We start from the raw sequence: 60,948 nt of genomic DNA on the forward strand, positions 1-60,948 counted from the left end.
CGGATGCGATTCCTCATGTAATAGCTATAACATAGGGTGACACAGAACTAGCTCCAGTTCATCAATGTAATGTAGGCATGTATTCCAAATATAGTCATACGTGCTTATGGAAAAGAACTTGCATGACATGTGCTTATGGAAAAGAACTTGCATGACATCTTTTGTCCTACCCTCCCTGGCAGCGGGGTTCTAGTGGAAACTAAGGGATATTAAGGCCTCCTTTTAATAGAGAACCGGAACAAAGCATTAGCACATAGTGAATACATGAACTCCTCAAACTACGGTCATCACCGAGAAGTATCCCGATTATTGTCACTTCGGGGTTGTCGGATCATAACACATAATAGGTGACTATAGACTTGCAAGATAGGATCAAGAATACACATATATTCATGAAAACATAATAGGTTCAGATCTGAAATCATGGCACTCGGGCCCTAGTGACAAGCATTAAGCATAGCAAAGTCATAGCAACATCAATCTCAGAACATAGTGGATACTAGGGATCAAACCCTAACAAAACTAACTTGATTACATGGTAAATCTCATCCAACCCATCACCATCCAGCAAGCCTACAATAGAATTACTCACGCACGGCGGTGAGCATCATGAAATTGGTGATGGAGGATGGTTGATGATGACAACAGCGACGAATCCCCCTCTCCGGAGCCCCGAACGGACTCCAAATCAGCCCTCCCGAGAGAGATTAGGGCTTGGCGGCAGCTCTGTATCGTAAAACGCGATGAAACTTTCTCTCTGATTTTTCTCTCTGTGAAACGGAATATATGGAGTTGGAGTTGAGGTCGATGGAGCCTCAGGGAGCCCACGAGACAGGGGGCGCACCCAGGGGGAGGGTGCGCCCCCTACCCTCGTCGACAGGGTGTGGGCCCCCCTGGTCTTGATTCTTTCGCCAATATTTTTTATATTTTCCAAAACTTGTCTCCGTGGATTTTCAGGTCATTCGTGAACTTTTGTTTTCTACACATAAAACAACATCATGGCAGTTCTGCTGAAAATAGCGTCAGTCCGGGTTAGTTTCATTCAAATCATGCAAGTTAGAGTCCAAAATAAGGGCAAAAGTGTTTGGAAAAGTAGATACGTTGGAGACGTATCATGTCTTTGTTAAAATGAATCAGCCGCATTGTTTTAGGAATGGTACTTTTCTGCTTTGTCGTTCTTTATACATGTTGAAACAAGGCATTGTTAAGATAATGTCTCAGTTAATATGAATGAATCACACTGATGGAGAATTGCTACTCTCCTGCTTTGTTTCCCATTAAGATAAGGTAGATCAGTAGATGTTTTTCTTCTGGGAGTACAAGTCATCAACCATTATTTATCAGTAATTGTTTCCCTTATACCTATTGTTGCTTACAGGGATATCAAAATTAAAGCTCGGTTTTATTCTGACTTTGATTTTAGTTGAACTGCACAAAAGGAGCCAATGTGTCTAAGGCAAACTGCTGCATTAGTGGGTCCAGTTGGTCTTACCACTTTGCAAAAAGAAGCAGTCACTGTTTGCGCTACATTACAGAAGGAATGATCGAGAAGCTTTACAGAGTATTAGTAGACGCTGGTGACATGACTAGTCTGCAGAGAGCATAGGCAACTCTATAACATGTGGAGTGCACTGGGCAAAAAGTGCCCAAACAAGTACAAGAAGCCATGACAGGACTCCAAGTCTGTCAGTGTCATTCTAAGCAACAATGATGGGGCATCTGGGTATGGTAATCTGTTTACCGTACTTTCAATTTGTTAGTCCACCGATTGGTGGGTTGACACTGGGGCCAATATTCATGTGTGTGCTGATGTGTCTTTGTTTTCTTGCAACATATAAATATGAAATCCACAGGGATGCTCAACTTGATTTTAGTGGAACTGCACAAAATGTTCATATGGTTCGTGTCCTCCATAATACTTCATAATGAACAATACATCGAATGGTTGTCTAATCACTCGTCGTCACCTTGAGCCACCGGACTATCAGATGACACAAACTGATGACAAACCCTGCCCGTTCCACAATCATAGGCATTACATATTTTGAATGGGAAAAGCTTGTCAAAGTTTAATCATTGATGTTAGCAAGAAGGCATTAGTTTAATATATTGGAATTGGAAAACCTTGTCAAATTTTGCTCATTGATGTTAGCCAGAAGACATGCATTTGATATTTTTGAGTGGGACGCCCTTTGCTGTGAGTAACGTCGATCGTTTTTTCCTATTCATGTCTTCAGTTCAAAAGTAAATATTTACTCTGCTGAGATGCATAGTCACATGAATGTTGACTTATGTAAGGTATTTTAAGAGTTTGTTCTAAATGTTGTTTATGTAATGCCAGGCCTTGTGAGTTTGATTGCAAAGTTGAGCTTGGAATGTTCTGGCATGCGGCATCACGAGATGTTCACCATGCCACCTGAGAATAATGCTTCATATTGTTTTGCATGTTTAGCTAATGCCTGTGATTTGCATATTAAGAAGATCATCCTCTTCTGTTGTTTCTGTGCTTAAGAAGTTCATTGTCTTATGTTTCATTCATAGCCTATACGACAACTCGGGTAGGTTAGAGGTGAAACCATATGATCTTCCAACCAACTCATCATCTTAGGACGTGATTGGATCATTGTTTTCCAACCAAAACCGCTTGTTAAACCGACGCTTGTAAATAAAAGCAGATGGTCTCGGGCGAAGCGATTAGTTGGTCGATTTTGACTAGTAAAATATACACTGGTCTCTCAAATTACACATGTAACTCGCCGGTTTTCGTTACAAACCTCGGGCCCTCGGTTTCATTATGCATGTATTTTACGCGTTGTTTTTGATGACGAGTAAATTACACTTGTATCTTAATACAGGTGTGAAATAAACCAGAGCTCCCAAGCGCGGCCTTACCGTTTCATGCCGTCTCGGTCTCTAGAAGGTGCTCATACGTGTCCAATGATCCTGGCTTCCTGAATGAGCAGCGGGCGCTGTATCAGACCATCCATAGGGCCTGCGAGGCCCTCTCCGTCGTCCTTCCAGTTGTTGCACTCGCCGTGGCGCCGAGCATTGTCAACATGGTCAACGAACATGAGGATTCAGGAGATGACTTTATTTTGACTGGATGACAGTAGGGACCCACTAGGGCCATAGCCGTACGTACGCAAGTGCCTCCTTATTATGTATAACTATTTTTTTTGCTTCCTCCTGGTTTCCTGACATCACGGTCCCACACCATTGTCAACCTATGTAGTCCATAAACGAGAGAATTGCACAAGGAGCGGCCAACAGCTGGGACCAAGCAGCTCGAGCAGTTTTTGTGTTTTTGAGGTGTGAGCACTGCAGAGTTTTTCTTGAGCGATGTTTTCGTTGTTGTTCAGAGGAGAGCAGGGTATTAACTGGGCGGGCTATGGCCCGTCTAGCCCAGGCCAGATATCCAGCCCATATATTAATTTTTTTCAAGCTGAAAATGGATAGCCCAGCTATACTTTTTTTTGAGGAATACCCAGGCAAGGTCAACTTGTTATTCTCCGCCCCGCTGGGCTGCAAATTTTTCCTAGGAGGGATGCATTAGGCTTAACAAAAAATATGGGCTTTAAGAAATAATAAATGAGATGTAATTATAAAAACTGGGGTGTAACTATAAAAAATGCACCAAACACGTAATTAGTTTATAAAATATTATTTTGGATTTTGAAATTTTTAATTTCAGTAATTTTTGCGCGCGCAATGTTTCATTGGATTTTTACGTAAGACAATTTTATATTGAAATTGTATTTAATCTGATTAGAAATTTCAGGATAAAAATTTCGGATCCCATCAAAATGTGGGAAATTTTATTGAATTCTGTTTTAAAAGTTTGGTTGAAATTATTAATCGTTGTCCTAGCTAGAAAATGGGATGTACTTTTAACAAACTGTAAATGTTGTAGTAAATTCAATTAGAATTCAAAAATGGGTTGTACATTCTTACAAATCTCAAATGGGCTATAAGTTCTCTGTCACACACTTGTGGGCCTACTAAGTTGACGCGTCCCCTCAAAAAAAAAATAAGTTGACGCGTATGCAAGTCTTTATCAACTTATAGTCAACACACGTTTCTAGCAACAATGGCCGTTGGATGTCCATCCAACCGATGTCGTGCTTCTTCTTCAATCTCGGATATTCTAGCTTCACCCACCAAAAAAATGATTCCTCCCCTGACATCTGGGGCACACCATTTCAGAGGCTGGCCTGTGGGCCTACTAAGTTGACGCGTACCGAGGGCTTTGTCAACTTAGTGAATATAAACGATTCTAGCTGCAGTGACCGTATGATGTCCATCCAACGGCCGTCGTGCTTCTTCAACCTCTGGTCTTCTTGCTCCAGCCTCCCAAAGCAGCGCCGGTCGTGCCGCCAGCTCCTACCTCCTGTGGTCGGCTGTGCTGCCGCGGAGGACTCACAACCCCCTACTACTCCCACCGCTGGCCAGGCCCTGCGACGATGGCATCCTCACACCGCAACCGAACCAGTGAACCCTCGTACTCCTCTCCGCATGGGTATCCACTGCCACGTCTTCCCCGGCTCCGCATCGTCCCCTTCCTAGGCCTCACCGTCGTCCATCATTGTGGTGCTCTCGGCGCGGCGTGGTCAACCTGGTCAAGGAACGACTTCCATCAAAAGAGTACTGTATGTGGAGAGGCTGACAGCTGGGTCCACGGCTGCAGCAAAGAAGTGCCTCTTTATTACGCGGAAAATAATGATTACTCCACCTGACATCGGGGACCCACCGGACATGCCACCGTATTTCGTGAAAAAAAACGTTTCCCCCCTGAGTGCTGGGACCCACCAGCTACATCTTCGCACGCAAGGAAGTGCGTCCATATTACGGGAAAAAATGATTCGGCCCCTGACTGCTGGGACACACCAGCTACATCTTCGCACGCAAGGAAGTGCGTCCATATTACGGGCAAAAAAACGATTCACCCCTTGACTGCTGGGACCCACCAGCTACATCTTCGCACGCAAGGAAGTGCCTGACAGTCGGGACCCACCCGGTCGAAGCGTGCATAGCGTTGTCATTCTGGTCGCGAACGTGTACGTACATACTGGTCGATCGGTCTGTCTGCAGGCTGCAACGATGAACCGTGACCGTGCAAGGAAGGGCATGTGTGGTATTAGAGGCGCGCACGTAGCATGTACACGTACGTATGCTACCTCTTGAGCACTGCGTTGGTTTTCCCTTGAAGAGGAAAGGGTGATGCAGCAAAGTAGCGTAAGTATTTCCCTCATTTTTTGAGAACCAAGGTATCAATCTAGTAGGAGGCCACACGCAAGTCCCTTGTACCTACACAAACAAATAAGAACCTTGCAACCAACCCGATAAAGGATTGTCAATCCCTTCATGGTCACTTGCAAAAGTGAGATCTGATAGAGATAATAAGATAAATATTTTTGGTATTTTTGTTTTATAGATTGAAAATTAAATATTGCAAAATAAAATAGATTGGAAACTTTATATGATGGAAAATAGACCCGGGGGGCATAGGTTTCACTAGTGGCTTCTCTCAAGATAGCATAAGTATTACGGTGGGTGAACAAATTACTGTCGAGCAATTGATAGAAAAATGCATAGTTATGAGAATATCTAGGCATGATCATGTATATAGGCATCACGTCTGCGACAAGTAGATCAAAATGATTCTGCATCTACTACTATTACTCTACACATCGACCGCTATCCAGCATGCATCTAAAGTATTAAGTTCATAAGGACAGAGTAACGCATTAGGCAAGATGCCATGATGTAGAGGGATAAACTCAAGCATATGATATAAACCCCATCTATTTATCATCGATGGCAACAATACAATACGTATCAGTTCCCCTTTTTTCACTGGGGGATCGAACACCGCAAGATTGAACCCAAAGCTAAGCACTTCTCTCATTGCAAGAAAGATCAATCTAGTAGGCCAAACCAAACTGATAATTCGAAGAGACTTGCAAAGATAACAAATCATACATAAAATAATTCAGAGTAGATTCAAATATCGTTCATGGATAATCTTGATCATAAACCCACAATTCATCGGATCTCGACAAACACACTGCAGAAAGAGTTACACCGAATAGATCTCCAAGAAGATCGAGGAGAACTTTGTATTGAGAATCAAAGAGAGAGAAGAAGCCATCTAGCTAATAACTATGGACCCAAAGTTCAGAGGTAAACTACTCACACATCATTGGAGAGGCTATGGTGTTGGTGTAGAAGCCCTCCGTGATCAATGCCCCCTGCGGCGGAGCGCTGGAAAAGGCCCCAAGACGGGATCTCATGGGTACAGAAGGTTGCGGCGGTGGAAATAGGGTTTCGTGGTGCTCCTGGATGTTTTCGGGGTACGTAGGTATATATAGGAGGAATAAGTAGGTCGGTGGAGCTGCGAGGGGCCCACGAGGGTGGGGGCGCACCCAGGGGGGCAGGCGCGCCTCCCTGCCTTGTGGCCTCCTTGCTTCTTTCTTGACGTCCACTCCAAGTCCCGTGGATTGCGTTTGTTTCAAAAATAACTCTCCTGAAGGTTTCATTCCGTTTGGATTCCGTTTGATATTCCTTTTCTGCGAAACACTGAAATAGGCAAAAAAACAGCAATTTGGGCTGGGCCTTCGGTTAGTAGGTTAGTCCCAAAAATAATATAAAGTGTATAATAAAGCCCATTAAACATCCAAAACAAATAATATAATAGCATGGAACAATAAAAAATTATAGATACGTTGGAGATGTATCAAGCATCCCCAAGCTTAATTCCTGCTCGCCCTCGAGTAGGTAAATGATAAAAACAGAATTTTTGATGTGGAATGCTACCTAGCATATTTCTCGATGTAATTTTCTTTATTGTGGCATGAATATTCAGATCAAAAAGATTCAAGATAAAAGTTTAGTATTGACATAAAAATAATAATACTTCAAGCATACTAACTAAGCAATTATGTCTTCTCAAAATAACATGGCCAAAGTAAGTTCATCCCTACAAAATCATATAGTTTGGCTATGTCCCATCTTCGTCACACAAAATATTCAAATCATGCACAACCCCGGTTTCAGCCAAGCAATTGTTTCATACTTAAGAATTTTCAAACTTTTTCAACTTTCACGCAATACATGAGCGTGAGCCATGGACATAGCACTATGGGTGGAATAGAATATGATGATGGGGGTTGTGTGGAGAAGACAAAAAAGGAGAAAGTATCACGTTGATGCGGCTAATCAACGAGCTATGGAGATGCCCATCAATTGATGTCAACGCAAGGAGTAGGGATTGCCATGCAACAGATGCACTAGAGCTATAAATGTATGAAAGCTCAACAAATGAAACTAAGTGGGTGTGCATCCAACTTGCTTGCTCACCAAGACCTAGGGCATCTGAGCAAGCCCATTGTTGGAATATACAAGCCAAGTTCTATAATGAAAAATTCCCACTAGTATATGAAAGTGACAAAACAAGAAACTCTCTATCATAAAGATCATGGTGCTACTTTGAAGCACGAGTGTGGAAAAAGAGATAGTAGCATTGTCCCTTTTTTTATTTTTTTCGGGCCTTCTTTTTTTGGCCTTTCTTCTCTCTTTTTTGGGGGGACAATGCTCTATGAATGATGACAATCACACTTCTGTTTATTTACAACTCAATGATTACAACTCGATACTAGAACAAAATATGACTCTATATGAATGCCTCCAGCGATGTACCGGGATGGGCAATGAATCAAGAGTGACATGTATGAAATAATATGCATGGTGGCTTTGCCACAAATATGATGTCAACTACATGATCATGCATGGCAATATGACAATGATGAAGCGTGTCATAATAAATGAAATGGTGGAAAGTTGCATGGCAATAACTCGGAATGGCTATGGAAATGCCATGATAGGTAGGTATGGTGGCTGTTTTGAGGAAGATATAAGGAGGTTTATGTGTGATAGAGCGTATCATATCACGGGGTTTGGATGCACCGGCAAAATTTGCACCAACTCTCAAGGTGAGAAAGGGCAATGCACGGTACCGAAGAGGCTAGCAATGATGGAAGGGTGAGAGTGTGTATAATCCATGGACTCAACATTAGTCATAAAGAACTCACATACTTATTGCAAAAATCTACAAGTCATCAAAACCAAGCACTGCACGCATGCTCCTAGGGGGGGAGGTTGGTAGGAGTTAACCATCGCGCGCCCCCGACCTCCACACAAAGGATGACACTCAAAGAACACTTCATGTTTCAAATTTCTTACACAACGATTGCCAGTGTCAAAACCGGCGGATCTCGGGTAGGGGGTCCCGATCTGTGCGTCTCAGGCTGATGGTAATAGGAGTCAAGGGACACAATGTTTACCCAGGTTCGGGCCCTCTTGATGGAGGTAAAACCCTACTTCCTGCTTGATTAATATTGACGATATGAGTAGTACAAGAGTAGATCTACCACGAGATCATAGAGGCTAAACCCTAGAAGCTAGCCTATGATGATTATGATTGTAGTTGTGATCGGCCTTCTAAGGACCAACCTCTCCGGTTTATATAGACACCAGAGAGGGCTAGGGTTTACACGGAGTCGGTTACAAGGAAGGAAATACAATATCCGGATCGCCAAGCTTGTCTTCTACGCAAAGGAGAGTCCCATCCGGACACGGGATGGAGTCTTGAGTCTTGTATCTTCACGCTCCAATAGTCCGGACGATGTATATAGTCCGGCTGTCCGGATACCCCCTAATCTAGGACTCCCTCAGTAGCCCCTGAACCAGGCTTCAATGACGATGAGTCTGGCGCGCAGTCTTGTCTTTGGAATTGCAAGGCGGGTTCCATCTCCGAATACTCCAAAGTAACTATCGAACACGTAGACCGTGTCCGGATATGCAAAATGATCTTCACATACCATCGTAGAGAAAATGATATTTCACAAACGTAATCTGCTGACCACGTGACATGTCATTACGGTCGGGTCATTATTCGAACCGTTTTCCCACAGCCAGCCATAGCGCATCTCACAAGGCGGTTTCTTCTGCACATTTTGCCATAGCAGAGATCATGTCCCCTTATTAGGGGATTCTCAGCAATACGGGTACGGATAATCCAACCGCACCGCTAATCGCGGCGAGTGGGGAGCGAGCGGATTCCACCAGGCAAGCGGGGAGGCGCAAAAAGCTTTTACCGTCTCTATAAAGAGATAAGGTCTCTTCCTCTTTACCCACACCTTCTCCTTCCGCTAGCCCATTCCCCTCTGTTCGAGCCCTAGCGCCCAGGCATTCTTCTTTTCCATCGAATAGAGATTTTCCAAAGATGTCCGGATCTGGAGCAGGAGGCAGATGGATGGCCTCTACCGTCCAGGAGAAGGATATCAAGAGGCTCCGGGAGGCCGGGTATCTGGCCAAGAAGATCGGCCACCGTCTCCCACCGGTGGGACAGATCGTCCCTACTCCGGAGCCTCACGAGAGAGTCATGTTCCTTCCCAATTTTTTCCGCGGGCTCGGGTTTCCCCTTCACCCATTTGTTCGTGGAGTCATGTATTACTATGGGATTGATTTTCATGATCTTTCCCCCAATTCTTTCCTCAATATCTCGACATTCATCGTCGTGTGCGAGGCTTTTTTCCGGATTTCGCCTCACTTCGGCCTGTGGCTCAAGATTTTCAATGTGAAGCCCAAGGTGGTGAGTGGCGAGCACGCCGAGTGCGGCGGTGCCATGGTGAGCAAGATGCCCAAGGTCGTTTGGCCGACGGGTGCCTTCAACGACTCCGTCAAGGAGTGGCGGCAGAAGTGGTTCTATATCACCGAACCACGCGGCAAAAAGTGGGCTGCAGCTCCCGAGTTCAGATCCGGAGCCCCACTGCGGCTCACGTCCTGGCCCAAGAAGGGCCCAAACTGGTCCTCGTCCGATGAGCTATCACTGCTCCAGACGCGCGTTCAGAGTGTGGTCGACAAGGACATCAAGCTCGTCGATGTAGTCCAGGTGATGTTAGTTCGCCTGGTTCTCCCTTGCCAGCGCCAAGCCTGCAATTTGTGGGAGTTCAACCCAACCGAGCACCAAACCCTTTCGGGAGCTCTATGATTCCTCCCACAAGGATATCTGGAAGGTGCTCTTTAAGTCCGGCAAATCATGGCCGGGCTCCGCCGAGGACCGTGGGTATCAATTATCCCATTCTGCAAGCCCGGTAAGTTATAGCCACGCTCTGTCCATCCATGCTTCAGTTGGCATGTCCTGAGGGAGACATTTTTATCGTGCTTTATCGTGACCCCAGGGATGGATAAAAAAGTTGGAGCGAATACATTGTCCGGCCCCGCTTCCAGAGGAACCGACCGGACCTCTTCTAACGAAGATGCTGGTCCCCGCGCCTTACGAGGCGCCAAAGAAAGAGGCCTCCAAGAAGGTCAAAAAGACTCGGAGTGGCCTCCGTCGCCGCGAGGCTTCGAACGCAAAATCCGAAGACTCCAGCGACGCTCCTTCTTTTGAAGACGAAGAGGAGGAAGCGGAGGAGGACGAGCCTCACTCTGGAGGTGGGAATAAAAGGGCGGCTTCCTCGTCCCTGGAGGCTGAATCGCCCAAGAGGGGGAGAGGTTCCCACCTAGAGGCATCCACCACGGCTACCGATAACAGCCCGGAGTGGGATCCCAGGGCCCAGCCCGTGGAAAAGTCGTAAGTAGCCGAAATCTGAATGCACATATTCATCCAGGGTCGTTTGGCTACAGTAGTTTTAACTATCGCCATATTTCGTATAGCCCGGCGAGGTCTCGCGCCGGACAATCCTCATCGGAGGATTCGCTGAGCTCAGACGCTTTGGCGAGCGAGACGCCTCCGAAGGCCCCTTCCCTGAAGTCCAGGCGCGACACCGAGGTGTCATCTCAAAGAGACCCGGACCAGGGGAGGCATGTCTCTGGGGCCGGACACACGGGGGCGGCGGCCCCCCGGCGTTTCGACGATGGGGGCGATCTCGGGTTCGGACCACAGTCGGACAAGGTCCTGGAGACCTCGAAGGCTCCAGGATCGGGCGAGCAGCCACCTTCAACGGTGGGAGGCTTGCCTACTCCGCCGGCAACCTTTGTCCAAGCAGATCTGCCAGGCGGTCTATCGACAGCGTTAAAGAGCGCGTCTATCATCGATGAACATCGGACCCTCATGGGTGCGGTGGTTGAAAAGATTCAGCCCGCCGAGAGTGGGCTGAATGAGTCCTGCCTTGGCCTTATAAAGGCCTTTGAGGTATGTTTTCTAAGAAACCTTTGAGGAATCGTCATAATATGAGTAGTAGCCCCTGATACACTGTCCGGCGAAAGAGAGAGAGTCGGGCAGGGGATCAAATCCTCTGCTTTTGCAGGAGCCTTTGTTAATGACGTATACCCCTTTGTGTGAAAACAGGCATCTGCAGAGAAGACGGACGCTCATAATGCGGAAGTGTCCAGACTGAAGTAGAGCCTGGTACGGGCCGAGGAGGAACTTGGCCGTGTGAAGAAGCAATTGGAGGACAAGCAAGGTATGTTGAAACATTGTCTTGAATTTGGCACGAATGAGTAATTGTGCCTATTGAAAAGTATTGTATGCTCTAGGAGCGAGTGTCGAATATGAGGCACTGAAGAAGGCTGTGGCTGATGCCAATGAGAAGGTTGCCGCCAAACAGGCGCTTTGTGAGAAACACGAGGCCAGGGTCATTGCAGCTGAGCGAGAGCTCCAGGAGGCTGTGAAGAAAAGCGAGGGCTTGGAGCAGAGTCTAGTAGGGAAAGAATTCGAACTCGCCCAAGCTCTCCAAGCCGCGGAAGATGCTCGGGAAGAAGCCCGAGGTGCTGTGCGGGACATTCAGGAGGCCCGGAAAGTTGCGGCTGGTAAGGCCTTTTGTATTCATGGCCATTTTTACATGATAGTGGGAAGAACTCTAAGCGACAAGCTGAATTCTTGTTCTTCCAGGGGCGTTTGCAGATCTGCCTCGCAGCATATCAGATGCCGCCCAATTCTACCGGACCGAGGAGAAGAAGTCTGCGGAGAGGAATTTCTGGTCGCAGTATTTGGCGCCGAACTATCCGGTGCCCTTTATCGATCAGCTGAAGCAGCTGGTCGAACTGCACCAGGCGGCCGAACTAGCCATGAAGGACTTGGTTGTCCGGCTGTGGCCCGTGGAGCCAATTCCAAGCAGTTACTTCGGACTCGTGAAGCGGATTGTGGGCGCCTGTCCTCGGCTTGATGCTGTTAAGCGATCGGTCTGTATAGAGGGTGCGCGCATGGCATTTGCCCGTGCAAAAGTGCATTGGGGGAAGCTTGACGCAGAGAAGCTGATGACTAAGGGGCCGCCAGAGGGTAAGGAGCACCGCAAGCCCGAGCTGTACTATGAAGGTGTACTGAAGGGAGCCCGCCTTGTGGCGGATAAGTGTACCAAAGACATTATATTTCCCTGAGGGCATTCGTGCCGTTCTTTGTAATATGGGATAATGGCACTTTTATTATTTATTGGCTGTTTTGTTTGAACATTTGTTCTTCCTGTGCGGCTGTTTAGTGTATGTAAATCCTGAGAGTTGGCCAGTCGTCGGCTTCTGCCCCCACGAAAGAAATACGGGGGTGTTCGGGACATACCTGAACACTCTTTATCCCATGGCTGGGTCCTTTTAAGGAGGTGTTCCTCACCACGAACCAGGCAATCGGACTATAGGGCTTTACCACTCTCACTTAGCCATAGGAATTCGAGTATGGTCGGCGCAGCCCCTAGTGTTCGGAAGGCCGAACTAGGGGCTCTATTGGCGCCTGATCGGAAGACCGATCCGTCGCACTCTGCATTTATAATGGCGTTATGCGGAATAAATCTTTAAGGATTTTACAACCTCTCGAACAGCTGACCAGCTCTCACTGTATCATGACAGTCAGTTTTCGGCTTTCTCTACTGAGGTGCTCGTCCGGCAGAACCGGGACACAATCACAATAGTTCTCCCAGCGCTACCTTAGCCGATGGGGCGGAACGTAAGGTACCAAAACATGGGAGCCGTGCAAACCCAACCAATGACCCAAGACATGATTCAGAGCTGATGCATATAGTGCTATAAGTTCGGGGTGCCGAGCGACCGAAAAGGTTGTCGGACTTTATTGCCGTACTGTGAAGCCCCTGGCATAAGCGGGCATAACACGAGGCGTGGCTGCCGTTTTTGACAAAGATGCATCGATGATAAACGACGGCCGGTGAGTGTTATTTAAGTCTACGCATTGTAGTAGGATGATATGTCTATGCATATGGGTATGATTTATGACTATGAAAAGAGGTGTTTTTGGTGGAACCTATGATGGCCGGACTGGAGGGGGCTGTGAGTGGATCTGAAGTGAATCGGGACTGCCTTCTTTGGGGGGGGGTTCACATGCATGTTCCTGCCCTTGTGTGTCCGGGCCGATTCCACGTCGCCAATCCTGTTCTGCGTCAAAGTTAGTTCGTAAAGGCAAATACTTGGAGGCAGCTGAACGTCCTCTTGTGGTTGGTCCAAGGGTTCCTGATCGAACCCTGGTTAACCCAGCCGTTATACCGTGAAGTAGCGCGAACTCCTCAGTTGGTGTCCGGATAGTTGGCTGTCATATCAAAATTTTGATAGGCATGCACAACTCGCTACTCCGGCAGCTGTATGATTTCCGCTCTAAGGGCGGGGGTCGGCCTTGCCCATAGGTGTGATTATACCACACGGTATCGGCCTAATGGTTTACCACGTGGAATCTAGTCAACGTGGTTCATCCCGTTAGCATATGGTAAATTACCGTATGAGGGGAAGGTGCCGAAGAATTATTCGTTGGCGTGGCATTTTTTGGTGATCTCAAGACAACCGTTAGAGTGGTGGGCCAATAAAACTTGGCCTTTACACCTGGCATCTTTTAGAAGATGTTATTTGTGGTTTCATACCCGCGGGGGCTTTATGTGAGATGGACCCCCCGGACTACTAGGTCTAGAGGTACTGCAATTGAATTGATGTGGTTGATGTTGTCCGGACGGTTGATGTGATCGGGGGAGATCAGCCGTACTTTTATGATCTGGAGGATCTTTTGACTTTGTCGTTGTTGGAGTCCTCCCCTCATTGTTTCCGGCACACGACCGGCCGCTTTGTTTTGAGGATCCGGCATTCTCTATTGGTGTGCTTGGCCGTCCTTCTAGGAGTACCATGAATTTCACATGGTTGATCGAGTATGTTGCTCGGGCCGTATAGGCTTGAGCTGTTCTTTGTCTGCTGACCGGACTGGGAGTTGCTGGATTTGGCACCAACTTCCCTGACTTGACGTTGATGACAATTGCGCCGAGGCTTTAGGATTCCTCTTCGTGTATCCTTCGTATTGTCTTGGACCGTTGTGGTGTGTTGACGTTGGGGTATGTGCCTTGGGTTCTCCTGCTCAGGTTGGGGTAGCGAATTACGCCGTGTGTGCCCTTTGTCAGGGCGGTCGAGTTTGTATTTTTCGGTGGCCAGGACCTTGGTCCATCTGTCCACGAGCAAATCTTGGTCAGCTTTGAGCTGTTGTCGCTTTCTTTGCAGGCTCCTTGCCATGGCCATGAGCCATCGCTTGAAGCGTACTTGCTCCACTGGATCCTCAGGCACGCCACACTCGGAATTGCCGAGGCTAATCTCATCTTCGGAGGGGGGGCATGTAGTTGTCCTCCTCCGGATATCCATCCGTTACATGTTCGGCCTGCTCGAAGGCAGGCTGGTCGGGGTTGTATTCCTCTTCAGCACCATCCGAATTGTTTTCATCTCCTAGGCCGGTGTTGCTGTGGCGGGGCTCGGAGCAGCGTCGACGACGCCCATACTTTGTTTTTCTCCCTGCAGGGTTATCCTTCGTTGCCTCATCGCCATTGGTATCCTTCGGAGTGTCCATCATATATATATATCGTATGAGGAGGTGGCTATCCACCGCCCTGTGAGCGGTGGTTCCTGTACTTCTCCTGCATCGTCGTCCCTACCGTCGATGTCTTCGGAGTCTAAGTCAAGCACGTCGGTTAGATCATCGACCGTGGCAATGAAGTGTGTGGTGGGTGGGCAGCGAATTCCTTCGTCGTCTGCTTCCCACTCAAGCCGGACATAGTTCGGCCAAGAGCCTCCTGACGAAGAGAGAGGCTTTAATGAGTTCAGCATGTCGCCAAAGGGCGAGTGCTGGAAGATATCTGCAGTGGCAAACTCCATTACGGAGCCCAACCAGGCTCGGCGGGCTCGGGAGCGCGTGGACTGGAACCAACAACCGGATACGAGTCCGGGGGTCTGGAGTCACATGCTTCCTTAGAAGTGAGGCCTGTGTTTGGCTCTACCGCCGATGGGTGTGCGGCCTGCTGGGAGGGGTCCATCCACTCGTCCTTGGGCCACGCAGTCTGCTCCGGATTTAGGTCCGGGACTACTGCAGGGGTAATATCTCGAGCACTGTCCGACAACATGTCTAGGTTGTCCTCATCATGACTGCCCAACACTCCTGGCACATGCCCGATTCCGTCGAAGATCAAGTCTCCGTGGATATCGTCCGTGTAGTTCAGGTTTCCGAACCTGACCCGGTGGCCAGGGGCGTAGCTATCGATCTGCTCTAGATGGCCAAGCGAATTGGCCTGCAGTGTGAAGCCGCCAAACACGAAGATCTGTCCAGGGAGAAAAGTCTTGCCCTGGACCGTGTTGTCGATGATTGAAGGCGCCATCAAGCCTTGCAGCAACGACACAGAGGAACTCTCAATGAAATCACCAATGTCGGTGTCAAAATCGGCGGATCTCGGGTAGGGGGTCCCGATCTGTGCGTCTTAGGCTGATGGTAACAGGAGGCAAGGGACACAATGTTTACCCAGGTTCGGGCCCTCTCGATGGAGGTAAAACCCTACTTCCTGCTTGATTAATATTGATGATATGAGTAGTACAAGAGTAGATCTACCACGAGATCGTAGAGGCTAAACCCTAGAAGCTAGCCTATGATGATTATGATTGTAGTTGTGATCGGCCTTCTAAGGACCAACCTCTCCGGTTTATATAGACACCGGAGATGGCTAGGGTTTACACGGAATCGGTTACAAGGAAGGAAATACAATATCCGGATTGCCAAGCTTGTCTTCCACGCAAAGGAGAGTCCCATCCGGACACGGGACAGAGTCTTGAGTCTTGTATCTCCACGCTCCAATAGTCCGGATACCCCCTAATCCAGGACTCCCTCAACGGTCACCATACGTGCATGCTACGGGACTTGCAAACTTCAACACAAGTATTTCTCAATTTCACAATTACTCAACTAGCACAACTTTAATATCACTACCTCCATATGTCAAAACAATCATCAAGTATCAAACTTCTCATAGTATTCAATGCACTTTATATGATAGTTTTTATTATACCTATCTTGGATGCCTATTATATTAGGACTAATTTCAACCAAAGCAAATTACCATGCTGTTCTAAAAGACTCTCAAAATGATTTAAGTGAAGCATGAGAGATTAATAATTTCTATAAAATAAAACCACCACCGTGCTCTAAAAAGATATAAGTGAAGCACTAGAGCAAAATTATCTAGCTCAAAAGATATAAGTGAAGCACATAGAGTATTTTAATAAATTCTGATTCATGTGTGTCTCTCCCAAAAGGTGTGTACAGCAAGGATGATTGTGGTAAACTAAAAAGCAAAGACTCAAATTATACAAGACGCTCCAAGAAAAACACATATCATGCGGTGAATAAAAATATAGCATCAAGTAAAGTTACCGATGGACGAAGACGAAAGAGGGGATGCCTTCCGGGGCATCCCCAAGCTTAAGCTTTTGGTTGTACTTGAATTTTACCTTGGGGTTCCTTGGGCATCCCCAAGCTTAGAATCTTGCCACTCCTTATTCCATAATCCATCAAATCTTTACCCAAAAACTTGAAAACTTCACAACACAAAACTCAACAGAAAATCTCATAAGCTCCGTTAGCGAAATAAAACAAACCACCACTTCAAGGTACTGTAATTAACTCATTATTTAATTATATTGGTGTTAATCCTACTGTATTCCAACTTCTCTATGGTTCATAACCTCCGATACTAGCCATAGATTCATCAAAATAAGCAAACAACACACGAAAAACAGAATCTGTCAAAAACAGAAAAGTCTGTAGTAATCTGTATCAAACGCAAACTTCTGGAACCTAAACAGTTCTACCAAATTAGGAAGTCCTATATAATTTGTTTATAAATCTACTTCGAAAAGAATCAACTGAAAATCACGTTTCTGTGATTTATGAAAACTAATATCGTGCGCGCAAAGTTTCTGTTTTTTACAGCAAGATCAAATAACTATCACCTTAGGTTATCCTAAAGGTTTTACTTGGCACAAGCACTAATTAAAACAAAAAAACACAATCATAGAAATATCATGATGTATTATTTATTACTAAACAGAACCAAAAATAAAGAAATAAAAATAAAATTGGGTTGCCTCCCAACAAGCGCTATCGTTTAACGCCCCTAGCTAGACATTGAGATTTCGATGATGCTCACATCAAAGACAAGAATTGAAGCGCAAAGAGAGCATCATGAAACACATAACAAACAGATCTAAGTCTAACATACTTCATATCCATAGGCATCTTATAGGAAAACAAATTATCAAGGCAAGCAAAAATGAGCATACGCAAGGGAGCGGAAAGAAACAATAGCAATCTCAACATAATGAGAGGTAATTTAGTAACATGAAAATTTCTACAACCATATTTTACTCTCTCATAATTACATGTAGGATCATAAGCAAATTAAACAATATAGCTATCACAAAACATATTCTTAACACGATCCACATGTATGCAAAGTTGACACTCTTCCAAAATAGTGGGATTAACATTAACTAAAGTCATGACCTCTCCAAACCACTTTTATCAAAAACTTCATAAGATTGAATATTCTCCAAATATGTGGGATCTAAAGTTGACACTCTTACAAACCCACTTTCAATAATATTGCAAACACTATTATCAATCTCATGTTCATCACGGGGCTTAAATAAATTTTCAAGATCATAAGAAAAATCACCCCAATCATGATCATTGCAACAAGTAGTAGACATAGCAAAACTAGCATCCCCAAGCTTAGGGTTTTGCATATTATTAGCACAATTGACATCATGAGAATTTATAATGACATCATTGCAATCATGCTTTTCATTGATGGAACTATCAAGTATGGGTGCAATAGCAACGATCTCATGTTTAACATAAGGAACTATAGCAAATTCATCTTCATAAATATTGGCATCATGGCCACAAGAATAGGGCATCATGTTCATCAAGGGATATTTCAATCAAATCATCGGAATAATCATTATCTATAGATTCATGCATATCATTATTTTCTCCCAAAATAAATTCATTAACATAGGCATTATGAGCATAGTTTTCATAACAATATTTGAGTATGTTAGAATTTTCATATTTGTGGAAAGTAATATCATACTTTTCAATCAAAGAAGCAACTTCATGAGCACCCTTAAAAACAACAAATTCTTCAATTTGTTCGATATCATAGTAACTATAAACACCCTTTCCATAAGAAGATAAGATTTCATTATCATTAAACTCACATAAGTAGGGAAGGTGTTTTTTAGGGTTCTTAGAGCAACAAGTAAAATCATAAATTTCACAAAAATTCCAAGCATAGCATAGAAAACTATTTATTTGATACCATAAGAGTCTCCCTTTTTCAGACAAACGGTGACGCACAAAATGAGCATGCTCATCTAAAGATTTCCCATCAACTAGGCTAGTTGGGGTTTCAGCACGAGCGCATAAGGATCAAAGATGATCCAAGTAGAACACTTTAAGTGGATCCATATCAACAGATTTTTAGCAAGCAAAGATGCAAGAAAACACAGGGCACATGGAAACACAAACAAAAAGACATACGGGGAGAAGGCAAAGAAAAGGCAAAGGCAAAGGTGAAGTGGGGGAGAGGCAAATGGCAAATAATGTAATACGAGGGATAAGAGTTTGTGATGGGTACTTGGTATGTCTTGACTTGTGCGTAGACCTCCCCGGCAACGGCGCCAAAAATCCTTCTTGCTACCTCTTGAGCACTGCGTTGGTTTTCCCTTGAAGAGGAAAGGGTGATGCAGCAAAGTAGCGTAAGTATTTCCCTCAGTTTTTGAGAACCAAGGTATCAATCTAGTAGGAGGCCCCACGCAAGTCCCTCGTACCTACACAAACAAATAAGAACCTTGCAACCAACGCGATAAAGGGGTTGTCAATCCCTTCACAACCACTTGCAAAAATGAGATCCGATAGAGATGATAAGATAAATATTTTTGGTATTTTTTTTATAGATTGAAAAGTAAAGATTGCAAAATAAAATAGATCAGAAACTTTATATGATGGAAAATAGACCCGGGGGCCATAGGTTTCACTAGTGGCTTCTCTCAAGATAACATAAGTGTTACGGTGGGTGAACAAATTACTGTCGAGAAATTGATAGAAAAGTGCATAGTTATGAGAATATCTAGGCATGATCATGTATATAGGTATCACGTCCACGACAAGTAGACCGAAACGATTCTGCATCTACTACTATTACTCCACACATCGACCACTATCCGGCATGCATCTAGAGTATTAAGTTCATAAGAACAGAGTAACGCATTAGGCAAGATGACATGATGTAGAGGGATAAACTCAAGCATATGATATAAACCCCATCTTTTTATCCTCGATGGCAACAATACAATACGTATCGATTCCCCTTCTGTCACTGGGATCGAACACCGAAAGATTGAACCCAAAGCTAAGCACTTCTCCCATTGCAAGAAAGATCAATCTAGTAGGCCAAACCAAACTAATAGTTCGAAGAGACTTGCAAAGATAACAAATCATACATAAAAGAATTCAGAGGAGATTCAAATATTGTTCATAGATAATCTTGATCATAAACCTACAATTCATCGGATCTCGACAAATACACCGAAAAAGAGTTACATAGAATAGATCTCCAAGAAGATCGAGGAGAACTTTGTATTGAGAATCAAAGAGAGAGAAGAAGCCATCTAACTAATAACTATGGACCCGAAGGTCTGAGGTAAACTACTCACACATCATCGGAGAGGCTATGGTGTTGATGTAGAAGCCCTCTGTGATCAATGCCCCCTCCGGCGGAGTGTTGGAAAAGGCCCCAAGATGGGATCTCACGGGTACAAAAGGTTGCGGTGATGGAAATAGGGTTTCGTGGTGCTCCTGGATGTTTTCGGGGTACGTAGGTATATATAGGAGGAAGAAGTAGGTCGGTGGAGCTGCGAGGGGCCCACGAGGGTGGGGCGCGCCTCCCTGCCACGTGGCCTCCTCGCTTCTTTCTTGACGTCCACTCCAAGTCCCCTGGATTGCGTTTGTTCCAAAAATAACTCTCCCGAAGGTTTCATTCCGCTTGGATTCCGTTTGATATTCCTTTTTTGTGAAACACTGAAATAGGCAAAAAACAGCAATTTGGGTTGGGCCTCCGGTTAGTAGGTTAGTCCAAAAAATAATATAAAAGTGTATAATAAAGCCCATTAAACATCCAAAACATATAATATAATAGCATGGAAAAATAAAAAAATTATAGATACGTTGGAGACGTATCAACGTATAGCGCCCAGGGTGCAAGAAAGTAAATACGGCCACGTACGTACAGACGGGCGGGGTCTCGAACGCCTACTCGCGCATACGTACGGCCAGGGCTCGTGTACATGGCTGTGGATGGGTCGGAACAAAGAAACTGCGTCGTCATCGTGTTCATGGGGAGGCAACGGAATGCGCCGTGTTCATCGGGAGGCAACGAAACGCGTGTTGTTCATCGGGAGCCAACCGGCTTGGATGGAACATGCGATGGAAACGAGGCCTGGCGTACCGCAGAACGGAGGAAACAGACTTGTGTTCGACTGGCCACGGTGGAAACGGGATCCTGTTCATCGGGAGGGGTCTCGCATACCGCAAAACAGAGGAAACGGACCTCCTACAGTCGAAACAGGGTCTTGTTGATCGGGAGGGGTGTGGTGTACCGCAAAACGGAGGAAACGGACTTGTGTTGGAGAGCTACGGTCGAAACGGGGGTCCTGTTCATTGGGAGGAGTGTGGTGTACCACAAAACGGGACTCCACGGGATACTGTTCATCTCCACCATCGACCTCCTCCAGCCTCCACGGGCTACTGTCCATCCACCGTCGACCTCCTCCAACCTCCACCTGCGACTGTTCATCCACGGGCTCCTGTTTATCCAGCCTCCACCGCGCGCTCCTCCACCGGCTACTGTTCAACCAGCCCTCTCCACGGGGGTCCTGTTCAACCACCCCTCCACGAGATACTGTTCATCCAGCCCTCCACCGGCTACTGTTCAACCAGTCCTCCATGGGGTCATGTTCATCCAGCCCTCCACGGGGTCCTGTTCATCCACCAGCTCGATTGATCGGGGTACTATTCATCCAACGGCAACGGCCTCTACTATCACGGGGTCCTGTTCATGCACCCCCCACCGGGAACTGTTCATCCAAACCCCCCAATAACACTCACTATTCATCAAGGGAAGAAGGCAGCAGTGTTCGATCGGCTTCAGTTAGCAGCAGTAGCGAAGGAACCACTCGGGTTCAGTTAACAGCAAGGAATTGATCGATCGCTCGGGTTCAGTAACGCGTAGCCTGCAGTGCAATCGCTCGGGTTCAGTTAGAGCCCAACGCCTCACTCAGGTTCAGTTAGAGCGCAACACCTCGCACACACGCACGTACGTACGAGAGAAATGCGCATCGCTCGCCCCCGACCACCCACCGTAACCGGGAACTCCCCCGATATTTTCCTCGCCCTCGCTTCTACCACGGTTTTCACCGTCATGGACGGCCCAAAGAATGTCATGCAGCTGCGTCTCCGGCTCGCCAGGACGAAAAGCCCATTTTCTGTCATGATTTTTTGTCATAGAAGTTTGACCCCACCACATATATGATGATACCGGGTTTTGTCACAATTATCGTCATAGAAGTGTCAGAAGTATGACAGGAAAAAAATTCATTCGGCCCAAAATGTCACGGATGTGTCTTTTTTTAGTGCTCCCTACTGGGAGGAATGACCGTGCTCCTAACAAGTCTCATGAACCATTCCCAGTTGTCTTGGTTCTCCACGGAGACCAAAGCAAATGCAACACGCAACACCGGATCATTAGAATCATGTGCCATTGCTATCATGAGTGTGCCCTTGTATTTGCCTGTCAAGAAGGTCCCATCTATAGACAAAATCGGACGACAATGCTCAAAATCTGCAATGCATGGGCCAAATGTCCAAAAAGCACGCTGGAACACTCCTTCAATATCTTGGGCATAGTGGTACATTCCTGGATTTCTATATGACATCGCTCCCAACAACCTGGGTAACATGTTGTACGCCTCTTCCCATCCACCGTACAACATTCTGAGAGCGACTTGCTTGGCCTTCCATGTCTTCCCATACTTGACCTTATATCCAAACTTATCTTCAACCCAACTCATCAACAACTTTACTTTAATGGTTGGATCCTCGGCTATATGTTTCTGGTTTTTATAACCAATGAATTCCGAGGTTAGCTGACGGTGTATCTTCCGTGCTTCTATGGCTGACGGTGTGCATTGGTGAGTGGCTTTGCAACTAGTTATCTTCCACCAACCATCTTTCCTGAGTCTTCAATTGACTTTCCATTTGCATCTTTCTACCTCACATTTCACGGTGTATCGCTTGTTGCAGTCCTAGTGAACTACCATGAAAGGCTTGTGGTGTTTGATAGCATACTCACACAACCACATCCTAAATTCTAGCATGTGTTCGAACATCAAACCTTTCCTTACGTACAACATCAAAATCTCGTCGGGTGTACTACTTGGGAACTGTCTAGCCTCAATTGTCTTGCTCATGCCATCATCGACTATAGCCTTATTTGCAAGGCTAACATCACAAAACAAGGGGACTTTGTGATCCCTACCGGTGATTTTTGTGTACCACTCCGCTTCTTTCTCAGTCAAGCCATCCTCGTCCAACTCATTCACCGGGCCTTCATCATCTGAGTCATCCACACAAGCACGCTGATAGATAATGTCAAGATCCATGTCCTTATGCCTTACTTCAGCCTCTACATCACCAACAATGTTGTGGTGCCTCTCACACTCTTCGTCGGAGTCATGACCGTCATCATTGATCGGTGCACTACCTTGACAACCCACAAGTATAGGGGGTCGCAACAGTTTTCGAGGGTAGAGTATTCAACCCAAATTTATTGATTCGATACAAGGGGAGACAAAGAATATTCTCAAGTATTAGCAGCTGAGTTGTCAATTCAACCACACCTGAAAGACTTAATATCTGCAGCAAAGTATTTAGTAGCAAAGTAGTATGGAAGTAACGGTAATGGTGGCAAAAGTAACAGTAGCAGTTTTGTAGCAATCATAACAGTGGCAACGGAAAAGTAACTAAGCAAAGATCAATATGTGAAAAGCTCGTAGGCAATGGATCAATGATGGATAATTATGTCGGATGGCATTCATCATGCAATAGTTATAACATAGGGTGACACAGAACTAGCTCCAGTTCATCATATAATGTAGGCATGTATTCCGAATATAGTCATACGTGCTTATGGAAAAGAACTTGCATGACATCTTTTGTCCTACCCTCCCGTGGCAGCAGGGTCCTATTGGAAACTAAGGGATATTAAGGCCTCCTTTTAATAGAGAACCGGACCAAAGCATTAGCAGTTAGTAAATACATGAACTCTTGAAACTACAGTCATCACCGGGAGTGGTCCTGATTATTGTCACTTCGGGGTTGCCGGATCATAATACATAATAGGTCACTATAACTTGCAAGATAGGATCAACACTCATATATTCATGAAAACATAATAGGTTCAGATCTGAAATTATGACACTCGGGCCCTAGTGACAAGCATTAAGCATGGCAAAGTCATAGCAACATCAATCTTTAAACATAATGGATACTAGGGATCAAATTAAACCCTAACAAAACTAACTCGATTACATGGTAAATCTCATGCAAACCATCACCGTCCAGCAAGCCTACGATGAGATTACTCACGCACGGCGGTGAGCATCATGAAATTGGTGATGGAGGATGGTTGATGATGACAATGGCGACGAATTCCCCTCTCCGGAGCCCCGAACGGACTCCAGATCTGCCCTCTCGAGGAAGAACGAGGCTCGGCGGCGGCTCGTATCGTAAAACGCAATGAATCCTTCTTTCTTATTTTTTTCTCCCCGAACGTGAATATATGGAGTTGGAGTTGAGGTCGATGGAGCTCCAGGGGGCCCACGAGGCAGGAGGGCGCGCCCCCACCCTCGTGGAAAGGGTGTGGCCCCCCTTCAGTTGATTGTTTCGCCAGTATTTTTATTAATTCCAAAAAGTGACTCCGTGAAGTTTCAGGTCATTCCGAGAAAAAAATTCTGCACAAAAATAACACCATGGCAATTCTGCTGAAAACAGCGTCAGTCCGGGTTAGCTCCATCCAAATCGTGCAAAGTAGAGTCCAAAACAAGGGCAAAAGAGTTTGGAAAAGTAGATACGTTGGAGACGTATCATACCTCCAAACTCATAATGGGGATACTCATTGGCTTCCACTTCAACTTTATGCTCAACAATAGGCGGCACACTACTAATCGGGCTCACATCATCTACTAAGGTTTGGTTCAAGTCAACATGAAAGAGAGGAGCCTTGACCACCTTAGTTGCAAAGACTTCGAGTGACTTGACTGTCGAGGATGCAACAACCTCCTCATGCAACCCAATGCAAATTGGACTTGATAGGCAATGTCTTCATTCGAGACTTTTGTGCCGACACAACATCATATCTTCCTACTAATTCAACTTTGTCACTTGCATCCACCCACTTTAATCTTATCCGTGTTTCTTCCACAAGCTCTTCATAAGTAGGAGTCTCAAGAAATATCAACACTTCCTCATACTTGCCAACAATATCCACATTCATGAATGCCTCTTGGTCAACATAATGAATATTCACAATTTTGTCCATCTACAAAAGGGGAACATAAGTATAAGAAATATACAATGCTAAATATACCACATTGCTAACAAAACCACTAACCCTAACCTAAATCTTACCATTAGGCATAACCCTAACCCTAAATCTTAACATTAGGCATAACCCAAACAATAAGGTATGTTCACCAACATCACAATGCAACATTATTGGAACAACAATACTCAAGAACATCACATTATAGATCCATGAACAAAACAATCAAATAGACAAATCCAACCAATAAAAATTTGTGAGATGAAGGAGGTTACCTCAACAAACAGAAATGACACCGGATCCACGGAACAACCCAATCGACTTGGAAGGATTTGAGAGGGGCTAAGTGAGGGACACAAAGGGGGAAAAGGACAAGAGCTCGGGATAGGCCAATGGGGGAGAAGAGAGTGAGTGGTGAGTGGTGAGTGGTGGGTGAAATCCCCACATGCACCTAAAATATCTGCACCAGAAATGCCACTGGCTATGGCGTTTCCAGAAACGTCAGTTGGCTCGGCGTTTCTGCCCCGCCACGTCAGCTGGCAACGCGTTCTCGGCCTGGCGCTGGAGGTGGGCCAGGTAAGAAACGTCAGCCAGCTCAGCGTTTGTCTGATGATAAAAAATGCCACGGGCTTTGGCGTTTGTAAAAGGGTCAAATTGTGAAATACTTACATCTCGGGTTCAATTTGCGATGAAAAACGCTGACAAGGTCAGAACAGTGATTTCGACCGTGGTATGTGGTGCGACGAGCGGCGGACTGGCAAGATCTGTCCGTCCCTGTACCTTCTGAGCAACTAGTCGATTGGTGCATGTAGCTTTTGTGTGTTCATTCTTCTTTTTTGAGCATCAGTACAGACACAAGCGCTCATATACACGCGTATACACTCATCCCTATGAACGCACACACGCACACCCTACCCCTATGAGCACCTCCGAAAGACTGAGCCGGCATATCATCTTGAGATTTACGAAGTCACCGTAGGCGCCTCGTCGTCGACGGGAACGTCTCCTCCCACTGAAAGCGCATCGCCGGAAATCCTGAAATAAATCCAGGAATAATGCGAGCACCAGGATTTGAACCCTGGTGGGTTGGGGATACCACTGTCCACCTAACCAACTCAACCACAGGTTGATTCGTGTGTGTTCATTCTTCTTTGTTGGCATGCGGCGACACCACAACACATTCCTGTGTGCATCAACATTTAGTTCCGGTTCTTGGTAGCATGATGATTTTGTTCAACTCGATATTTAGCTTTTGTTTCCGACTGAAAAAAATCAGGAGGGAGGGAAAATGTTGTAACCGTCGGATGAAGAATGGATGGTGCGGGAGTAAGGATGGAGCAGAGGAGGGGGAGCAGGCAAGCCGCGGCTGGTGCCGTTTCCTCTGACTGACATTTGGGCCCCGCTCGCGCTGACCGTCCTCTGTTTTTCTCCCGCACGGAGACGCTGGGACTTCGCTTCGCTCGGAGGCTGCTCCTCGCCCGCACCGCCCCGCCCCCGCCTCGCGCTCGCCATCGTCATCGTCATCGTCTTCCTCCCCGCCTCTTCGTCGCTCCTCGGGACCATCCACCCGCTCCCGTACGTGCCCCCCCCCCCCCCCCGTCTGGAAAACGCCCACGTTGTCCTCTGGCTAACTGATGGCACCCGGTTCTTCAGCTCTCCAACGGGCGCGTGCACTACGTGCGCATGATCTCCTCACATGCAGGAACTGCATGCGATCTCCCTGCTCTCTCTCACGCAGTTGTAACAGTATATATGTACTACTCCTCAGATGAATATAGTAGTGTTCGAGTTCGCATAACCTAATTTGGTATCAGTCGCACCCGATCCTCCATCGCTTCCGCTATGCATCGCTTCCTCTGCCGCACCCGCTCGGCGGACCTCGACGCGCCGCCGTCCAACCCCTTCGCCCCGATCCCCGCCGTCACCCCGACCGCGGCCGCGGCCACCCCTCTCCCTGCGGCGACCGTCGCCAACCCCGCGCACCGCCGCGCTTCCTTCGCTGATCGGGGCAAGGCGGACGTCCCTGTGGTGCCCGTCCCTGCGGCTGCGCCTGCCGGCTCCTCCTCGACCGCGGGCATCCTCCACACGGCTGGCAGCACCCCCGTCCCCGCACCGGGCGGACCTGGACGCGCCCTCATCCCGCATCTCGCCCTCGGCGGACTTCGCGGCTCCGACGCCGGCCCCTCTTCCACGGCCGGCCTGCCGCCCTCCATCACCCACTTCTTCTCCGCCAAACTCCAGCTCGAGTCTGGCAACTACTCCCGTTGGCGCCAACTCTTCTACACCATCTCCTGCAAGTACGAGGTGTAGCATCATCTCGACGTCGCTGCCGATCCGCTCGGCCAGAGCGCGGTCTGGCACAACGACGACCTGACCGTGGTCCTCTGGATGCACGGCGTGGTCGACGAGGAGCTCCTCGACGTCGTCGCCACTCCGGCCAGCACCGCCCACGACATCTGGTCGCAGCTCCACCTCCTCTTCATGGACAACCGGCCGGGGCGCGCCGTCATCCTCGGCGCCGAGTTCCGGAACCTCGTCCAGGGTGATCTCTCCATCGCCGAATACAGCAGGCGCCTTAAGTCCCTCGCCGACGCCCTTGAGGACGTGGGCGAACGCGTCACCGATCAGTCCCTCACCCTCCAACTCATCCGCGGGCTCAATCGTAAGTACCACGTCATGGCGACCCTCTTGCCGATGCAGTCGCCGTTCCCCACGTTCGTGCAGGCCCGCTCCCGACTGCTCATGGAGGAGATCTCGGCCACCGAACGTGCCCGCCTGGATGGCCGCCCCGAAGCCACGGCCACGGCGCTCACCATAGGCCACGGCTCCGGCAGCAGTTCTGGTGGCTCCGGCAGCTCCTCCGGAGGCCCCTCCGTCGACCGCGGCAGCTCCCACAACGACCGCGGCAAGGGTACGGCCGCGTCTCCCACCACCGATCGCGACCGCGGTGGGCGCGGGCGTGGCCGCGGACGTGGCCGCGGGCGCGGCGCCCAGTCCTCTGGTGGTGCCCCGACTGGGCGCGGCCCTGCTCCTGCTGGCCCCGGCGCGATCCCCACAGGCTACTTCGCTCCCTACGGCGCGCTGCTCCCAGGCCTTCCCCAGCCTCGCGCGCCCTGGGCCGCCCCCAACGCTGCCGGTGTCCTAGGCCCACGCCCGCCACCGCCGCACCAGGCCTACCCGGTTGCTGCCGCCTCCTCCTCTGGCGGGCCGACTTGGGAGCAGTACAACCAGCTCTATGCGGCGCTCCAGAACCTCTCCATGCAGCAGCATCAGGCCGGTGGCGCGCCGGACTGGTTCCTCGACACGGGCGCTACGTCGCACGTCGCAGGTACGACAGACATCCTCACCTCGTATGGTTCCCCTTCATTGCGTCATTCCTCTGGCATCTTAGTTGGTGATGGGTCTCGTCTTCCCGTTACTGCCGTAGGATCCACCTCCCTCTCAAATTTTTCTTTGCATGATGTTCTTATTTCTCCCACAATCATCAAGAACTTAATATCTGTGCGCCGCTTCACTCAAGATAATTTTTGCTCAATAGAATTTGACCCGTTCGGTTTTTCCGTGAAGGACCTAGCAACGGGGAAAATAATCATGAGGTCCAATAGCCATGGGGATCTTTACCCCTTCTTCACCAACTCCGGCGTGCAGCAAGCCCTCTCCGTCGTCACCAATGGCCTATGGCACCTCCGGTTGGGCCACGCTAGCAATAAAACTGTTTCCATTCTAGCTCGTGATTTCCTTCCAAGTTGTAATGAAGACATGCCTAGCAACACCGTATGCTCTTCGTGTAAACTAGGCAAGCAGCCAAGACTGCCTTTTACTCATTCATTTTCCAAAACTAGTGCACCGTTTCAATTAATTCATTGTGATTTGTGGACATCACCCGTGTACAGTTTTTCCGGTTTTCAGTATTATCTAGTGATACTTGATGATTTTTCACACTACTCGTGGACCTTCCCGTTGCGCAACAAGTCCGACACCGCCGCCACCGTCTCTCGGTTCTTTATGTACGTTCTTACGCAATTCCACGTGCCTATACAGTGCATGCAATGCGACAACAGCGGCGAGTTCCTCACCTCCTCCTTGCGCGACCTCTTTTCTCTCTACGGCGCCTCCTTCCGTCTTTCCTGTCCACACACATCATCACAAAACGGAAAGGCCGAACGCCTAATACGCACCACAAACGACATCCTTCGCGTTCTCCTAATCCATGCAAATCTTCCACCTCCCTTTTGGGTAGAAGCTCTCCACACCGCCACCTACATTCTCAACCGGCGACCATCCTCGGCCATCAACTTTGTGACACCCTACTTTCTTCTCCTCGGCCAGCACCCCACGTATGACCATATGCGCGCTTTTGGTTGCTTATGTTTTCCAAACACCATCGCTACGAGTCCGCACAAACTCGCCCCACGGTCATCTCGGGTACCCTCTAGAGCACAAGGGATATCGTTGCCTGGACCTGGCTACACGCAAAGTAATTATCTCTAGGCACGTCACGTTTGATGAGCAAAATTTTCCCTACTATTCTGGCGACTCCACAGGTTCCTCATCCGATCCACCAGCCACAGACAATCCTGGCGCCGTCATCCATCCCGGTCTCCGCGCGCCTCCCATAACACACCAGTCCCGATCGATATCTTCTCCGGGATCGCCGCCTGCTCCCTCCTCAACGTGCGCACCTGCCCAACCAGCTCCCAGCTCTCCCACTGGGCCTGCTGGCCCCACCCCCACGTGCCCTACCACGCCCACTCACCCCGCGCCATGGCCCCCTGGGTCTCCCGCCCAGCCACCCACCGCGCCAGTCTCCCCAGCCACTCCGCGCCTCGCGCCAATCCCCACGCCGCCCGCCTCCCCTCGGCATGCACCGGTCCCCGCTGATAGCTCCCATGCACCCACTACATGCGCGCCACCTGTACCTGCTCTCCCGCCGCGAGCCGTCCCTGTCGCACCTCCCACTAATCTTCACAGCATGCGCACCCGGGGGAAATCCGGCTTCGCTCAACCAAAAATCCTCCACGCCGGTGAGCACTGCCGACATCAGCCCCATTCCCTCCTCATATCGTGTCTCTCTTCGAGACCCACACTGGTACGCCGCGATGCTTGAGGAATATAACGCACTGATGCGGAATAATACTTGGTGTTTAGTGTCTCGTCCTGCAGGTGCAAACGTCGTCACGGGCAAGTGGATATTCCGGCACAAGTTCCATCCGGACGGCACTCTCGCTCGCTACAAAGCACGCTGGGTGCTCCGTGGTTTTACACAGCAGGCCGGCGTCGACTACGCCGAGACTTTCAGCCCCGTTGTCAAGCCGGCCACCATCCGGGCGGTCTTGAGCATCGCCGCGGGCAAGTCGTGGCCCATCCATCAGCTGGACGTCAAGAACGCCTTCCTTCACGGCCATCTTGCTGAGACGGTGTACAGTCATCAACCGTCCGGCTTCGTCGACACTGCCACACCATCCCATGTGTGCCGGCTGAACCGTTCTCTTTACGGTCTCAAGCAGGCTCCACGGGCGTGGTTCACACGCTTCACCACCTACCTCCGGACGCTTGGCTTCGTGGCGTCGCGCTCGGACTCGTCGCTCTTCATACTGCACCGTGGCGACCACCTCGCCTATCTCCTGCTGTACGTCGACGACATCATCCTCACCGCCAGCTCGACCGCGGTTCTCGACTCCGTCATCCACTCACTCCACCGTGAGTTCGCGATGACCGACCTCGGCGCGCTCCACCACTTCCTCGGCATCAACATCACCACCACCACGCGCGGCATGTTTCTCTCCCAGGAGCAGTATGCCTTGGAGATCCTTGATCGTGCGGGCATGCTCAACTGCAAGCCCATCTCCACTCCGGTCGACACGTTGGCCAAGCTCTCCACCGACACCGGGCCACTCTTCCACGACCCGTCGCTCTACCGCAGCTTGGCTGGGGCTCTCCAGTACATCACATTGACGCGCCCTGACCTCTCCTACGCCGTCCAGCAGTGTTGCATGTTCATGCATGCGCCCCGTGACTGTCACTTCCAGCTGGTGAAGCGTATCCTTCGCTACCTGCGCGGTACGACTCACCTCGGCCTACGGATCCACCGCGATGCCGGCACCGAGCTCGTCGCCTACTCCGACGCCGACTGGGCCGGTTGCCCTGACACGCAGAAGTCCACCTCCGGCTACTGCGTCTTCCTCGGCTCCAACCTCCTCAGCTGGTCTTCCAAGCGCCAGAACACCGTCTCCCGGTCAAGTGCCGAGGCGGAGTACAGGGCGGTGGCCAACGCCGTAGCTGAGTCGGTTTGGCTTCGACAGCTTCTCGGGGAGCTACATCAGTCGCCCACGCGTGCTACGGTGGTCTACTGCGACAACATCAGTGCCATGTACATGTCGAGCAACCCGGTGCAACATCAACGCACCAAGCACATCGAGATCGATCTCCACTTCGTCCGCGAGCGAGTCGCCCTTGGCGAGATACGTGTGCTTCACGTGCCCACAAGCTCTCAGTTCGCCGACATATTCACCAAGGGGCTGCCGACGAGTGTGTTCCTCGACTTCCGGTCCAGCCTCAACGTCAGTGAACCCCATGTTTCGACTGCGGGGGGGTGTTGGAAAACGCCCACGTTGTCCTCTGGCTAACTGATGGCACCCGGTTCTTCAGCTCTCCAACGGGCGCGTGCACTACGTGCGCATGATCTCCTCACATGCAGGAACTGCATGCGATCTCCCTGCTCTCTCTCACGCAGTTGTAACAGTATATATGTACTACTCCTCAGATGAATATAGTAGTGTTCGAGTTCGCATAACCTAACTCTCCTCCCCCTCCTCCCGCTTCCCCCTCGAATCGATGGAAGTTTGCGTCTGAATTTTCTGACGAGTTTTGCGAATTGAAGTTCGGGGTCGGCATTGGTCTTAGGGTTTCGATTTTGGTTTGGATTTCCGTCGCCCTCGGAGGCCGCCCCCGCCCCGCCCCGCGTCGCCGTACCTATCGGCTTCCTGAATCCTGATTGGGTTCGTCCCCTCGATTTTGGCTAGGTGTGCTGGGGTTGCTTGATTTGGGGAGTAGGTTGTGTGGCCAGGTTCCTATGTTCTTATGATGGGCTGTATGATCATATTAGAGTGGCATGTCGTGCATCAGAAATATGTGATATTTTTATTTTTTTATTTTTTTGAGATCTGAAGTAGACAAGTCTACTCAGAAGGACTAGGATATTCAGATATCAGTAGGGATCGTAAACTAGTCGGAACATCTGCAGTCAACCGAATATCTCCTACACTCCTAGTCAGTGCAGCCAGATTGTGTGCCAGGGAGTTTCTGCTTCTCTCCGCGTACCTGACAGAGCTCTCCGAGAAGGAACACATAGCCTGACGGATATCCATCATGGTGCCGTAGCAGGGGCAGCGCGTGGGGGTCTGCATCGACAGTTCCTTGACAGTGAATAGGCTGTCCGTCTCGATGATTACATTGGCATTTGAATCTTGGCCAGCTCCTGGATGCCGACAAGGACGGCTCTAGCCTCGGCCTCTTCCACGCTACAGCACCAGCACCAGCGGAGAGGAGTACACAGCCCCTAGAGTCACGGGCAACCAGCACCAGCGGAGCTTTCACCTGTTTCAGCCAAATAAGCCGCATCAGTGTTGAGTTTGACAGTTTCATGCATTGGAGGGCTCCACTTTATGTCTTTGGCAGGTGGCAATCCCGGTGTGGTCACCTCCCTGATGCAGGTGTTCTTCCCTCCCATCCACTCAACTGAAGTTTCTGCATTTTTCAGCTCCTCCTCATACTGTTTTAGGAAAAGAACAGACCGACCGATTGTTTCCTTGCCGTCCTTGCGCACACAATCTTCCCGGAGAAACCAACAGCGCCAGATAGGCAGCATGATTTTTGCTCGCATGTCCTCATTTGCAGAGTCCAGGAGCACTTGTAGCTAATCATCACCTGTGTGCCTGAATTTTTGTTCTGGCGGCAGATTCCAGGATCCTCTCATGGCTGATCTTAGGCCCCTACTCTTTGTGCACATGATCACTGCATGGTACTCGTCCTCAAGAGTTCTTTTCCACTTGTTTTCCTTTGTTGCTAGGGTGTTCGTGGCCACCCTCCATCCAAAGATTCTTATCTTCCCAGGGACTTTGGTTTTCCAGATTAGGTCCCATATGCTACGATCATTTGGATCCTTTGAAGAATTTGATGGGTTCTGGACCATCTGGGGAAGCCCAGCAGAGAACTATGTGATATTATACCGTTACGGGGACGGGACGCAACGAGACCGTCCGACCGCGACACCGGGACGGTCTCGTTGCGTCCCGGGGACGAGAACACTGAAGTGCAGATTCTTTTATCATTTCTGTACAGCGAAAACACTGAAAAATCGTGATATGCCTGTTATATATATATATATATATATATATATATATATATATATATATATATATATATATTCTAGTCTCTTTAGCTGTGCAATACCGTGCTGAAAGTAATGAACTTGTTTTCTGAAGGTTAATGGCTAAGACGCGACAAGAAGCGATCAACATGTTCCTAGAACAGGTTGCATCTGCAGAGAAGCTTCGCCCAGAGACCGACCCAGAAGTTGTCTTCTTCAAGAGGTACTGCATAGCGCTCTACTGGAGACCCGATGGGATGCTACCCTGTCATGTCTGCCAGGAAGACAACCCCAGAAACACTCCCATGTACATTGATGAAACTAATGTAAGTGTCCTGATTCAATAGTAGTTGACCCCCCAACCATTGTATGTTTACTAATTCTTGTGGTTTCCTTTTTAGATGAAGTCTCACTGCAAACTCCAGCATCGTAAGGCTACCATCAAGTGCACTGAGCAGAAATGCACAGTTCTATTCAACTCACTGGCCGACAAAGAATTGCATGAATTTTACTGCCATAAGAAATGCCTTCCATGTTAACATTTCTCTGTACCGTGTCATTGCCGAATTAGTTATTCCTCTGCCTCATACCTGTTTTTTCATTAAAAGGTAACAACAATGCCTTCCATGTTATTGGGTCTAGTGGGCACTAGCCACGATCCTCCGCGGTAGCAATTTACAAGAGATATGTTGGGTCTGAGTGCCTGAGAAGAGAGCTGGGAACTAGATACAAAATGTCTCATTGCTAGTCCATTTGCCTTTCCATAGAGATTTAGTTTCATCGTACCCCCACCTGAACACAAGTATTCCCCCCCTTCCATATGCATGAATGAGTTTGCTGATCTGCGACCAGGCTCTCATTTTCCTGGATTTTTCATGTTATTAACACTAGAGTGCTCCGCCATAATCCACTGCTCATGGCATGTCAGGAGAGATGAGTAGCCGATGGACATTTTTTTTAGATCAACAGGGAGAGCTCCCTGGCTCCATTGCATAGAAGCCCGAAAATAAGACGGCTTGTTTTGTTCAGTACAGAAAGGAAACTAGCTAGATGAAAACGAAAATAGACGCACCACTACTTTGGTGTTTACAGCTTATTACAGAGTGCCAGGAAAACGGATAACCCAACAGGGGAAACTAAAAGGGAAACAAGCTAACCAAGATAAGAATGCAGAAAACTGCAAGTTGCCCCGAAGCAAAGCTACGCCAGCAGCTGAGGGGTTGGGGGTAGCGGCGAGTAGACGATCTCCAGTGTAGACGTAGGGCTCAACAGCCTCTGCCCACCATGCATGAAGGTAGATGGGTAACCACTGATATCATCTTGCTCCTTCACCCCCACTCCAATTGTGCATGTCTTCCCAGCAAGCCTTGCAAGTGGAGGCAGAACTGATCCATCTGTTCCAACATGTGGTCCTTGTAAAGGAGACGCCATTTCCTGAGCGTTCTTAAAATCATTGACCAAACCTGATTCAAAGAAAGCCAGACAGCACCGTTGAAAACTATGTTATTTCCGTGTTTCCACAGGGACCACAAAAGAGGCAGCTACAACAGAGTTAGTTGTATCCATCTTCATGCCAGCAACCCAGCAAGAAGACATCAATTCCACAGAAGTGCCTACTTGTTTAGAGAAAAAGGAACTAATTTCTTCCCAAACAAGCTTGGCTATTGAACAATAAAAAAAGAGATATTGCACACTCTCATGTTCTAAGCAGAAAACACACTCCACAGGTTTCCCCATATTTCTCTTTTGTAGGTTGTCCCTTGTCATAATTTTGTTATAAGCAACTAACCACAAGAAGATATGTATCCTGGGAGGTACCACAAGCTTCCAGACAGCAGGTATCAAAACAGGAGTGACCCTCCTATAGTTGATAATTGCATATAGAGAACTTGAGGAGTAGGTCCCTGAAGCAGTGTACTACCACACCAGGGAGTCAGTATCCTCTGAATAAGAGATACTATTAACAATGGTCTCTAGCTCAAACCATTTATCCATCATAGGTGAGAAGGCTCCCCTGAAAGTGAGCTTTAGGGTTACCCCATCCCACACTTGTCTGGCAGTTTGCCCCTGTTCTCTACACATGACATATAAATCCCAGAATTGGATGGAAAGTGGTGATGATCCAAAAACAGCAATTTTCCCCAAATCTAATTTTATTATCATCTCCCAATGCCCATTTGTATCCAAATTTGGCTGCCTTAGAGGCCCACACCACCCCTTTCCAAAAGGTTGATGCATATTTGTCTTGGATACAGAAAATATTTGGCACTGGTTTGTATTTATCAACTACAGTCTTCCAAATCTTCCCCTCATCAGACATGTATCTATTCACCCAAGCACCCAACAAACATATATTAAGGTCATGAATGTTAGGAATGCCTAAGCCTCCAAAATCTTTTTTCATGGAGACTAAAGGCCAGTTTGCTAGGTGCATTTTCCTATGGCCCTCAAAATCATTCCTTAGGCAGTTTGCCATCTGGGTGTTAATCATATTTACTGCCCACTTGGGGAGTTTGAAAAAGGAAAGAAGATAAATGGGAATGCTAGCAAGGCAGGTCTTAATCAGGACAAGTCTAGCAGCATAGGAGAGTAACTTATCTCTCCACCCTGCAATCCTCTTCAGGATTTTATTTATAAGAGGTTGGATATCCTCCCTAGACAATTTCTCAAAATGCAAAGAGACTACTAAGTATTTAATAGGGAAATTACCTAATGGACAGCCAAAGATATCTACAAAGGCATCAACCTCATTGGCTTCTAAATTCAGAGGGATCATCTCACTCTTGATATAATTGATCCTCATAGCAAACACTTGCTCAAAACAGGTTAAAACCCATTTCAGGTTTGTGGCCATGGAAGGATCACCATCCACAAACAGGATGGTGTCATCAGCATATTGCAAGCTGATGACACCTCCAGGGCAGAGGTCATGAGCAAGGCCCTTGAGTTAAATGCTTATCAGAAGATTTGATAAACATCCTAGTCAAAACATCTACCACTAAATTGAAAAGCAAAGGGGACAGAGGGTCCCCTTGCCTTAGTCCCTTGCCGATGAACAAATTCTGTTAAAAGGCAATCATTCTGTATCTTTAGATTCTTAATTCCAAGCCCTTCATCAAAAGGCCAATAAGCTTGGTCCCAAGCTACTAAACAGTCACTCCCACTAGATTTCTTTTATCCTTTACACAAGAATGATTGTCTGAGCTTGTCAATCTCATCAATAATATGTCGAGGGAGCTTTATGCAGGACATAAATAAGTGGGGATAGCCGTTAGAACTGATTTGATGAGAGTGAGCCGACCTCCTTTGGTAAGAAGCCCAACAAGAAACTTCTTAATCTCTTACCAACTGCAGAAATAACAGGATTTCAGGTAGTTGATTCTCAATCCCCTGGTGTTGGCGAAGGCATCCAAAATCTCTTTAAGGAATCTGGCTCGAACTATATCTCCTTCCAACACAATTAACATATCATTGGTATATTGCAATCTCGGGCACACAATTTGTTCTAAGATGTGTTAAAGTAAAACTTCTAACTTCGATAAAGTCAACTTTGAGTGCCATTGCCATATTCTGTCGATATTACTACTGTTTTTATATTACATTGTCTCATGTAGCAATGCTCTTTTTGGGTGAATTTGCATTTATCTTGACCATATGCTTTTACTTATCTATGTAGGTTGGTGGATCCTTTGATGGTGTGGTGGTGGATCCTTTGACAGAAGACCCGGATGTGTATATATTGTGGAGTTCTTTTATTGGTTGCCAAAGATTCTCGACTGTTATGTGGTACTGCAGTTCCCGTTGTCCTTTCCCGCTCCAAGAACATATGCAGGCAGGATTTTCGAGACCACGTATGCATGATCGGCGCGTTGAGTATTGTATATTTTTGTTACTCGATGCATGAAACTTTGGATATGTCGTACAAATCCGTCGAATGTTACTGACTTGATGATTTCATCATAAATAGTTGATAGTAGCAGATGGTCCATATCTTAATTCGAGACTTATTCACATAGTGACAGATGACCCACATCTTAGGTTGAAACTTATTCGTTAATGAAGAATATCATTTCACGATGTGTGGTGAGCTATGTGAAATGTTGAGTTCGTTGCATGATACCAAATGCTAATGCTATCACAGTTTGTGGTTTTATGAAATTTTTGGCCTTGCACTTTTGCTTGAGTTGGCAATGAAAAAGAACGTCCGTGTGTCCATGTGGGTGAACAGGCCGCTTCCAGCTGCTGCTTCCAAATGCCTTTTTTCTTTTTTCTTTTTCTTTGGCAAATGATAATGCTTCCATTGCTTTGCTTTCTTCTGGGGGATGAGACAAGTTATGGAAACACGGGGAGAGGTGGAAGAGGAACGAGAAGGTTTTTGTTTTTGACCCGGAAGATTGTTGCCGTCGACGATGATTGAGTTAAGATGAGTGAACTATTTTGTGTATGATCTGCCTCTTGCAGCCTCGAGGGCGGCGGTGGAGTAGGCAATTCCACTGTGCCCCATCCGCCACTCCCTTGGCTGGTGGGCGGCAAGGACAGACGGTTCTGGGCGTTGACGATGACGAGATTGGGAGGGGAGTTGATAAGGGCTCAATCCCTTCGTCGCTGAATCTGACTATATAGAAGAAGGGGGATTTAGATCTTTTGCCGCACTTTACATGGGGTTTCATGATTTGCCTTGGGGTTTCGCTGATGCCGGTAGAAGCTTATCTCTTTCCAGCAGCTTGCCGGGGTATGCATAATGAAATTTTAGAGCTGTGCCCGGTAAATGGCTTGCTTGAACGAGTAGCTAGCATCCCACACATTTGTTGACTAAATCAACTACTTCTACGCTTGTCGTGGGCCATAGAAGCCCGCACGATAGGCCTTGCTCACCAGGGTCCGAGGAGCCGCGTGGTGCTCGCAAGTGTCGGAATGAACCTCCATAACTCCGTGTTCTCAATTTGCACCACTTCAAAGGCCACAGGATATATGCAATCATTTGGATCAATCCCAATAGCAGTCAATAGAATGCCTCCAAACTGAGTTTTCAGATGACAACCATCGACAAAGGCCACACGATATATGTAATCATTCGGATCAATCCCAATAGCAGTCAATAGAATGCCTCCAAACTGAGTTTTCAAATGACAACCATCGACAAATATTACAGGCCTACAAGCAGACAAAAATCCCCTCTTGCAAGCATCAAACGAGAAGTAACACTTCTGGAACATTCCATCGCCGGCAACTTCAATGAAAAAAGTACTCCCAGGATTCTGCTGCATAGTCCCATAACTTCCTGTATTGTGCTATTTCATCCCCATATATTGTGTTCAATGCAATTTTCCTTGCTCTCCATAGCTTCTGCCTATGAATCCTCATATTCCACTCTTGTTGAATCAATCCTCCTAAACCCTTGATTGACATTTTCTCATCTGCTCTGATCTTCTCAACATATTTCTCTGCTATGTATCTTGCCGTAAAGGCTCTCACTTGCCACTTCTTGCTACAAGTGTGCTCATCTTTGATCGTCTTTACCATAATTCCCTTTGTTCTGTTGTCATACGACGCATACAAATACCATGGGCAGCCATCGGTACACTTTGCTCCAATCCTTGTTTTACCATTTTTTGGAAATGTTATGCCTAGTCTCTCCTTGCAACTATACTCCCTAATTGCCTTCCTAGCTAGTTCTATTGACGAGAAAACCTGCCCAACATGAAACTTGGGCTCATGCAGATCTTCTTCTGTGAAATGCCTGAATTTGAACTTCATTTCCTCATTGTCTGACTCTGGCATTTCAAGCTTTTCATCTTCAGAATTGTCATCTTCAACTATCTTCTTCCCTTTCATTTTGCCCTTCTTCTCATCACCAGCAGCATGTGACTCATCCATCACCAAATCCTCGTCCCCATCCTGCAGGTCATAGTCACTGTCCACAAGCTCTTCTGGATCATAATCAGAGTCATCACTGTCATAATCACACTCTTCGTCTTCTTCCTCCTCAATGATAGCTCTTTTGCTTCTTCTGCTTCTGCTGTCACTGCTTGTTCCTTCACAAGTACTATCACCTGCATACATGCACCAGAACATTTGTGTTCTCCTCTACAACAACACGGCTATGCTGAACAGTACTTCCCTCTCTGCTACTCTTTTGTGGATTGATCACAAGAGGCAGATGAGTGCGAGGGTTTGCAACCACATCATCCCATCCTCCTCCACCATAGCTATCCTCATGATTCAGATAAAACATGAGATATTTGTACCCCTCTCTGACCACTTCCTTAATAATGTTTGTATCATTGTTTCTTGACAACAATTTTAGCCCACCTTCATTCATTTGCATGCCAGGCAACAACAAGTAAATAGCAATTCTCCCAGCAGTCTCATACCCCAAGTGCTCTATAAAATCATACAACATCTGCATACAAGCTTCACTAGCATCACAGAAATCATAGCACACTTTGCGGCCATTCAGATATGCCCTGTTACTTCCACTGCCATGATAAACTCCCCCAAATATGAACTCCGCAGTAAAGAGATCACCGCCTTCTTGTGTTAAATGCACAAGAAACAGAGTTTTAGACGGCTCATGATGAAACCTTGATTTTGTGTAAACCATAAGCAAACCAGTGCATAAAAGTCATACATCTTCTTTACTAAGCTAGCTCAATTTCGAATGCTACAGTTCTTAACTTTTCTTTGTGTATAGCAGCAAAACTGTACCATCCTAATACCAGTAGCGTTAAATTAAATTATTGTATTTGTTAACTTGGTTAAAGCCACTGCGGTCACCTATTCCAAGAAATTATTCGGCCCATTGGGGTCAATTCACCGTGTTTCTGCCTGTGTGGATGACTGACTAAGGTCAACATTTTGTTTAGAACATCACATACATAACCGAATGGAATTAAAAGTAGTGACCAGCTGAGCAGTTCATACATGTCCTTAATCAAGGGTACAGTCTTTGTAAATGGCATGAAAACTAGGATGATCAGCAGCAGCAGCCTATGAATTTATACTTGATACAAAGCTAGCTATGGAGTATATACAAGTGATTTTAGGGTCTCTATAGAGGGAAACTTGGTGGCATACTTTTTTTTGTAGTAGTAAATTAGTTCCAACACAAATAAAACTCAAAACAGTTTTCAAACTTGCGCTGAAAAGAGATTCGTGTAAAACTGACACTTTCAGACAGCTGATGTACAGCAGAGCAACAGTGCAGAGACAAAATTACAAAATAAATATTCCTTGAGCTTTTGGGATGCACTGTCAAATTTCTGGATTATTCCACCACAAACAAAAATAGAAAAAAATAAATAGATGACACCCCTTCTCCTGCCTTTGTATGGGTGGCATCGGCGCCGCTCACATCAATAGATGCAACGCCTTGGCCTCCCTTCGAGATCCGCCGCTGACTGTCACCCACGGGCCGCAATCTCCGCCGCCGATCAAAACCCTCCTCCGCCCCAGGCTATGTAGTTCTCGGAGTAAATTGCACCTATGGTCCTTGTACTAGTTGGCATGTAACACAACGGTCCTGCAACTCGTGAAATGCTCCAATACGGTCCTCGAAGATGGAAATACGTCATACGTACGGTCCTGCCTACGTCTCCTGATATGCACAGTACCAAATGAATATGCAGTACAGATACAGAACCCACATGTCAGCATGCGAAAGAGGAAAAAGTTGGAAAAATAAATTGCAAGCTGGGATTAGAACCCGACACCTCCTGCCAAATTGACAACACAAGCTAGCCAAATGACCAAGCTGAGCTACCCGCGTAACGAAAATAGCTCCTTTTTTTAGACAAGCATAGCGAATAGCTAGAACGCTACTATTGTGCTGATGCATTTTCTTACGATTTCTTTTTTATATTCTCCTAGGTTTGTGTCCATTTTCCCCATATAAAAAAATATAATTATTATTAATATACAATGAGCTGTATATTTAAATCTTTATTACTCCCTCTGTTCCTAAATATAAGTCGTTATACAGATTCCACTATGAAACACATACGAATGTATATAAATGCATTTTAGAGTGTAGATTCACTCATTTTACTCCGTATGTAGTCCATAGTGGAATCTCTACAAAGACTTATAATTAGGAACGGAGGGAGTATATCTTAAATATTGTGTTTCATGAACTTTTTCTAAAATTTGTACGAATATAAAAAAGAAATGAAAGAAAAATATATTTATCTTCATTCAGGACCACAAGCATGCACAAGTATTATGTATCCTCACTGTATTTTTAAATTACATAATTATATGAAAAATACAACATGTATTTTGAATAATGTTCAACATGATTTTATAAAATGGTTATCTTTTGCCCTATTATTTGCCCAACAACCGTTTTTGTTTCGTCCAAGTTTGTGTTTATTTCTGATCTTAAATTAGGTAGACAAGCTCGAACAATTGTTGTGTCTTCAATGTATTTTTCTAAAAATGAAAAATTATTTAAAAATTTGACAACATGTTGAGCAATAGTTAACGTGTTTTGAAAATTATTGTGTAATAATAATTTCTAGAAATGTATTTAAAATGTTTAACTTGTATGTGTTTCCTCATATATAAGACTAATTTTACACTATTGTTTTAATGCACGTGAAATAGTGCATGACGAACATTTTTCAAAAACATGTCGACAATTTTAACACACCTCCAACATTTTCCAAAAAACTATTGTTGAACATTTTTTTCTCATATGCACAAGCATTTCTCTTAATTTTCATGACGAATGCAATTTTTCCTTACAATTGTTTTTTTTCAAATGGGAAACATAAAAATGAACTTGAGCTTGAATTATTATTTTTAAAAAGAAACTGGTAGAAAACGGACGCCATGATAATTCCTTGAAGAGTCTATTAAATAGTGGGAAGTGATTTTCCCTTAAAAAAACGAGAGCCAGACCTCCCGTGCTAACATGTGGAGCCCGCACATGTGGTGTATGCTGATGTGGCATTGGTCGGATGACCGCGCCTATAGAAAGCGTAGCCAGGACCGTACATGTGACGTATTCTCGTCTTCAAGGACTGTATTGGAGCATTCCACAAGTTTCAGGACCATCTTGTTACACGCCAACTAGTATGAGGACCGTAGATGTAATTTACTCATAGTTCTCGGGAAAGAACTACTCCCTCTGTGAGTTAATATAAAAACGTTTATAAATTACTAAAATAGTGATCTAAACGCTCTTATATTAGTTTATTTATGAAGGGAATACCCACGAACAGAGGCCTAGGAAATTCTCGGGGGTCGATCGATGGAAACAGAGGTCAGTTGGTTTGGCTGGACCAACTCCAATCGCTGACGTGGCAGGGGGTGAAAGGGCCCAATGTATAACAGAATGTACACAGGACTGTGTCTGTTACATATTTGCAAGTCTCGGGACCGTATTAGAGCATTTTTCGACTACGAGGATGGTTTGTTACAGACCAGCGAGTACAAGGATGAAACATGCAATTTACTCGTAGAAGTAGAAATACAGCTCCCTCGTGCTCGGCGTAAGCGGTAGCGCAACGTACACAATCCGTCATGCCTCCGTTTGGTCCTTGGGTAACTCCTTGCGCTGTATGAGTAGGTAGTAGAGATAGGCGAGGATGGGCTCGGTCCTTGGAATTCCCTAGCTGACGCTCACTGCGTAGAACTGTCGGGGTTTCGCACACCGATCGATCGACTTGGGCCGACCCATTAGAATCGTTCCACCGATCCCGGTTTTGGGAACCTGCTGGAAGGTTCCAGCCGGTTTTTCCTCGTTTTGGGAACCTTCTAGTAGGTTCCTGAACCCGTTTTTTCTTTTCTTTTTCCGATTTTATTTCTTTCTTTTTTCCTGTTTGTTTATTCTTTTCTCTCTTTTTTCGTGTTCTTTTTTCCTTTTTTGTGTTTTCGGAAAAATGATCTTAAATTTCAAAAAATGTTTTGATTTATCATCAAAATGTTCTTTTTTTTCTTTCCCTTCTCTTTTTTGTTTCTTTTCGAAAAAATTAGAAATAAAAAAATCATTTTTCTAAAATGTTCGTGTTTTTGAAATTATGTTCGGAAATTCAAAAACTGTTCGTGATTACAAGCTTTGTTCTTATATTCAAAAATAAATCGCGATTACAAAATTTGTTCTCAAATTTCTAAAAGTGTTCGTGTTTTTAATTCATATTTTTCAAAAAAGTTCAAAAACCTGGAAATTTGTTCACTTATTTAAAAAAATGTTCTGGGTTTTAAAAATTGTTCGTTTTTTCAATTGTGTTCTTTTACGATATTACTCTATTTTTTTAATAAAATTGTTTGTTTTTTCCAAAAAAGATTCTTGTTTTTTAAAAAATGTTCAATTTTTTTTAAAAAAAATCGCAATTTAAAATGTGCATATTTATAAAAATGATTTTCTTTATGCTTTTCGAAAAATGTTTTGAAATTACAAAATTCGTTCACATTTTTTAAAACTATTTTTATGAAAATGTTCGCTACAATGTCAATTCACAACTGTCCAAGCTGGTTAGCTACAGTACAGATCTCTGCAGGCTGGTCCACTGCAGTGCCAGCCTTTTTTTAGAGAAGGCCGGTTGTTACAGTGCGGTCCGCTACAGTGTTGATCGCTACAGGCGCTTGCTCCCACTTCACTCGCTACGTCACCAATGGGCCGGCCCAGTCGTGGCGCACCTTGTGCGAAGGGGCAACTGTTTGACGCAATGAGCGTCGTATAGGTTCTCCCTCGGTCCTTGCCGGGGGATGATAACCACCATGATCTCATGGGCCGATGAGGTAACCTCCAATTTCGAGCCCCCGGTTACGCCAGTGTCATGTTCTATGTTCATGGGCACCACGTGGCCGGGGTCGAAAGCCCCGGTCTCGATGACCAATTTATGTCCGATCTGTAGCTTCACAAACGGCTTCAACAAGCGCTCAAGGCTTAAGTTCTTCATCAATGCAAGCTATGGGTGGAAGGAGTGCGTGAAGGAATAAATCAATTATATTTTCTTGCGAATAGGAATAAATCAATTAGGAAGGAAGAATAAAGTTTAGAAACTTATTATATTTTTCTAAAGGAAATTTGGCTCACTGGACTATTATACCGTCACTTGTTATTAAATTATTGACACAAAAGGAAATATACTTTGTTGAAACTCTTTCTTCTGGGTTTTATATAAAGAGGAAACAAAGACATGGTTTACTAACCGAATACATTAATGCATGCTCTTGAAACAAGCTTCACATCAATGGAATAGCAGAACACATGGCTTTCTAGAGGAAGCAAATTAAGTAGTCATCTACAAATGTAAGTGTAAACTATTTTGCCTTACTATTATACTATATGTTAATGCTTTTTTTTGTTTTTGTTTTTTGCAACAATAAAGTCACGTTGATGGAAGTGAAAGCTTGGTTATCTTATAACTTTCATATGAAAGGCATGTTTGAAACTTTCGATTTTTTGGTTATCTTATAACTTTCATACGGAGGAAGGAGCACAAAGCGCTAAAATTCATTCAGCTCAATAGCATTGATTTATTTGTGTAATAATAATAATATGGTGCAGGTTCACTAACTAGAGTAAGAAATTACTTTCAAACATGTTTACACATGAACTTCATATATTGATCACTATGTTTCAGCCAAGTGAGAGATGTTGGAATGTCCTTGAAGATGTAATCAAATCATATTTGACATGGTAAGATCAAAGATGACATAAATCAGTTTGCCGTTATCCTTTTTTTATAGTAACACTTTAGAGGCTGTGGCTTTCACATTGAAAAGATTAGCATCGAATCTGTTGTAATGACGACATGGTATGGTAGGCCAAATCATGTTTTATCTTTTCTTAACTTTTGGAATTTAAGACATGCGTGAAGTGTTTATAACCCTTTTCCAAATCAGATAAGTGTTAGTTCATAGGTTATCCCAAATTGTTGGATATTCCTCTGTCACTATGCCAAGGCAAAGTATTTGTCACAAAGAGCGGTATTTATGTGGCTTTCATCATTTATTCAACATGTTTATTATTTATTTAGCTCAACATGAAATTATTCATATACTAATGTTTGTGATGGAGAATAATTGATGCAGAATTTCACTCAAGAAAGTAATACTGAAGGTGTCAAGGACAACTCTAATGGAATATAATAGAGGAATTAATAGGGGTCGACTCTACTGAACATGTATGTATTTTTTCCGAGACATCACAAGGTGGGAGAATTGGGTTTGCTTTGCAGCACCGGCTCTGTGCACACCCACATGATTAAGATCGAAAGTTGATCTCGCACATACAATCTAACCATGACACATACTCGCATATATGTGCTAGGGACTGGTATATATTTAGACTAAAAAAACTAACATGGTTTATCATGGTTGGTAACATTGCTCGGAGTTATACGGATCTTTCTAAAAACAGATGGAATAATAAAACACCTGAAAGTGGAGACAGGTCGCTGCTTTCTAGCCTTAATATGCATTGTGAAAGCCACCGTAGAAAAGATAGAGGAATTAGATGGTATATCGGATACAGTTTGACTAATTCACATCTACATGTTTTTTAAGGATGTCACATATAAGCTCCCACAAATATATAATGCAACAACAAGAAATAAAAAAAAGTAGGACAAAAAAATAGACCACAAACAGAGTGGACATGAGCTTAGATATGACATAACTATGTCACATCTAGATGTGTCCTAAACAGACCCTGTCGGATAACCTATAATTCAACAGGATGCGTCCTGGACAGAGCGCGGAGGCGCCCATGACACGGATCTACTAGGTGGCGGCCCTGGTGGGTGCCGGTGGCCTGGTGGATGCGCGAGGTGGCCAGTGGACATGGATGACACAGAATTAGTAGATCGGACGATAGCCGCTCGTCGGCAAGGCGCACACCGGCAAAGACGAGCAACTCATCAAGGGTGCGCCCGCGAGGTGTTCGAGAGAATGCCTAAAAGAGATGAATGAGTTGATGGAGGAGAGAGAGTGCTGACAGGTGGGCCCACCTGTCATAACAGCCAAGTATGTCATAATTACTATTAATGTTGCGCGCCGGTTTTTAGCAAAATTCTAGATCAAAAGTGGGTTTTAGACAATGTGGTAGTTTCTGAGACCAACACATGTAAAGTGGTACAGTAGTTTTTTTGTTAAATACTACACTGGAGGTTTCGTGTGTTTGAACAATTTGATCTTCACCGTACCTTTGTTTGTTGGCATATGAACCATAAGAGGTTTGCTGCCACTGCGTAATCAACATCGACTTGTCGTATAGTAAATGAAAAGAATAAAAACGCTTCCATCTTGCACGTTAATGATACACTGCAACTCAGCACATGACTGCCAATTAAAAACGGATCCAACATGCATTTTCTCTATGCAGCACCAAGACAATCTCTTGCAGCTATTTTCCAAGTAACAATTGACAGCTAAGTGGCACAATTGTCCTCATGTTCACTGCGCATACAAATTTTTTGAAGCTAAATTATAGTACAATCATTACTATGTCTTCTTCACAGGCCAGGATATGCAGAAACACCAGACTATTTCTGGAGTAAATTATTTATGACAAGCAAGAGCATTCTCTTCCCACAAACATACTGTCTTCTTCGCAGAACAACTACACCAGAATAGTTCTGGAGTAAATTATTTATGACAAGCAAGAGCATTCTCTTCCGAGACCTGTCAGTTTGGAAAAATCACCGGTAAGCATGACATATAAAGTATCATTTTGTGCAAAGCAAAAGGAGAGTATTTGTGTATGTGCACGCGAATTATGCACTGAATTAGATAGTGAGGGTAAAAACTGGGAGACAAATGGCATCCTACTACAAGTGGGCATGAAGAATTAGCAACAGAGAAAACTTCTGTAAACTCTTTGTAATTAAAAGTAGTAGTATTATGTTGTATATATTATGGCAAACATGACAGCACCTCCCAACTGATACTACAAAAATTGCTGGCTGTCAACAGTGTCAACAGATGAAAAATCACCACCCCTTCTGAAATTAGAATTATAGTAGTATGGATGAAAGACCCTGTGAATGCATCATATCTTCTTTTAACATACCATGGAAGAGTTGCAAAATACAAACAGATACTCAAAAACAAAGAATCAAGAAATCAAACCATATCAGCTTACACATCAATAATAAGAAACCAAACAAAGGTAAATATAGATAACTACTAGTATGTGCAACAATACATACCTATTTATGGATCTTATTAAAACTTGGAGTGATCCATACGGGAATTGGCCAATTCAACCATGGTTGAGGAGATACAACATCAGTGGCACTTAAATCCTCCAAATCTAGTATTCCAACATCCCGACGATTGTCTTTCGAATCTATCAGCCAATACTCGTCATCGTCCGTAAAATAGACATGGTTCCGCAGAAGCCCTGGGTAGTCCTGTGTGGAAAGGCAACAAGTATAGTTGTGCCCGATGAACAACGCGTAATCCCCCAACGTCCGCACACGAACTATCTGCTGCTTGTCAAGGTCAGTCATGTACACCTCAATATCAACTGTATGCATCTCTTCTTGCTCCCCCCTTGTTTTCCTCTTGACCCTCCATATTTGCAGCACACTGCCACATGATGTCTTGGATAGGTATCCATTATATGCCACGAATGGCGAAGTTTCCTTGAAAATCATATCCCGGGTGGCACAAGAACCTTGGATGGCATAGCGATACATCCCGCCGAGGAGATCCATGGCGTAGAGCGCATGAAGGAGCCATTCCTTACCGGTGTTCACGAAGGAATCCATTGCTGGCAGTTTCCATACATTAGACATTTCTCTGTACAAATCCCGACCACGTTGGCACCTTAAAAACGGGTGGAAATTATCTTCTACCTCCAATCCACACACCGGGCAACCACTTATCGTTTCCAAACCAATTTTGTTCTTGTTCTTCCATGTTGGGAGGGCATCCGTCGCCATTCCCCAAGCAAAATTGCGGATCGTCGGCGGCACATTACTCTTCCATATAAGTTTCCAGCAGCTTCTGCCCCCAGAGCTCGAGGTACTGCTAGAAGCCAAATTTGCACCATGAACTTCATGAAAAGCAACCTGATAAGCTGATTTGACAGAAAAAAATCCCATTTTTACTCAGCCCCCAAGCGATCACGTCCTCGTCCAACCTACACTAGTGCAGAACCGGACAATAGCACCGGTTCGTAAGGCCCTTTAGTGCCGGTTCCATAACCGGCACTAAAGTGTGGTCACTAAAGCCTCCCCCCCCTTTAGTACCGGTTCTGCACGAACCGGTGCTAAAGGGAAACCACGTGGCACGAGCCAGCTCCGGGGGCCTGGAGTCCTTTAGTACCGGTTGGTAACACCAACCGGTACTATAAGGTTTGGGGGTTTTTAGTTTTATGATTTCTTTTTCATTTAATTTTGTGTTTCCATTTTAATTCTTTTTCGTTTGCTGGTATTTTACGACACTACACATTGTAAACGTTATGCATATATATATATATATATATATATATATATATATATATAAATAGAATTTCTAGTAGAACCAATCATCGAGTTCAACATGATTGTCATGATACTATAAGCGTTCATATATAACACCACAAAAGCAAATCACTTAAGTTCAGAACGAAGAACACGGACATGAAAGGCCAAGTACTAATTAAGAGCAGCATGAAGAACTAGCTAAATCACTCCTGCTAGCTACTCTCTCTCTGGTAAAATAGCATAGAACATGTATAGCTCTCCTGATTGATCATACTGGAGCATGCCGATGAACCTGTCTCCTAATCGTGGGCTGCGCTTCTCATTGCTGCCCCCTAGCACTTCTCTGCGATCATTAACAATTTTCCTCCAATCTTTCACTATTAAGCATTCATCGCTTCTAGAAATCCTGAATGCATTCATGTGCAATGCAGGATATCTTGGCCTTAAGCTAACAATTGACATCTGACCTTTAGTCTCGATCCCCTGAGGCACAACTGTCATTGGGAGTCCCTGTTGAAGAACATCGTATAGTACTTAATTAATATACTCAGCAATGAAAGTTTAAAAAAAAATATGTATGCAAAATATGCACTGAGGATAAATAGTAAATATCTTACCATCATTCCAAAAAGATGTGACCGTAGTTCAATACCATCACTATTGGTCGCACGTTTTGAGTACTAACATTTCCAAGTGCAGGAAAAAAATTTGTCTTGACAGTATGAAGATCCTCAAGCCATGAAACATAATGACTTATCTCCTCGCAGTTTAGTTCAGCTCCGGGACAGTAGAAGGTCCTGTCTACCAAGCGCCGGACATGTTTGGTTGAATGGAGATAAGCTGTCAATAGAAATTAGTTGTCAGTTATTTTTGAAATAAGCAATATCAAAGACAAAAATATATTTGAGAAGAATTCACATAATGATAGAACTGGAGGCGTCTGCACATCGACACATATGTCTCTATTACCTTCAATATCATCTTCTGGACGAATATCAAAGGTGATAACCATACCAGGCTCAAATGCATAAGCCTTGCATAGTGCTTGCCAAGTTTTGCATTCAAAATAGGTGTACGTGTGTGCATTGTATACTTTGACGTTGAAAGTATAACCATCATGCTCAGTTTTCAGCTAAGCTTTCTTTACCTCCATAGTTTCCATATCTTTGAAACCTATCTTATCCAAGACAAAAATTCTTGCATGGCATGGGATGCGCTAGTAGAATAGTGAAAATTAAAAATTATAAGTCAGGCAAATGAAGCATATATAAGTCATGCTTAATTACGAAAATAGACTTGTCGTTGTGACTTACTGTATCGAATTCGAAAGTCTCATCCAGCTTGATGCTGAATCGCCTATCATCAATAAGGAAATTTCTGTTGCACTGACCGCGCTCATCTTCACAGTATGTGCACATACCGAAATTTTTTCCGTCGTCAGACGACATTTCCTATGTTCATATTAGGCGAAACATTAAATACTTACCAATTCAATTAATTCAACTAATTCTATTAATTCAACTAAGCATTTACTAAAAATAAACTAGTTATATTAATTCAATTAGTTCAACTAAGCATTTATTAAAAATAAACTAGTTATATTAATTCAATTAGTTCAACTAAGCATTTACTAAAAATAAACTAGTTCTATATATTAATTCAACTAGTTCAACTAAGCATTTATTAAAAACAAACTAGTTCTATTAACTTTTCTATCTAATTCATCTAACATTCGACATTAATCTAACATTTATATAAACTCAAAATATATAAAAACATTAAATAAACAGAAAAACTCATTAACAAATAATATTTTAATTAGATAATCAAATCTCAGATACGACAATTTTCTTACTAAAAATAAACTAGTTATATTAATTATTCAACTAGTTCAAATCTCATATACCTAAATAAACTAGTTCGACAATTTTCTTACTAAAAATAAACTAGTTATATTAATTATTCAACTAGTTCAAATCTCATATACCTAAATAAACTAGTTCGACAATTTTCTTACTAAAAATAAACTAGTTATATTAATTATTCAACTAGTTCAAATCTCACATACCTAGCTAATTAATATCTAATTAAATTTTCTAAAAAACAGAAAACAGAAAACAGAAAATAAGTAAAAAATGTGTGTGTGTGTGTGTAGTGTGTGTATATGTGTGTATGTGTGTGTACGCCGCCCCGTACGTACGAGCGGGGGCGCCGGCGTACGGGGCGAGGGCGGCGGCGTACGGGGCGGGGGCGCCGGCGCGCGGGTGCGAGAGACGTACGGGACCGCGGCGACGACGACGGACGGCGGCGGCGTTCGGGGCGGCGGCGCGAGACGACGACGACGACGGGCGGCGGCGGGGACAGCGACGATGACGACAGACGACGGGCGACGGGCGGCGACGACGGGATCGAGCGGCGCGCGGCGATGTCGAGAGGTTGGAGACGAAAGTGGAGAGATGTAACTGAAATTTTCGTAAGTGCTATATATATAGGATGGGCCTTTAGTACCGGTTGTAGCCACCAACCGGTATTAAAGGCCAACTTTGGCCAGGCCAAGATGCGGGAAGAGCAGGCCTTTAGTACCGGTGGATCTTGGTGGATCCAACCGGTACTAAAGGGTGATCTTTAGTACCGGTTGTAGCCACCAACCGATACTAAAGGCCTCGCGCTGCCACCCCAAAGTTTAGTCCCACCTCGCCGGGCGAAGGGCAGCCGCACTGATTTGTAAACCCAGCCGCGGCTACCTCTTTGAACTCCTCTATATAGCAGGCTTGTGGGCCTAAATTCTGCGCGCTGCCCTGTGAGTCTGCTGGGCCTTTAAGGCCTGTAATTGCACGCCCGTGGCCTAGCAGGCCCACAGGGCAGCGCTCCAATTTTTTTATAGTTTTTTCTTTTCTGCTTTATTTTCTTCTACTTATTTCTGCGTAGTTTTTTGTATAGTTTTTTCTTTTCTGTTATATTTATTTTTTTCTATTTATTTCTGAGTAGTTTTTCATCTAGTTTGCCAAAATTCAACATTTTCAGAGTTTATTTTGTAGTGATTTTCAATTTCACGGTCATTTTATATAGTTTTTTTCTTTTCAGCTATAGTTTTTTTCCTGCTATTTTTTCTTTTCTGCAAAATTTGATGGTCAAAGTCTGGAGATATAACCAAAGTTTTAAAAAAAGAAATGCCGACGTGCAATTAGTTTTTGCCATAACAGAAGAAGTCCGGAGTTGTAATAAGTTATTAAAAATAAAAAAGAGGTGCAATGCTCGTTAATTTGCTTCAAGCCTTTCGGAATAGTGTAAACTGCACTGCGCATAGCTCCGTGCAGTCTACCATATTCCTGAAGGCTTGAAGCTAAGCAACGTGAGCATTGAGCATCTTCTTCATCGTCTCTGCACTCAGGGCTTATAAACCGCTCCTAGTCCCTCTCTCTTCGCGAGGTGGAACTAAAAAACAGCTTACTAAAAAACTGTAGTACTGGTTCATCCATGAACCGGTACTAAAGGTGCTCGTGGGGCCCCAGTCTTACCTGACACAACCTCATTAGTACCAGTTCGTGGCACGAACCGGTGCTAAAGGTTCGCCACAAACCGGTACTAAACAGCTCCTCCCGCCTAGCAGTTGGTGCATACTGAACGCAAAAAATATAAGAGCATTTAGATCATGATCTTATATTTCTTTACAGTCTAAATTATCAATATGATCTTATAACATCAAAAATACTTTGATCATCAATGATCTTTGTGTGTACAATCTGAATTGTCAATATGAGTCATCAACGATTTATAAACCGATGAAGACTCATATTGCGGCCACAAATTCTACACATAGAGTTCAATGAAGACCAAGTGCTTGTGATAGTTTAAGAAATAACATATTTAAGGTGGTAAAAGGCTTGTTAGGGGAGCGAGGTGGGACTAAAAACAGCTTGTCATAACCTCATTAGTACCGGTTCGTGGTACGAACCGGCACTAAATGGTGATGGTGGGGCCATAGCCTGACCGCAGGCTGACACAGCCTCTTTAGTACCGGTTCGTGGCATGAACCGGTACTAAAGGTTCGCCACGAACCGGTGCTATTGATCGCCGCCACGAACCGGCACTAATGTACACATTAGTGCCGGCTGAAATTCAAACCGGCACTATTGTGCTTCACATTTGACCCTTTTTCTACTAGTGCTAGGAGACACCCGTATTTTCATTATCTCAATCACATCTGCATTAAAAAAATGCTGCTGCAGTAAATCTACCTTCCATGTTCCAAGACCCATTGGGATTAAGAAGGTCAGAAACAAAACGAATGTGGCATCGGCCCTGTAGGGAAATAGGTTTGTACGACACCGGCCTTGGTATCCAATCGGCCCTATACATTATTTGACGTTTACCTCTTTCAGAACAACAAATCATGCACGTCTTCCAAATCATTTTTCATGGTGTTCAAAAAAAATCGTTGTTCATGACATTATAATTAATGCTCACAATTATTCACGTTATTAACCTAATTATCCCCCCGCAAAAAAAAATTAACCTAATTATCCATGTTTTTAGCCTGTCATCCCGCATCAAGGCACAGGTTATCTTCTAGTTCTATAAATAAGAAAGCCGGGAGAAAATGCGTTCCTGCACCAGTGAGAAGATGTGTTCCTCCAAGCTCCATAGTCCCCATAGTCCGGCAGCAGCAGCACGACGCCGCCGAGCTACCCAAATGTTGCTCGATTGGGAAGCATCATCGCCCAGGATGGTGACACCTATGCCGTGAGCCAGAATGTCGCTGTGATGAGAAGTTGAGACCAAAGGGTGTGACACGTCGTTTCAAGGGAGAAATGAGGGCTTCATTGTATGTTTGCAGCCGATGTAAAGTGCCGCCCATGACCATACCGGCACACGACATAACTCTCATTACCGAACAACCAAACTTAAGCCAACACACGTATCAGAACAAGGAATAGTTACAGGGATAAGCTCCTCAAGATACAATTAAATTGGACATGTGTTTCATGTCCATGATTACTACTATGGTTATCACTTCTATCTCCATCCCCGTCCTCCCCCGTGCCGCCCCGCGTGGGCGACTCGGGGGCCTCCTCCCTCCCGCCGGCGTAGCTCCCCTCCCTCTCTCCTCTCCCTCGCCGCTGCACGAGGCTGGCGCCGGGCAAGGCCCGTTGCGCAGCCGGGGACTGCGGCGGCGGGGCCTTCGCTGCTCCGGCCGCTTCGGAGGGCTTTGGATCTGGGACGGCGGTCCCCCGGTGAGGCCCCTCTGCTTCCGCGGCACGCTTCGGGGTTGGCGTGGTGCCGGCGTTCTGGTTGGGTGGCCGACGGAACTCCGGTGGACTGGGACCTCGCGTGGTTGCCTTGGTGGCTGGCGGCGCCAGATCTAGCCGTGGCTGCCTTGGCGGCTGGCGGCGCTCGACCCGGCTGCTGTTCTCCGTCCCCTGCTCAGTGTGCGTCGCCCTCGACGGATCCCGGCTGTGCTGGCGTGGCTGGCCAGCCCCGTCCTGTGGGCGTCCCTGATGGTTGGGATCCAGACTGGGGGAAACCCCTGGTCGGCTCCGGCCGGCCGAGACGATGACGACGCCTGCGGGCGCCGAATTTCTTCATGAAGACGTCGGTCAAGGTCTGCCCTTCCACTACCCACCCCCCTGCTCCTCGGGTGAAAACCCTAACTCCGGTGGGCGGCGGCGGCGGCGTTCTCGGCGCCGTGACCTTCTTGAAGGCGTCGCCTTGAGGGATGGGGTGGTGGGCACTGTTGGGATCCGTTGATAGCAGCGGGTGGCGTGTTCTTCTTCGTCCAAGCTTTAGCTTTTCCTCCGCCGTGCTCTGCCCGTTGGTTTTGCAGCTTGCTCTGCTTTGGTTGAGCCTCGTCGGCACATTTGGGTGCTCTGACTCGCTCCTTGGGTCTGCCCGGCGGCTTTCATCCTGTTCATGGGAACTTCTCGTTTTTCGACGATTCGGCGCCTTGCGATCCAGGCGAGGAGGTTGTGGCCTCCTTCGAAGACGGGGTTGGATGGTCGTTCGTGCTGAGGCCCTTAGGTTTTGGTGAAGGCAGGTCATGTAGGTGCAGCTTCATTTCCTCTCCAAAGCCGGCATTGCTCCCAACCAAGTGTAGTCGTGGTGGAGGACCTCAAGTTCTTCAGCTAGGTGCTTCATTGTATATCTTTCCTGTGTGAAGTGCTTGAGGCTTGTGAGCTGCTTTCCAGCGCCTCTGTATCTTGCTGCTTTCTTTGTTCTAGTTTGTTGTTGTACTCTGCAGTTGTACCCTGGCCGGTTGATGGCTTTGTTAATTCAAAATCGGACTAGGCTAGCGCCCTTCTCGGGCTCGGCTGCGTCTTTTCTCTAAAAAAAATTTACTACTATGGTTAGGACCAAGGGGCTCCTTTGATTTAAAGGATTTTTATAGAAATTTTTGAGGATGAGAATCCTTATAATTATTTTTCTTATATTGACTGTTTGATTCATCGAATTGAACCCAATAGGATTTCTTTTTCCAAGGATATTTTTGTATGGGATTACATAAGAAAATTAGTATCCTCTCACATCTTTTAGAAAGAATCTTTTGCTTTTCCTGCGATGGAGTCAAACAAACAAAAATCTCATGGGATTGAGATAAATAATACTATGACATGTCAATCCTATAATTTTCCATCCTAAAATAAATCCTACATATTTTTCTGTTTCCATTTTCACATTTTTAGAATCCCGCGAATCAAAAGGTTTCGCAAACGGCCTACGGGGGGGCAGGGGGAAGACTGTTCATTCTCCATTTGGGAAAATCGCAGAGTGCTCGACGGGAGCTGGATTTGGGAGGACGGAGCGGGAGATCGATCGACGGAGCATCCATCCATCCATCCATCCATGGCCAAGGTGATTGCCTCCCACGCATTTCTCTCTCTGATGAAATCCCCGTCCAGCTTATCTTCCAGCAACCGCCGCCGCGATTCACCGCGCGCGGACCTGAATGGGGTTGCCCGCTTAGGAGGGTTCCGGTGGCCTGAAGGGGAGGTGGAAGTGGCAGCCGCGGAGCTCGCCGCTGGCCGGGCGGGCGAGCGGCGGCGGTGGCGGCCGGGGTGTTTAGGGTTTGGGGACAACTGAGTGAAGCGCGCGCGCTCGCATTCGAAGCGATTTTGCAGATGATATCGCGAGAATGCTGGTTGCCATCGTCTGATCCAAGATTTTCTTGGTTTTCTAACTCAACATTTTGGTGTCCTGTATCAAATTTTTGATCTGAAACTTCTGAAACAGAAAGAGTCACCATACATGCCATGGTCTGATCCAAGATTATCTTGGTTTTCTAACTGAACATTTTGGTGTGGTGCCTTGTATCAAGTTTTTGATGTGAAACTTCTGAAACTGAAGGATCGGCCATACATGCTTTTTCTGCTTCATTCACTGTCATATATGGCCAATTCTATTACTGGTCAGTAACTTTGCATTTCGCTGGGAGCAATCTGCAGAAGGCTGGTGCGGAGAGGGCTGCGGCGGCGGAGAGCTGCGCCCGAAAGAAGGCTAGGGTCGAGTCCGAGGCCAGGGCTGCTGCGTCGAAGATCACCGTCAACTTAGACCACAAGTTGCTGGAGTGCTCCGCGTGCTGCAGCCCCTTGGCTCCACCCCTTTTCCAGGTACCGAACAGAACCCTATAGTTGACAGACTAGTATTCCCTTGTCAAATGCTTACTCCATTTTACTAGATTCAGTTTTACCCTACATTTTTTGTTTACAAAGGTTATACCCTGCAGTTTAGCTCTGTGTTACGAGGTATTGACCATCTGTATGTTGATATTGATGTATCCGATAGGTCACTTGCAGCAAATCTTGCATCAACTAGTATGCTCCTCCTGGACTTCTGATTCTTTTTCTTCTGAATTCAGTACAACTGGTTCCAATGTTACTAGTGAAGTTGATAAAATTAAGATGTGGACAGATTGGTCACTACTCATTTAGTTTTGCATCACAATCATAGAACTACTGTAGATATTATAGCACAAAACTGGCACAGCAGTGGTAATCCAATGCTGTTTCATGCTTGTGCACTTCTCCTGTTTCTGACAGTTTCAGTAAAATCTGTATGTTTCTGTTTTTCTGTTTTTGTCTGCAGTGCACAAATGGCCACATCGCATGCTCAGAGTGCCGCACCAATGCGGAGTACAGTTGCAGCTTGTGTGCCGAGCCGGCCAACACCCGCTGCGACATCATGGAGCGCGTACTTGGCGGCATGACAGCGCCATGCTCGTTCCGGGAGTTCTGCTGCTCCGCAACGATCCCGTTCACGAAGAAGCTGACCCATGAAGAGTCCTGCCTCCATGCCCCGTGCCACTGCCCCATCCCCTACTGCCGCCTCTATGCCAACAGTGGCCGGTCCCTGTGTGAGCACATCGAGACGAAGCACTGCTTGGTCCCTTACGGCGATGCCACAGCCGGCAGCCTTTCCCCCGTAACGCTGTCCGACAATGAGCCGGTGCGCCTGGTGTTCCTGGATGCCAGGGCGATGTTCCTGCTGGTGGTCGAGCGGTGCGTGCCGTCAGGGCGTGCCGTGTCGGTGGTCCAGCTCGTCAGCGAGCCGGTCAAGGAGGAGGAGGAGAAGGATTTCAAGTACAAGATCCAGGTGCATACGCGAGCAGGCGTCCTCTCTCTGCCCGGCGAGACGCAGAGCGTCGGGCGTCAACCTGGCAATGGTTAACCGTTCCCCGTGTCCCCGCGGGTAATTAATCTATCAGGGGACGGGGATATACCAATATTAATATCCACGGGGAAGCATTTGGGTGAAATACCTTACCCAGTGGGTAAATGGGGATGGGGACGGCATGACATTACCCATACCCGATACCCGGCTTACCCGTAACCTATTAACACTACCCATTATGTGGCTGAAAACTAGACATTTGAGACTTGTTAAGGTGCTGAAATGTTGTTCTTTTAGATGAAATGTTGTTGTTTTAGATGAATACTATTGTTATGTTGAATTGTTGTGTAATTATGCTGAAATGCAGCTGTTTCTACTGAAATGCTTCCTGTTTTTTGGGCAGAATCATGCTATAATTTTTGTGAAATGCATGTCACTTTATGTTGTGGGTTTCCCCGTGGGGATGAAATGCCCGATGGGGACGGGGATGGGAAAGTTTCTCTCCCCGCGCACGGGGATGGGGATGGGGACGGCCATGAAGTTGGTGTCACGGGCACGGGTATGGGGGGCAATACCCGCATGGGTATTCCCCATTGCCAGGCTGAGTCGGGCGGCTGATGAGGCCTTACCAGGCAACCGCGTCGCTCTTCGTCTCGGATGACGTGTGGTCTCCCCGGGATTCTCCCGTGTACCTCGAGCTAGCTTAAATGAGTCTAGACGAGCTGCATGCCGTTCAGTTGGCAAACCTATCCCATCTGGTAGGAGAATTCAGAGACTCCATTCTGTTTGTGCTCTTGTCAGCTGTGCCCTTCTGGTTGCTGGCACTATCTTATCTCTGTTGCTTTACGAAGTTTGGTGACCGGATCACAATTTATGGTATGAGGTTAATTAAGCTGAAGAAATTTTTATGGCCAAGCACATTTAGATGTTCCGTTTGTGTTCTTGTCAGCTTTTGAACCTGAACAGTGAGTTGGTTCTACAAAATGGTTAGTGTCACTGAAGAAGAATGTAGTGTAGGCAGCTGTTCTGAATTTACTCTAAACTTGAAACAGAGCATTGCCCATCCAAACTAATGTTTCTGCTCCATCGATAGTGCGAAACAAGCAGCAGCAACGGTATCATAGCAATCCTCGCCCTTACGTATGTGCAGGAAATCCTACAACAATAACGAAGAAAATGGGCTCCAACTTGAGAAGCAGAGAGAAATTAGCATTCAAACAGATATTCAAGCACACGCCCAATATCTTCAGACCAAAATGACATGTCCCATTGCACAGACAACATCCTCAGGGCACAAGCACATCGAGGTGCATGATACTATGGAAGTGCTAAATTCTGATCCCAAGCTCACATGCACCAGAGCGAACTGTAAAATCCAGAATTTTTTAAAAAAAACATTAAAAAAATCTAAATTTGTTTAGCAATAAACATTGATGAGTGTTTTACATGTGTGCAAATTTTTGTGGAGTGACATTTGCGTGGGTCTGGAAAAAAAAGATGATCTATCTTTTTGAAGCATTGATTTTGTTTTTTGTTTTTTGCGCTTTCGAACCTGAACTTTATTGATTAACTTGTGAGTTGAGTTGGTTCTACAAATACAAAATGCCTAGTGCGGTGGATGACCGTTGGATATGGCTGAAGAGTGAAGAATGCAGACAGCTGTCCTCAATTTACTCAACACTTGGAACAGCACATCGCAGCTAGGTGCTGCTGGCACCCCATCGCAGTCGCCATTTCACTCCCTCGAATTCGAGACTATTGTTCGATCAGTTGATCATGTCTAGAATCTTAGCATCATCTGATTGAACGATTTCTCCTACTACGACTAATTGGCCATCTGATGTTTTTGCTCCATCGATCATGTCAAACATATATACAAACAAGCCTCTAACAAGAAGAAAAAATAAGGACCCCGATAACTGCCACACGTGTGGTGTATCGGATGGTTGTGCCGCACGTCTTGTGTGGCACCGAGACGACCCCGCCCACACGACCGTGTCTAGGCGCGCGCAGCCACAGCCCGCACGTCCAGTGCAGCGCGATCGCCCCGCACGAGCGCGTCCGGGCGAGCGAGCACGCGGCCCGCACGACCCGTCTCGGCCGTCGCCCCTCCCCGCCTGCGAGTCACACGCCCCGCGTGTCAGTAACCACGCGTCCCGCCGCGATTGCCATGGTCCGGACCCTCTTCAGTTGCCATGTTGCTCAACTGCAGTTGCCATGTTGTTGAACTACAGTTGCCATGTCGGACAACTACAGTTGCCATGTTGCTCAACTGCAGTTGCCATGTTGCTGAACTACAATTGCCATGTCGGACAACTACAGTTGCCATCGTTGCTCAACTGCAGTTGCCATCTTAGGTCAAGTGCCGGATGCCATTTTTGGGCAACTGCAGCTATTGCCATGTCGGACAACTACAGTTATCATGATTTGGAAAACTTTAAGAGTTGCCACCTACTAACAATGGACAGTTGCCATGTAGCACTAAAAAACATGGCAAAAAAACATGTTGCGGGTAAAAAGAGAGTTGTTATCTGCTTACAAGCACGCTAGGGCGGTTGCCATGTATCATGCAAAACACATAGCAACTGATGGCTTTTGGTGTGTGGGATAGGAGACGGGAGGGCAGTTGCCATGTATCCTGCAAAACACATGGCAACTGATGGCTTTTGGTGTGTGGGAGAGGAGACGGGCATGTGGGTGACGGTGGTATCTTTAGGAGTTGCCACCTACTAACACTAGACGGTTGCCATGTAACGCTACAAAAACAGACGTGGCAACAATAACATGTTCGGATAAAAAGAGAGTTGTCATATGATTACAATCACAAATAGGGCAGTTGCCATGCACCCTTCAAAAACATGGCAAAATGACAGCTTGGGTGTGGGAGAGTGGGAGAATGGCAATCGTGGGAGATGGGGAACAGGAGTGGTGCGTGGCGTGCGGGCGCGACATCAGTTCCATCGCACGCCCCGACTAGCGAACGTTGGCCGTGGAGAGAAAACAGGCGTGTGGGCGAACTCCCCCACATGCCACACACACGAGTGGTCCTACGTAGCACACAAAATCAGCCTTTTTATGTCAAGATTCGTGCAAAAGGCGCTGGACAGTGATGGAGGCGTGTGGGCGAGTTGGCTAACGCCCACACGTGTGGGCGTTAACATTTCCGAAAAATAAAGCTCCAATTTGAGAGCAGAGAACCTCTCTGCTTCAAACATCAGATCGGCCTTCAAACATCATCAGAACACGTCCAAACTCCAAGCAGGAACATGGCTATTTCTTCAGACGGAAAAATACATGTCAGTGCCGTTCGCACTGCAAAGCCAACATCGTCAGGAGACCACAGTCCAGCGTTTTGGAGATAGAACTACAAATTCATCATCTGAGTCATATGATTTCTGCATTTTTACAATCCTATGACTCAAAGAGGCCCTGTTTTTCATAAAGTTATGGTGGGTAGAAGTGTTTTTTTGTTTGTTGCGAAATATGGTGAGTAGAATTGTTGCAAAAGGTTCCATAGTAATATGAAAGACAACTGAGTAATATACCAATCGGTAACTGATTTTGTGTCTCAAGCTCTGGTGAGCTATTTTAGTTTGACGAT

The 60,948-nt window shown here is 46.0% G+C and overlaps 1 protein-coding gene and 1 long non-coding RNA gene across 2 annotated transcripts; one reads left to right on the forward strand and one right to left on the reverse strand.

Annotated features, from left to right (window-relative positions):
• Positions 1 to 46,608: 46,608 nt before the first annotated feature.
• On the reverse strand, positions 46,609 to 47,997 carry LOC123064334 (uncharacterized). Its single transcript, XR_006430681.1, has 2 exons — positions 47,481 to 47,997; positions 46,609 to 46,953 (listed from the first exon to the last, which is right to left on the reverse strand). It is a non-coding gene; the product is annotated as an uncharacterized lncRNA (long non-coding RNA).
• A 7,468-nt stretch (positions 47,998 to 55,465) lies between these two features.
• LOC123064336 (putative E3 ubiquitin-protein ligase SINA-like 6) lies at positions 55,466 to 57,664 on the forward strand. The gene is made up of 3 exons (XM_044487832.1): positions 55,466 to 55,592; positions 56,183 to 56,347; positions 56,823 to 57,664. Exons 1-3 carry the CDS (start codon positions 55,584 to 55,586, stop codon positions 57,402 to 57,404), a joined length of 756 nt encoding a protein of 251 aa, XP_044343767.1. The 5' UTR covers positions 55,466 to 55,583; the 3' UTR covers positions 57,405 to 57,664.
• Positions 57,665 to 60,948: the final 3,284 nt, after the last annotated feature.

Source organism: Triticum aestivum, chromosome 3B (genome assembly GCF_018294505.1).
Source record: "Triticum aestivum cultivar Chinese Spring chromosome 3B, IWGSC CS RefSeq v2.1, whole genome shotgun sequence".
Lineage (NCBI taxonomy): Eukaryota > Viridiplantae > Streptophyta > Magnoliopsida > Poales > Poaceae > Triticum > Triticum aestivum.

Coding starts and splice junctions, on each gene's coding strand:
- LOC123064336 (XM_044487832.1), top strand. Junction 56,348..56,822: donor TGGCTCCACCCCTTTTCCAG/GTACCGAACAGA, acceptor TTTTGTCTGCAG/TGCACAAATGGCCACATCGC.